Source organism: Neofelis nebulosa, chromosome 2 (assembly GCF_028018385.1).
Source record: "Neofelis nebulosa isolate mNeoNeb1 chromosome 2, mNeoNeb1.pri, whole genome shotgun sequence".
In the NCBI taxonomy this organism is placed as follows: Eukaryota; Metazoa; Chordata; class Mammalia; order Carnivora; family Felidae; genus Neofelis; species Neofelis nebulosa.
Window position 1 is genome coordinate 106,762,215 of NC_080783.1, and position 72,089 is coordinate 106,834,303.

The window sequence follows — 72,089 nt, forward strand, 5'->3', positions numbered from 1 at the left end:
GTTTATCGCTTCTGTGATATATGCCCCTCCAGACATGACAGGACCATGGCAGAGAGTATTGGGCACCTGGGCGACAGGTATTTCCCCTTCTTCCTTTGAAACAGAACCATAATTATTTACAAGTATTGGGGAGAGAATGTATGTGCTTCAGGTAAGGCTGTATCTATGCCCAGCCCCAGGAGGTAAACTTAGATTAATCTAAGACAACACTGGTAATTCTACCTCTCATGACAGTGAAAGTCCTGGCCAATAAGACAAAAAGTGGTGTCCCCTGGAAACATTTCTATCTCTCTTCAAAGCCAGTTGAGGAGACACTTGCTTTTCCTTATCTTGTCCCTGTACTTGGTTTTATGAGGGTATGATTCCTGGAAGAGTAACAGCAATCATGAAACCATAAGAATACAAATCTGAATTCCAACAAGCTAAGTAGGCAGGATGGAACTATGGTAGCATACTTTCAGCTTTATGAATTAACTACCCTAGAGATCACTGACCTCCAAACTGAGGGAAAACTTCATTGAGTGTTGGGTCTCTGACACATGGCTTTGATAAGCAGAGCTAGTGAGAAAATTAGCTAACTTTTTTTTATTTTCTCCTTCCTCCCTCCCTTCCTCCCTTCCTCCCTTCCTTCCTTCTTTCCTTCTTTCCTTCCTTCCTTCCTTCCTTCCTTCCTTCCTTCCTTCCCTCTTCCCTCCCTTCCTTCCTTCCTTCCTTCTTTCCTTCCTTCCTTCCTTCCTTCCTTCCTTCCTTCCTTCCTTCCTTCCTTCCCTCTTCCCTCCCTTCCTTCCTTCTTCCTTCCTTCCTTCCTTCCTTCCCTCTTCCCTCCCTTCCTTCCTTCCTTCTTCCTTCCTTCCTTCCTTCCTTCCTTCCTTCCTTCCTTCCCTCTTCCCTCCCTTCCTTCCTTCCTTCCTCCTTCCTTCCTTCTTCCTTCCTTCCTTCTTTCCTTCCTTCCTTCCCTCTTCCCTCCCTTCCTTCCTTTTTTCCTTCCTTCCTTCCTTCCTTCCTTCCTTCCTTCCTTCCCTCTTCCCTCCCTCCCTTCCTTCTTTCCTTCCTTCCTTCCTCCCTTCCTTCCTTCCTTCTTTCCTTCTTTCCTTCCTTCCTTCCTTCCTTCCTTCCTTCCTTCCTTCCCTCTTCCCTCCCTTCCTTCCTTCCTTCCTCCTTCCTTCCTTCTTCCTTCCTTCCTTCCTTCCTTCCTTCCTTCCTTCCTTCCTTCCTTCCCTCTTCCCTCCCTTCCTTCCTTTTTTCCTTCCTTCCTTCCTTCCTTCCTTCCTTCCTTCCTTCCTTCCCTCTTCCCTCCCTCCCTTCCTTCTTTCCTTCCTTCCTTCCTTCCTTCCTTCCTTCCTTCCTTCCTTCCTTCCATCCTTTCAGTGGAGGAGAAGTGGTAGGACAATGAATGTGAATCTATTGCTGTGACACATCCAAGACTATGTATACTTTCTAATCAAGGGGGTTAGAAAGAGAGATGATGTTCAAAAAGGAAGCAGAAAGCAAGAGTTAGCCAAGGGCTGAGCATCAGTGGAGTAGAAGAAAGAGTCTAGATGAAGTGAACACCTTTTGGATGGGATTTATGCTTACTGACATGGAGGTCTGGGAATTCATGAAGAACACACAAAAGCACATCCAATGAGATAGTAACATAATTCACTTAGTAATCAGTTTGTAGGAAGAAAGAAAAATGGGGCGAGAAAAAGAACCAAACCAGGAGGAAGGAGTGATCCACCTTGTCTTGTTTTATTCACGCAATCGTAATACAAGGAGGACAGAAGCTCCTCTCTGCACACAGGGATAATAATGCATATTGTAGTTATTCTTAAAGCATTCTTGGTGTTAAAATAATGAATGGAAAATGCTTCAAAAAGCATAAAATAAATCATCGTCATCATCATCATCATTACATGGTTATAACCAGAAGTATGTTCCATTTATGAAACACTTACTTAGCTCATGACATTTGAAACTTACATTCCTGCAAAGAAAACATTATGGACATCATTTCAGATAATAAAACTGAGGCTTAGACAAATTCTTATTTATTTAAATGTGCATATCTAATCAATGGGAGAACTATTTCCAACCCACAACTTCATATATACACAAACTTAGTGATATCATCTTTCTTTTTATTCACTCTCTCCTTTTACATAAGGCTTGCCCCGAATTGCTGCCTTTTTCCCCCATTTACAATAACGTAGAGATTGGACTACAGAATCTATTTCAACCTATCTCTTGCTAAATTCAAGAGCGGTTGACTCAATGGAAGTTTATAATAGCAAGTGTTTTTCAAGAGCAGTTGACTCAATGGAGTTTTATAATAAACAAGTGTTTATTCTTTTATCCCTCAAAAGCAGTGAGAGATTAGAACTTCCAAGCACTCTGGACACATTTCATGTGTAACTGGATCAGAGTGGGCTTCTGCACGAACTCCTCCATACATTTGTAGGAATGCAAGTCTGTTCATTATTAATCTTATGATATGGAAAGTAGTTCATTTGTATGGAAATAGGTGCATTTGGATGATGTGTTCCATGTTCCAAATGAAACACAGATTTCTGATTAAAAGCCAAATCATTCTTTGAAAAGGTCGAAAACGGTGGCTTCAAATGAAATTATTTCAGCTCTATTTTATGTGGGTCACTGATGAAATGCCTTGCCAAAATATGAACACTAGTTTTCTGGTGTTTCTACGTGATTGCAAATTAAGAAAATCCCCTTCCACTTAAAAGTTTTAAATGTAGATACATGTTGAATGCTAGGTACATTTTGAATGCATATATTTTGTTTTTTATAAATGTATATAAATGTTATATATATGTATACACACACACATATATATAATTGAAATGCATCAAATAGTAAAAAAATAAATTACATATGAAATTGTGATCACAAACTATCAACACTATAGAATAAATGATTATGTATTTCAAAGTCCTAGTGGGCATTAAAATACACTACCTAGTAAGGATGAACATAAGTTACTTTATAATCCAGCATTTCTTCTCAAAATATATGGGTACATATCTATAAAAATGAATATACACACCCTGAAAAACATGAACAAAATGCATATGGAAACAATTTTCATAGCTAAAAGCTGAAAACAACCCAAATGCCCATGAACAGCAGATTGGAAACATAAAGATGGATCTCATAGGCACCATACTGTCCAAAGAAGTCAAATACATAAAAGGTATATATATATATATATATATATATATATATATATATATATATGATTTCATTTATATAAAGTTTAAAAACAGACCATTTTTACCTATCGTGTTAGAAATTAGCATATATTTTAGGGGAGGCTTTGGAAATATTACCTGATGGGGTAATGAGGAAATGTCTGGGCTGCCAGAAATGCTCTTTTATTGTTGTCTGTACTGCGCATATTTGTATAAATTCACAACATTGTACACTGGATTTGTGTGTATTACTGTATTTGTGTGTATTACTGTATTAACCGGATACCTAATGAAAATGACTCAACCGGAACTCCTGATTTCACAACTCTATATTTAAGAGAAAAATTGCACAACTTTTGTTTTAACTAGATCTTTCAAAAAGCTGGTGAATTGGCGATCCTGACTGGTCTGGTTTAATTTCTCAGGACCAGCTCTGCAGTGACTAGTAGCTGGAGGTTTAGCTTCTCGTAAGTTGCAATAGCTAGCCAGCGGTACATTTGAAACCGGTGTTTATGCAGATTTATAATAATGAGCTTTTTTTTACATTTCACTTCAATAGTTTTCCTATTGGACCAAATGTACATTTACTATCGTCTTTATTAGAAAAACACTCTCAGGTTATTTCTGTTAATATAGGTCTTCTGTATCTGGAATGGACTTCCAATCTACAATTACACTGCCACCATAATCATGATTAAAATAAGACTATTTATGTATAATCGGTGTTACATTGTGGGCTGCTTTTCTTAATTTTACAGAAAGAAAAACAGGAATCCTTTATAATCATTAAGGAGACACTGGTTCTTATGTATATTATTTTGTATTCTTCATTTGTCATGCACAATGTGCAAAGAGGTCTTTGAACCAAGCAGTGTTTCACAGTTTTCTTTAAATAGCTATGCTTTGAGGGATAATGGTTTTATTTAGGAAGCTATTTTTAAATTATTCCTTTTATTTTCACACCAACGTCCTTAACTGGTTTTTTAATGATTTTGATTTCCAGATAATGATATTCATTCTCATAGACCACAGAACTCCAATTTCAACCAAATATTTTATTCATTCGTGGTTTCTCATTGCATTATCTTTTGATTTAGAAAAGTTTTCTGTTGTTGTCGCTCTTGTTGTTTGTTTGTTTGTTTCTTAAGCCAAAGAACATTGACTCTTGATTATCTAAGGGCTGTTGAGTTAGCTTAGTTGAGTGGAATGCGTACTAATGAAGTCAAGGTTTGAGGTTCCATAACTGAAGAGGAAATAGACTTTCCCCACAAGTCAGATGAGTTGTCCTGTCAATACCTCTCAGGAGCCCATGGACTAGATGTCAGATCCCTTCATCTACAAACAAATGAATAGATGGTTAGATAGGTAAAATTCAACTTATCTCTTAATTGATGAGAGGCCTCACTGCAAATATCTGACTTCAGAATTCCGACAGCATTGACAATAAATGTCTTGCCATTCAGTATGTGTTATATACTCTTCAATTTATCATTCCAAAAAGAAATCACAAATTAAGAGCCTAAAATATGGCAGGCACTGTGCACGGTGCTTTACATGTAAGGACAAATATGACACAGTCGAATACCTCAGGTAATTCATAGCTAATTGAGGGAGGGGGTTGTGTGTGAAGACGCATTAATCTAGAATTAGCATTTAGAGTGCACTAGAAAAAATTGCATGCAAGAAGAGAGGACAGAAAGGAGGAAGCGAGTAACTTTATAGGTATATGTATGGGCAGGTGGGGAAGTCAGACAAAGCTTTTTGAGAAAATCGGTCTTTTTCTGACACAACACCTTCCAATTTCTCTACTTACCCTTTCCATACTTATTTCTGCACTGCAATCAGTATTGTTTTACATTCTCTTTTTAGTGTCTCTTCCTTTCACAGGCCTCCAGCCCTTCTGTGTCCACCCTGTCTCTTTAGATGTAATATTTTCCCCTTGATCCTGAAAATTCTCAGTTCTCTCATATTTTTCTTTAAAACAACAATGGCAAAACACTTCCTGTAGCCCACTCTGGACCCCGCCCTTTGTTCTATTTAATTCTTTCCTTACTTAGTAAGCTGAAAATTAGCCTATGTACCCAGGTTCTGTACCTGCATTCTGTGCAGACGTTGCTTTCACGAAGGTCACCAATACACTGCATTTTCAAAGTACCTTGAGACATTTTGGCATTTTTTGAACCTCCCTGTTGTTCTGCTCGTGCTGGATCATCCCTCTTTCTTCAAGGGGTCCCTTCCTTCAGCTTCTGGGCCAGGAAATGTTCCTGGGTTTTTTCTTGTGTTTGAGAAATGCCTCTCATTTTCTCCTACTAATCTTTCTTTGTTGCTTCCTAAATATTAGTAAAACACTTTGTCCTTATCCATTCCAAGTCTGTACATTCTCCACTTAAATTACTATCCCTATTAGTAATTTCCCTATGAGTAATTGAAGATGGTCTTCAATTTATGCAGCTCCACTGATCTCAGACTTACTCTGCAAAATGTTTTTGAAACTCGTGTGTGCGCATGCGTGCGCGCGCGCGCGCACGCATGCGCGCACACACACACACGATGGAGGAACGTTGGAACCAGCTTTTGAAAGGTAAATGAGAAGTGGCGAATGGAATGGGGAAAGCGAAGTATACTTAGCAGAGAATATGAAAATCGAGTCAGTCTAGAAGCACGAAATGGCATTTGGATTGGACAACCACAGTTTGCTTTTTAGTGTCAAAAAAAAAAAAAATTAGGGACATGTCAAGAAAAATGCAAGCAAGATAAGGAGAACCAAAATGAAAACAAAACCAAAAAAATGTGTATAACATTCTTAAGAGTTTGGAGTTTTTGTTGTTGTTGTTGTTTGTTTGTTTTTTTGTTTTGTGCTGCAGGGGACACCATTTGTGAATGCAGTTTTAGGAAGAAAAGAAGTAAAATCTGCTCCCTTAGACTGTGTGAGGCAGGAGGTAAGGTGTGTGATAGGTGGAAGAAAGTCAAGTCTGAGTGAGTCTAGAAACAGTTGTAAGGTGCTTTGCCTCCAATGCTATCTTGTCCTGTCCATCAACATCCCCTGTGAGGACCATGATGTTACATCCTGAGTCTTCTGTAACTTTTTAGGAAGATCCAGTCCATACAGGGTTTCAAGCTCAGCAGTCTTTTCCCTATTTTGAGAATAGCTACTCATCCCTGAGAGAGAAATGGTCTCCAAACTTTTCCATAGCATGCTTGTCAGTAGAGCAAACCAACAGACACAACTTTAGAGTATTCCAACAGATGCATATTCATGTACATATTCCATTGTGAAAGAAGGTTCCAAAATGCAGTAAGCATCGCTAAGAGAGTCATTCAAAATAGCATCAGGAGGATATGGAGAAAGCAGGTTTTCTGCATGTCTCCTGTTTCAATTCTCAGAACACCATGAACTTTTTTGGCTTTTGTCAATTGCAACCGCCTCCTTGAACACATGCTTCTACTTTGGACCAAATAGAGCTAATGTAACATCTGTTCTCTACATAGCTAATCCTGTATTAGATGGTTTAACTTTGCTAGCACCAATCATAAGTCTTTCTAAACAATTCATGTAACCTTGCGATTTTCACCTCTGTGAGGCTCCACTCTACACTTGGAATTCAGAGCACACTTTCCATTTCAATGGAGTCTGTCTCCTGGATTGTAATCCTTAACACCTCAAGTAAACATTTTTAGTGGCTTTATAGCCTTGCAGTCTTCTTGGTCGGCAATATGCATGTCCTTTTAAACTAATACACAGCAAAACTGACAAAGTATGCAAGAGAAATTTTAAAATGATAAAATAAAGCCAAAATTAAGTGTTTTCAAATGATTAATATCTTGTAGTTCAAAAGTCTTTTTAGCTGAAATGTATGTATGTATATACATTGATTTCATATATATTTGAATATATGTGATTGCTTCATACACATGTGACACACACTTGTCTATGTACATATATATGGTTGTTTATGCTTAATTTTTTTCAATATTAGTTTATCATTTACAACATATTTCAAGGAGCTGGTTCTAAGCTCAGTTTATTTTGTACTGTTTTAATGATTGTCAATATGAAAAATACATCTCACTAAGTCACAATTTACACAATATCTTCTTAGATGAATCTTGTTAAAAATGGTGGCTATAGGGGTGCCTGAGTGGCTCAGTCAGTTGGGCATCCGACTTCGGCTCACATCATGATCTCGCTCACATTTGTGGGTTCGAGCCCTGCTTTCAACCCTGTGCTGACAGCTCAGAGCCTGGAGCCTGCTTGGGATTCTGTGTCTCCCTCTCTCTGCCTGCCCCCCCCCCCCTTAAAAAAAAAAAAAAAAAACCTCTCTTATTTATTTATTTAAATAAACATGAAAAAATTTTTAAAAATGATAATTATGCCTAAGGATTTGTATCCATCTTTCAAGTCAATTGTATTATTTTTAAATACTTTTGCTGAGTTGCTGTATACATGATTAGATCCTCATTTTTTTAGCCTCCGTGTTTCAAGTGGAGAGTTCACAATTAGAAGTGTCAGCTTGGCCAATTTTTATTGTTGGCTTAGCTTATGTTATTATTATGGTCTTTAACTTATAATTTACTTTCAGGTATCTTTTGCAGCCACATGTTTATTTTTTAAGAGTTATTTTAGTTGCAATTAGACTCTATAATTATAAATTTATTTAACTAGGCACTTAAAAGCCACAATATGTTAAAAGTAGATGAAAGAATGAGCATGCCATTCTGAACCTTTTGCCCTTCTGACCAATAGACCCCAAGCAAAATGAGATTTTTAAAATTATTTTTGAGAGAGAGAGAGCACAAGTTGGGAAGGGGCAGAGAGAATGGGGGACAGAAGCAGGCTCTGCACTGACAGCAGTGAACCCCATGCGGGGTTCAAACCCACAAACCGTGAGATGGTGACCTGAGCCGAAGTCAGACGTTCAAACGACTGAACCACCCAAGTGCCCCAAAATGAGGAGTTTTAAAATATAATTTCAAAAATAAAAAAAAAGTGTCTCCGAACATTACAAAATAAAAATGTGTCAAAGATGCTATTCAAATCATTAATTAATTATTGCAAAAGGGGAAAGGTGGTTCAAAGAGTAGTTAAGGAGCTAAATATTTATAGCCAATGTAATAAAGAATGTGAGAATAAGATAAGATTACTAACCATATTCCTCAGAATTACCTCCTGTGCCTGGCATCTGTCTTTGTACTAGAAAGAGTGGACCTATATGAACATGAGATTTCACTAAGTTTTGGACTTCTAATGAAAAACAGTAATTTGAACAGAGCACTTTCCAGGAAATGATAATTCTTACGTGTACCTATGCTCCACGTTGATCCCCTTTAGGCAAATCTCCAAGTTATAAATTACTTTCTCTTACCACTTTGAAATGTGTTATTTTCAACATTGTTCATAATAAGGATAAAAACGCATGAACACAACTGACCTACTCTAAAATACCAATGCACAGAATGGCACAATCAGAACCAGTAATGATCAGCGTTCTATTTCCCTGTTACCTGAATCTGCATGATCACAAAAGATACTCTGTAGCTTATTCTTGAGACAAACAGAGAAAGAAAGGCAATGTGCAATTGTTTTTATTATTTGGGTCATCAGATTTAGTTGTGTGTCCTCTGAGAGCAAGACCTCTATCTTATGTAGAGAAATATCAGGACAACAGAAAATCAAGCAAACGAAAGAAACCCCACATAACTCCATGGAAGACACAGCAGGGGGCACAACAAAGAAAATTTGAAGCAGAATTTTGTCTTTCCGATTTCTATTATTTTGTCAACAATTTATTGTAGAACTGTTTTGGTTTTGTTTAAGAAACATATTTCTCTGTGCCTGTAATATGTGTCATTACTAATCTTATTTATATTAGACAGACAGAGAGAGAGAGAGAGAGAAAGAGAGAGAGAGAGAGAGAGAGAGAGAGAGAGAGAGAGAGAGGCATAGAAGTCTGGAAGGTTCCAGTGTGGCACACAGTAGAATATGGGTAAATATTAAATATTCCTGGGTATGTGTTAGGAATAGGTTCATAAGGGAGGGGACAATTAAGCTCTAAATCTAGAAAGGTTAGAAAACATTTTACAGGTGGACAAGATGGAAAGAGGCATGCCAACTGGACCTGGCAGTGTAGACATGTATGAGATTGAAAACATTCCGAGTTTGGGGAAATGGATGTAGGATCTAGGTGTAAGATGGAGAAGTTCACAGAAGACATGGCAATGAGGATTTTCTAAACCACACCAAATATTTTGTACTGTGTCAATGACACAGTTCAGGCTCTGGCTGGGAAAAATGGAGAAGCAAAGTAGCTACTTCCGTTAGAATCACGGGTGGATTTCCGTTATAAGTCTCTCATTGACCTTTGGCATATGGGTTACTGCCAACGCTATTACTTTGGCTCCTTCTACCTTCCTATCAATTTTTATCAGTAATGATCTTCATTATTGCTAAGCTACTGGGCAGGTTAAAAATTGAGCTCAGCAATTTATACATTTTATGCCCTTAATAGCTGAAAATTGGTATTACATGTTCTCAAAGGGCTGCTATGGGACAGTGTGAGAATAGTGCTTAAAAAAGCATTGTTTTAAAAACGCTGGATTCTACTCCACACTTAATCACTTTGCATGAATCATTCCATCTCCTCTTGTAGTCAGTGTCTTCACCAGTGAAATGGAAGTTAGCAGCTATACACGGAGAACACCATTCGAAGCCCAGAAGAGTTAAGCTCCAAAGGCTACATACGTGTGAAGGGAACGTGCCTTGTCAGAGTCAGGGTGACTTTATTTTATTTTATTTTATTTTATTTTATTTTAGGTGGACTTTCACTTAGTGTATAACAGCTATTTAGCTAAAAGCAAAACCATTTCAAAATAAAAGGGATAGGCAAAGGGCAAATAAATCTGTAAGAGCCTAGTTGGCCTGTATCTCTCCAAAGGTTATCCAAGGAGAGATTGGGTCTCCCAGAGTGAGTGGAGGTATCACTGCTGACCTTGAAGAAGGCACATATTTTAAATATATATCTATTAGCTTTTGTTCCAAAGCCTCTCTTACACAGCAACTTTGAATTGTAATATAACTTCTCAATTCTCTTTCTCTACATGGAGAGGAAAATTAGGAGCCCAGGGATAGACTTCCACATTTTCACACAGCTACATTTCTTATATGTTGTGACAAAACTGGCAGTCTGAACTTGAATCTTGGCCCCTTGTAAGTTGAGCTATGTTTACTCTTCTTTGGATGTACCATTGTTAAACTGATCTCATGTTGCTATATTAATTAATGTGACATATTTATGCCTGTTATTGAAGACTAGACCATTCATGGTAAATGAAATACATAAATTTTGCAGTGAATTACCTTGGTGGCAGACTTACCCCAAAGACTATAGATGTTTTCTTTCATATTTCAGAGGCTATTACATCTGTGTTCATTATTCCACATGATTGATTTGAGGGACAAGTATATTGAAGGGTAACATGAAAATGAAGTATTACTCCCACTGTTTTTCCAATTTCATCTAAGGTGTTAAAAATTAGTGAATTCCAGTTAGTACATTTATTGCCTGTAACATTTAGACCACCATTATTCACAATTTAAAAGAGTGGATGATTATTCTACTACTCTAATGAATATGTGCTTATTAAAGATGTTTCCAGAAACTTAAAATACTGAAATTAAAATAATAAATCTTGTTGTGCAGTAGTAATCACCATTTTGGTGAACTGGTAGGAGAAAAATGGTCACAAGTTCAGATACTGACTTGATTTACTTAACAGTTGAACCCAGATTCCACACAAGTTCTGCAATCTTTCATTTATACCTAAGAAGAATATACCTTTTTGTAGAACTTTGTGAGTAACAGAAAATGCATAGTAATCATCATTACATTTTTAAATTCTTAACAAATATTATCTTAAATTTGGAAATAAAGTGGATGGATAGGTTTTCACTTTAAATATCAGATGGTTTTCACTTAGCATAATATTCTCTGGCTCCGTCCATATCATTGCACATGACAAGATCTTATTCTTTTTTAGGGCTGAGTGATATTCCATCACACACACACACACACACACACACACACACACACACCACACCTTTATCCATTCATCAGTTGATGTACATTTGGGGAGGGGGATGGGTTAAATAGGTAATGAGGATTAAGGGGGGGCTCTTGTGATGAGCACCAGGTGTTATATGAAGTGTTGATTCACTATATTGTATACCTGAAACTCATGTTGCACTGTATGTTAACTAATTGAAATCTAAACAAAAACTTGGAAAGAAAAAATATATATATCAGATGGTTTTCTGTTTAGCAGGCTAAACAAAAGATTATTTCTTTGTGTGGAAGAATGTACCTGGGTCAGATTTTGTAATTTACTGTCTGATTAGAGCTCAACATTGTGAAGTTGCATCATAACTTACAAATTTCAGTCATAAATGTAAGCCCCAAGTTTATATTTTATATGGGACTATCCAGTTTTATTTTAACATTCTTTTATTTATTTATTTATTTGGAACACTGCAAATCTCCAGTTCCTCCTCAAATGCTCTTGGAGCCAGCTCTATTATTTTTATTACTATTTTTATTGGTTGCTTCACTAATAATTTGAATAATTAAAATTATGAGTTAATATATGTAAACCACTTATAACGGTATTTGGCACAAAAATATTAACTATTAATATATCCTTTTGGTAACATAATTTAGGAATGCAGGATTTGGATTTTAGAGTGAGATAGATTGGATAAAAGTCCAAGCTTGGGTCATTTTAATTATGTAAATTTGGGCAGTTCCTTTAATTTCTGCAAAGTCCCACACCTATATATGACACATAGTAATAGCAATTAACTCCTTTTTTTATTGAAAAAAAAATTTTCGTGTCAATTTTTTATTTACCCTGCAGTCAATCGATGTATGGTGTAATACTGGTTTCGGGAGTAGAATTCAGTGATTCATCACTTATGTATAACACCCAGTGTTGATCACAGCAAGTGCCCTCCTTAATACCCATCACCCATTTAACACACCCCCCATTCAGCTCCCCTCCAGCAACCCTTAAATTGTTCTGCACAGTTAAGGGTCTCTTTTTTTCCATCCCCTATGTTCATCTGTTTTGTTGCTTCCATTCCACATATGAATGAAATCATATGGTACTTTTCTTTCTCTGACGGACTTACTTTTCTTTGCATAATATATTCTAGCTCCATTCACGTCATGGCAAATGCAAGATTTCATTTTTTTAGGGCTAAATAATATTCCATGACATATATACATACCCCTTCTTCTTTATCCACGCATAGTTGATGGACATTTGGGCTTTCCATAATTTGATTTTTGTTGATAATGTTGCTATAGACATCAGGGAACATGTGCCCCTTTGAATAAGTGTTTTTGTATCCTTTAGGTAAATACCTAGTAGTGCAATTTCTGGGTCATAGGGCAGTTCTATTTTTTATTTTTTGAGGAACCTCCATACTCTTCCCCAGGGTGGCTGCACCAGTTTGCATCCCCACCAACAATGTAAGAGGGTTGCCCTGTCTCCACATCCTCGCCAACATCCGTTGTTTCCTGCATTATTAATTTTAGCTATTCTGAAAGGTGTGAGGTGGTATCTAATTGTAGTTTTGATTGTATTTCCCTGATCATGCATGATGTAGAAAACTCAAAAGACTCTACAGAAAAATTGCTAGAACCTATACATGAATTCAGCAATGTCATAGATACAAAATCAACTTACAGAAATCTGTGGCATTTCTATACACCAGTAATGAAACAGCAGAAAGAGAGATCAAGGAATCGATCCCATTTAAAATTGCACTGAAACCCATAAGATACCTAGGAATAAATCTAGCCAAAGTGGTAAAATACCTGTACTCTGAAAACTATAGAACACTTATGAAAGAAATTGAAACAAAGAAATGGAAAAATACTCTATGCTTATGATGGAAGAACAAGTGTTTGTAAAATAACTATACTTACTACCCCAAGCAATCTACACACTTAATATAATCCTTATCAAAATTAGAAGAACAAATATTTGTAAAAAGGCTATACTACACAAAGACGTCTACACATTTAATGCAATCCTTATCAAAATACCACCGGCATTTTTCACAGAGCTAGAACAAACAATCCTAAAGTTTGTTTGGACCACAAAGACCCTGAATAGCCAAAGCAATCTTGACAAAGAAAAGCAAAGCTGGAGGCATCACAATTCTGGACTTCAAGCTATGTTATAAAGCTGGAGTCACAAAAACAGACACATATATCAATGGAACAGAATAGCAGAATAGAAAACCTAGAAATGGACACACAGCTACACAGTCAACTAATCTTTGACAAAGCAGGAAAAGATATTCAACAGAAAAAAAAGACAGTCTCTTCCACAAATGCTGGGAAAACTGGACAGCGACATGCAGAAGAATGAAAATGGACCACTTTCTTACCCCGTACCCAAAAATAAATTTAAAATGGATGAAAGATCTAAATATGAGATGGGAAACCATCAAAACCCTAGAGGAGAACTCAGGCAGCAACCACTTTGACCTCCTCCACAGCAATTTCTTATTAGACACATCTCTGGATGCAAGGGAAACAAAAGCAAAAATGAACTATGGGGACCTCATTAAGAAAAAAAAAAATCTGCTCAGCAAGGAAAACAATCAACAAAACTAAAAGGCAGCCTATGGAATAGGGGAAGGTATTTGAAAATGACATATCTGATAAGGGGTTGGTATCAAAATCTATAAAACCTTAACAAACTCAATACCCAAAAAAACAAATAATCCAGTGAAGAAATGGGCAGAACACATGAATAGGTATTTCTCCAAAGAAGACATCCAGATGGCCACCAGACACATGAAAAGATGCTCAACATCATGCAACTACCTCCTTTGTTTGTTGTAAGGACTAAACAGCTTGAAGCATTTTAAAGTTCTTAGCAAACTCTCACTAAGTGCTCAGTAGGCATTGGTTATTGTTATTCAATAAAAAGAAACTTGTTCTTGGAATGCACATGTAATAAACAATAGCTATGATGGATTGTGCAGTTCCATAATTACAAGAGGGTGGGGGAGGACAAAGCACCCACTTATACATCCAGTGCTGTAATAACTAGAATAAAATTGCCTGTGTTTTACTGGAGGATTCCCCTCTCCAATGGCAATGAAATTGGTAAGGAAACATTTCCCGTTTCCTTAATGTGCGAATTGCTGAAATGGATTTTCTTAAGTGAAAGATTTCTGCTCCTAAATCCTTTTAAGTGTGTCCCAGTTCCCAGAAGACTAGGTGGAAATTGCTCCCAGGCACCAGCCACACATTTCAAAGTGCAATATTCAGTGAACCCTTCAGAATCTGCTTAATAATGAACCCTTGTGTGTTGACATGAGGCTAATATAGGTGATATATTGATTATAGTCCTGCTGAAATATGAACTTTTTCTGCATAACCAAGTGTCCTCAAGTAAGAAATGTAGATTCTCTGCCTGGACCAATTAGCAGGTGCATGAATTTGACTTGTCCTATTACCTCCCAGAGTTAATATTAATAAAAGAACTAGAGACGCTCACTGAATTTTCCTTTTTTTTTTTTTTTTTTTTTTTTTTTTTTTTTTTTTTTGCTTTGCCCTTGTGAAAAACAAGTAAAGAATAAGTGGCCAAGGACCAGCAGCCCTGCTTGTGATTAACTGGTGACCAATAAGGGCAGTGCTAATCAAGGTAGGGGCAGAGTTCAAATGATTTAGTTTTGACCCAGCATAGAAAAGATTATAGTCAGGAAGAGGGGCAGAATGAAGAAAGAAAGACCAAAGAGTCATTTATACAGTGTATCATCTCCATGCTTGGAGAGATTTTAAACCTAAACTGTTTTCCATTTACCGCCCAGAATGTTCCTAGGTTTCCTCCTTTTACTACCAGCCGGTGTGTGCAAATATTGCTAACTCTAGCATTACCCTACCATGAGAGCGATTAGAGAGGTAGCCTACCATGGGACATGTGCATGTGTGGGAGTGAGGGCGTATACCACTAAAGTTACTCCAGTCAAGAAAGGGCTTTTTGATATCATAAAAAAAATGAATGGGATTTTGAAGGAGAAAGACTCTCTTTTCCAACAGGTGCTGTCCTGTATCTGTCCCATGTTAGGGATCTCTTTAGACTATCAAAGCACAATTCCCTTACCTGTGAAATGTGAGTAATACTAGCAAAATGTGCAGGGGTGTTGTTGGGACTGAATGAGAGCAGAAGTATTGAGATGATTCAGTGAGATAATGGATAAGATAGCACAGTTCCTGACACTGAGTATATAGCTAATTGATGTCACTTTCCATTCATTAATCTATGTGAGTGCTCCCTACAAATTAACCCTAATTATTGTTCCTTAATAATTAGCATAGACCTTATTGCAGTCTTTTGCTGCACACTTGCTCCTTGAAAAAGGTGTTCCAAGATGTTTGGCTATCTAAAATATTTAACTCTGCCTTAGGACTCTGAACAAGGAAATACTTCTCAAGGCAGTAATGAGCCTCCCTAATATTGATGGCATTGTTGGCTTATCTAGAACAGAAATGTTTCTGGAAGCACCATTATCAAGTTTGTAACAGGTGTAGTTTCTAAAATCTATAGCCTCAGATGGATATAGTTTTTGCTTTTAAGGAAATATTTTAAGCTCAGTGTTACATAAAGAGTAGAGGGCCAGGACCCCCGGGTGGCTCAGTCAGATAAGTGTCTGAATCCTGATTTTGGGTCAGAATCTGATCTCACCATTTATGAGTTTGAGCCTCATGTGGGGCTCTATGTTGGTGGCACGGAGTCTGCTTAGGATTCTCCATCTCCCCCTCTCTCTGTCCCTCCCCCTCCTCTCTCACTATCTCTCATTCTCTCAAAAAACTTAAAAATAAATAAATAAAAGCTTAAAAAAAGAGTTGAGGATGAAGTAGGAGATGGCCCATTGGAGAATGCCCCACCATGCAAATTCCCTGGCTCTGTAATGAAAAAGGAAGAGTACATTTTATAAAGTCTTCTGCTAGACTCACAGAACGCTGCATAAAGATTATGGGTTCTGCTAGAATATATCTAGTATGAATTAGAAAACAGATCCCTTTCCTCTAGAGGCAGAGTTAGACTGATGCCAAGGCTCAAGACTTAGAGAACAGAACCTAGACTGATTTTTGTGCCCATGTGCCCTATCTTGGCATGTCTGTGCAGAGCAGGATGTACAAATCATTTGAGACAGAGTCTCTTGTCTGGTGTTACTGTTTCCAAAGAGGCTACTTATTTGACTACAGTCCCCTTTCTTTTGAAGCGTTTGTATTAGATGCCTGGAGAGTAATAACACAAAATAATTTTCAGGTTGGTAGGAACTCCATTTCCAGTTAATGCCATTTTTTTTCCACAGGTATAATGCAATCAACATATCTTTGAGTCACATGCGTGAGCTTCTCTTTGGAGGGAGCTCAACGTTTATTGTTTTTCTATTTCTTCTGTTATGCTCACTTACGGCATTGAAAGCGAAACTCTTCTTACTGAAATTTAACTTTCCTTCAAAAATTTGTTTACATCATAATTACAAGTATCAATGAACTTCACTAAGTGAGCACACCTGTAACCAGCTCCCCCTCCCCCAGACAGATCAGTCATTTCTTGAGTAAATAATGTGTGCCTTGATGCAGGCCTGAGGGATTTTTGGTTTATTTGTTTCGCAGTTTTATTACAGAAAACAGTGACTAACCCACTAGTTAGAGAATACAGAAGTCCTGTCTGTATGGAATGTTGACAGCAGCTAGAAGAGTGTATCCTCTGCATGTCTAAAGCTTCATTCATGGATGGGATTCGAGGATAGTAATGAGAGAATGTCTACCCACTGAATGGAAATTAAGGCAGCACATCTATTTGTCTACTTTGTGTGGAAGGAGGTAAGGTCTGGGTGAAGGGATTACTCTGATTAATAGTTGTCCCCTGATTCAGAAAAGAACAAGATTGGAATATAGTTGACAAGGGGATCTGAGGGAATAGTACATAAAGCGACTACTTAGAGTGGACATAGTTTCTAACGATACGCAAGCTTCTTATAAGTGTCCACTGGAAGACATTCACTGTAGCAGAGGGGCTCGGAGAAGATGAGCCATCTTGTGAATGTCTTTGGCATTTATTTATTTATTTATTTACTTACTTACTTACTTATTTATTTCCAATTTTATTGAGATATAATTGACAGACAACATCATGCAAGTTTTAGCTGTACAACGTGGTGATTTGATACGCTGATCTATTGCCAAGTAATTTCCACTCTAGCATTAGCTACCACCTCCATTACATCACATGATTACTATTTCCTTTTTTTGTGAGGACATCTAAGATCTACTCTCGCAGCACTTTCAAGTGTAGAGTTGAGTGTTATTAACTATAAATGAATACCTTGGTTCTTGCTGACAGGAAGAACCTGTTTTTCCATGGAAAAAACGGTCATGGCATGTAAAACAGAGTTTTGCATGAACTCAACAGCTTGGAATTGCCCATAAGGCAGTTGCTTTGGGAGGCTCTAGTACTGAGTGCTTTCACTTGGAGCAACAGAGGCCACCACTGAGCCCCCAGTTTATCCTATACTGTTACAAATTACAAAAACCATTTGATATAAGTTGATTATTTTGGTCCTTTTATTTATGGAGAAAACATTGATTTGTCCTTAGGAGAATATGAACTTATTTTAAAAGTGATTTCTGTTTTCATAATACAGGACTTCTGCCAGTGCTAACGTTCTGCTTCATGAATTGTCATTGAATTCCATATATAATCACCTCTTTTTAAGGTATTCATTTTATGGACAAGAAGGGTTAGGAATGGGCTCAAATCTTTGGAATTCTCTGTCATGAACAGATCAGTGAATAGAAATCAGATCAGGGCGCCTGGGTGGTTCAGTCGGTTAAGCATCCGACTCTTGATGTCAGCTCAGGTCATGATCTCATGGTCGTGGGTTCAAGCCTCGCATCAGGCTTTGTGCTGACGGCATGGAGCCTGCTTGAGATTCTCTCTCTCTCTCTCTCTCTCTCTCCTCTGCTCCTCTATCTCTCTCTCAAAAATAAATAAATAAACTTTAAAAAAAAGGAGTCAGGTTGGAAGAAAACATCTGAAATGGTAAAGAATTTCCCCCTGAGATACAATGTAAATCTTAAATTAGCATCCAGAGTCTGGTAATGTTTCCTCCACACATCAAAGGGTGCGGGTGGGAATTCTACCTCTCACTATTACATCTGATACAACATGTTAGAAACTGTTTCGTTTCTTGTTTCCCCAGTCATTGGCTTTATGAGTTTGAAGTCCTTGTCGCAGAATCCTGCCACCACTGAACACAGTTATGGTTTCAATAAATTGAATTTTAGGAATGAGCAATGACCGTTTGGAGTTCTTCATGTCACTGAACTGAGAAGGGAGAGAAGGAAGCCTCTGCAGTGGCTGAAATGATTGATCATAATTATCGTGGAGAAACTGATTGGGTGCTACACAGTGGGTACAAGAAGGAATATGTGCATATCCTGAAGGATTTATTTCGGTACCTTTGAGTGCACTCATACTAGTAATAAAGGTCTATTGTGAGAACAATAACAAAACGCTTCTGAGAACTGGGATCCTACCAAAATAGAATCATCAGGAAAAAGGTTTGGAAGAGGGTAACACTAGAGGTTATTCAGTTAAATTATGGGGAAGTATTATCAGATATCTATATATAAGCTATGTACTCACATTAATAAGACTGACCTGACTCTGTATGTGCCAGTGTGAGTGTGTCTATGTGGATGTGTTTATACCTCAGATTGTATTTAAAGATCAAGAGAGTCGGGGCACCTGGGTGGCTCAGTCGGTTGAGTGTCAGACTTCAGCTCAGGTCATCATCTCATGGTTTGTGAGTTCGAGCCCCACGTCGGGCTCTGTGCTGACCGCTTGCTCAGAGCCTGGAACCTGCTTCAGATTCTGTGTCCCCTTCTCTCTCTGCCTTTCCCCACTCATGCTCTGTTTCTCTCTGTCTCTCAAAAATAAATAAATGTTAAAAAAAAATTTAAAAATAAAAAAAAAATAAAGATCAAGAGAGTCTTGATTTTTCTCTTTTGAACACTGTCTAAATGCCTAGGAAAAATTCTGTCGCAAGTCGCTAACATTTAAAGAAAAGGCAAATCCCCCACCCTATTTTCATGAGATGGAATCGTGAGTTGCTCTCAGTTCTTAAACACATTAGCCATCACTCTCTTCACAGCATGGTACTAAGCCCTAGTGAGAGATAAACTCACATTCTCCCACATTTGAGAGGACAAAGAAGTGATTCAGCTGATCAGCTATAACAGAAGATCAACTATCACAGAACACTTTGGTGGCGGTCCTCATACAAACAATGAGTGCTTCATGTTGACTAAGAGAATATTTTCCTAATAGAGGAATATATCACCAGAGACTTCACAGCTGTATCTAAGGCACATCATGAAAGAGGAAGTTATAGGAAAGGAGTCTAGAAAGAAGGGTCAACAACAGCTCAGAGGGAAAGGGCAAGGAGTGGCCTAGAACAGTGAAGAAGCCTGAGTCTGCAGCCTGACAGGATGTGTGGAGCGGACTGGAGAAGCCAATGACAGAGTTCTGGAGAACTCTGTTTATTCAAAAGAGTGGTTCTGGTGGGGCACCTGAGTGGCTCAGTTGGTTAAGCATCTGATTTTGGCTCAGGTCATTATTTCACGGCTCATGAGTTTGAGCCCCACGTTGGGCTCTCTGCTGTTGGCACAGAGCCTGGAACCTGCTTCATATCCTCTGGCTCCCTCTCTGTCTGCCCCTCCCCAACTCACTTACACACACACACACTTTCTCTCTCTCTCTCTCTCTCAAAAGTAAATAAACATTAAAAAAATTGTTGTGGTTGTTAGAGTTAAAGTAGCAAAGACAAGATAGAAACAATAGTACACAAATGACATCCAACCAGGGAAAACACAATTATCTGTCTATTATAAATGTGGATTCCGAAAGAGGAGAGGTATTTACCAACAGCTACGTTCTGAAATTCTAGTGTTCAAAAGCAATTATAATTATTGTTGTTATTTTGCAGTCTTATAGCCGTATTTTATTTATAAGAGCTTTACAACTATGTCTGCAGGTGTCTTTCTATTTGCTTTCTTGCTCATCAGCCCTGCAAAGTATGTCAGGGTTATTGGCCTTATTGTGTAGATTAAATATCTGAAGCAATTAAGATTTGAAGGGAGTTTCAATTTATTTTTGGCTCTGCAAGAACAGTTCACAGGTAACAAGAGATCCATCGAAAAGTGAAAAGGGTGGATGTACAGAAAATAAAAACAAATACAGTTTGCTTCAAGTAAATTGGGATAAGCCCATTTCACCTTAAAAGCCTTTCTAAACTCTGAAGCTTCTGTTCTATCAATCGCAAGGATATAATGAACTTGTGCAGGCCAAAAACTTTTGATGCTAGAAGATGTGCTCAAATTCTAACCCGTTTTTTAGCTGTGAAGTTTTGGGAAATTCCTTAATTTCACTGAGTGTCAAAGGATAAAAAACAAATAATAATATATTTAGCTGACTTTTCTTAACATTAACATCTTGTTTACACAATATCTGACAGGTGTACAGAACATTGTGAAGGAAAAATGCATAGCATTCATTACTAACATCATTGTCCTTGTGACCAAAATTTATTCAAAATTCAGTTTAAAAGAGTTTAGCTTTAGTTTCCTTATCAGAATAACACAATTATGCACCAAAATATGCTACAGCATTTTAAAAGGTGATGTGATATCCTTTTATTTAAGATTTTTTCAACAGCTAAGATAGCTTAACAATGTGCACATAAATACGCATGTATTATGTATAGTTGTCTCATCTTTAAGAGTTGACTTATCGAAACTTCAAACCATAATTTAATGATGCACACCAAAGTATAGAAATGTGTGTAACAAATACGATAAAAATCTACTAAGAAATTATTTTTTTTCTAATCAAGAAAAGCCTCAGAAGTCCCAATTTTAGGAAAATAGTATTATTAAAGAGCTCATTCTCAGAAGAAATGCAAATATCCGTAACTTGGATAGTGTGGAAAATAAGACTATAGATTGAGTGTTTAAGTATCAGACTTTCTCATGTCCCTGAACTGTAATGTTAGAGAAACAAGTGCAGATGGTAAGTGTCCTGTCATCACATGTATCACGTGCCAAGATTGAAGAGTGTCTTCGATACTTGAGCAAATCCTTCACTGCTTGCGCAAACTGACATGGGCACATGGGCAGCCCAGGAGAAGCAGCTGAGACCATTTTGAGGAAATGAGACTTCATGACACCAAAAAGGAGTTAATACCAGGTAAGCGACCTGCACCCAAACTTCCAAACACCTTCTTTACAAACCAAAGAGATCATAAGGGACAGAAAATAAAACTGCCCATACCCCACCCCTAGAACTAAACTAGGAGACTTTAATTCACTTGCAGAGGGGTAAATGAAAATCTAGATAATAAAGTTAAATGAAAATCTAGGTAAATAAAGTTACTAGAATCAGGCCGGGAGAGTGGAAAAAAGACTGCACCTTGAGCCAGGAATGTGCTGTGGGGTCTGGGAGGTGCCCTGATACACATAACCTCACACGCAAGAGAGGGCCCACTTTGAGTGGGAGACTAACCAAACCCATCTCTGAGACCTGATAGATGAAGCCACACCTACAGAGGGTTAGAAAGTGTAAGGGATAGAGCAGGCCCTCTTGGAAGGCAGAGCCTCTGGGAGAAAGGGATACAAACTCAGGAGAAAGCTATGCCCCCAGGATTAGCAGGAAAGGAATAAAAGAAAACAAGAGATAGGAACTGAATGATCTGCAAAAAATGAACAAACAACAGCAGCAACAACAACAACAACAACAACAAATGTGAGCCCCTCGCCCATGGGAAAAAATCACAAAGCCCCACATCGCTCCAAAGGCAACACAAAAAGTAGTTTAATACATAAACTCTACTTCATATTTCCGACAAAAGAGGTTGGATTTTAGCTACACAAAAAATAAGCCAACTCCTGTTTTTACCAATTGCCATAAGCACATCAGATAACCTTAAATATCTATGAAAACAGATAGACAAAGACAGGCAAATTTGACAAATTGCCTTTCCTAAAGACAAAAAAAGAAAATGAGGAACAAAGTTTTCACAGATGAAAATACTATTTGCAATGATCAACCACAAACCACACAAAACGTAATAAAACGGGAATCAGATGCCATTAAAAAGCCAACGGAAGAATGTATAAATGTAATATAAATTTAACATAATTTACTACAAATAAAATGTAAAGCATATATAACTTTAGAAATTCAAAATCTCAGAATAGAAATGAACAAAGAAAATTATAACATAAAATTGATGGAACCAAGAAGAATTGAAGAAAAGGGCTAAATTATCTGAGATATAAAGTCTGAATTACAAAATGTTAAAACAAAGAATAGCTTTGAGTGAAAGCATAAACTGAGATTGAGAGGATAAATGAAAGCATTCAAGGATTTAAAAACAAAAACTGGGGGAGGGTGCCTGGGTGGCTCAGTTAGTTAAGCAACTGACTTTGGCTCAGGTCATGATCTCACACCTCCATGAGTTCAAGCCCCGCACCCAGCTCTGTGCTGACAGCTCAGAGCCTGGAGCCTGCTTCAGATTCTCTGTCTCGGCCTCTGTCTGTCCCTCTCCTGCTCACAATCTGTTTGTCTCTCTCTCTATCAAATGAGGGGTGCCTGGGTGGCTCAGTTGGTTGGGCGGCCGACTTCAGCTCAGGTCATGATCTTGCGGTCCGTGAGTTCTAGCCCCGCGTCGGGCTCTGTGCTGACAGCTCAGAGCCTGGAGCCTGCTTCATATTCTGTGTCTCCCTCTCTCTGACCCTCCCCTGTTCATGCTCTGTCTCTCCCTGTCTCAAAAATAAATAAACGTTAAAAAAAATTAAAAAAAAATGAATAAACATTTAAAAAATTAAACAAAAATAGGAGCACCAGCGTGGCTCAGTTGATTAAGCATCTGACTCTTGATCTCAGCTTAGATCTCTTGACCTCTCGGTTTGTGAGTTTCAGCCCCTCATCAGGCTCTGTGCTGATGTTGCACAGCCTGCTTGGGATTCTCTCTCCCTCTGTCTCTGCCCCTTCCCCACTCGCAGGTATGCTCTTACTTTCTCAAAATAAATTAATACACTTAAAAAATAAAAATAAAAACAAAATTATAGGAGAAGTAATAGAGGAATTGAAGGGAATATGAAAGAGAGAAAATGGACATGAACATATACAAAAAGAAATAAAAGTACTTGGAGAAGGACAGAAAAACAATATATGTGTAGAAGTGTATTTAAAATTTTAACATAAAACTAAACTCTCTGGAAAGAAGAGGCAGGTGGATTCAGACCTATGTAGGAAAGGGCTCTACAATTTACCTGAGAACGGACCTGGACTGGTCAACAACTCTAAAACACATTTTCAAAGAACTAACAGACTTTGAAAAAATATTTTTAAAAATATCTAGGACCCCACACAAAAGGAACGAGTTACATATGAGTGAAAGAAAATACAGTAGAGGTAATCTTGGAAGAGCATCACAGGAAGCAAGATAAGAGTAGAAACATAGTTTTAAGAAACTCAAAGAAAAGTGTGAGGCAAAGAGCTCACCGATCTAGAAATACAATGACAGGGTCATGGGTTCCTCCTCCCAGGTATTACCCCTGCCAAACTTAAGCACCATCTTGATTTCTATCCCCAGAGATTTCTTTTGCATTTTTTGAGTTTGCTATAAATGGAACCATGCAGTAAGCAACCTTGTATTTTTGTTTTCTCTTGCTCAGCCCCATGTTTGCAAGACTCACTTATGGTTTGGGGTAGCGATCATTTATTCCATTCTCTTTGCTGTGTAAAAACAACTGTGTGGTATCATAATAATTGATTGGTTCTATGGCTTATGAGTATTTAGTTTCAAGGTTTGGAGTATTATGAATACGGCTATCATCCTTGTATGTGTCGTTTGATGAACGTGTACATCCATTTCTGCTGGGATACGCTTAGAATGGAATTGGTGAGTCACAGAAGATCGTGCCAGGTAATTTTGCACAGGTGTTTGACCATTTGTTCACTCCCACCAGCGGAGCGTGAGAGTTCTGCTTCCCCCACTTTCTCGCCCAAGTTTGGTATTTTATTTTGGCCATTTTGATGATTGTGCCAGTTATAGCTTACTCAAGTTTTCCTTTGCATCTCGCTGATGACTAAGGAGACTGAGCACCTCTTCGTGCATACTTGTCATTTTGATTTCTTCTTTTTGAGGAAGCTGATTGAAACTTACTCATTTTCAACTTAGTTGTCTGCTTTTTTCTTTTCTTTTTTGTTTTTAATTTAGGAGTTACTTATATATTTATATATAGCACATATTTATATATTTAGGAGTTAAATTTGTATGCTTATATATTTATCTATATTTATGAGCTATTTATATAATATAATATGTATTTGTATTAACATACACAATATTAACAGAAATGTTTATCACAGATATATTTATTTTAAACCACATGCACCTGTATGTAGTTGAGAAACCCCTCGCTTGCCAGTCTGTGGCTTAGGTTTTTACAATCTTCATTTTTTTAATGTTTGTATGTTCTTAATGTTAATAAAGTAATATCCACATTATTTTTTCCTTTTAGTTAGTATTATTAAAAAAATTGGTTAACTCGTGGTCATGATGATTTGCTCCCTATGTTTGCATCTAAGATTTTATCTTCTTACTTTCCGTTCACATTTAGACTTAAAGTTTTTAAAACACTTTTTAAAAACATGCTGTGTAAAATAAAATTTCCATATGATGAGCTTCAATCCTAAGTATACATGCAAAAATTGGAAAGAGCAACTCAAGTAGACATTTGTACACAAATGTTCATTGTAACTTTATTCACAATAGTCAAAGGTAGAAACAATTTATGTGGTCTTCAACAGATGAGTAGATAAGCAAAATGTGGTGTATTCACACAATGCAATATTATTCAGCTATAAAAAGAAATGGAATTCTGATAGATGCTACAAAATGGAGGGAGCTGGGAAACATTATGCTAACTGAAATAAGCCAGATCACAAAATAACACATATTGTAGGATCCTACTTTGTTTGAAATATACAGTATAGTAAATTCTTAAAAGTGAATAATAAATTAGAAGTATCAGGGATGGGAGAAAATGGAGAGTTATTGCTTAATGGGTACAGAATTTCTGTTTAGAGTGAAAACAGTGTCTAAGAGTAGAAAATGGCAATGATTGCCCAATATTGTTAACATCAGTACTACTGAATCATATGCTTAAATGTGGTTAAAATGGAAAATTGTGTATGTTTTCTCAAAAAATTGTACAGAAGTGACTATTTGCTTTGAAAATGTAACAAGAGGCGTATCCCGACACTAAAATATTCCATGCTTAGCAGGTAATAAAATCTATATTGACAATTGCACTGTTTTTTCCCTTTATTTCCCCCTTTTTGGGGGTTGCCACTGAAACTCTTTATTTGTATTTGCTTTTTATATTTAAAATTAAAAAAGAAAGTACAATTATGTGTGAGGTATAATTGACTAATAAAACTGTAAGATGTTTAAAGTATGCACAGTGATAATTTGATATACGTTGAATTGTAAAAAGGAGTCTTCCCATGAAGTGAATTATCAAGTTCATCACCTCACATACTTCACTTTTCTGAGTGCGAGAACATTTAAATTCTACTCTAGTAAAAAGTTTCAATTATGCAATACAGTGCTATTAACTAATGTCACATCCTATAGATTAGATCCTCATACCATATTCATTTTATATCTGAAAGTTTGTACCTTTTCTTAACGTCTCCCAATTTTCACCATCTCCCAGTGCCTGGTAATCACTTTTCTCCTCTATGATTTTGAGTTCACTAAGAGTTTTACTTTCTATTTAGATTCCATATGTGATACCATACAGTATTTAGCTGTCTCTGTTGGCCTTATTTTACTTAGTATATTGCCCTCAAGGTCCATTCGTGTTTTCACAAATGACAGAATTTCCTTCTTTCTAATGACTGAATAATATTCCATTGGGAGTATTCCATACACTCACAAGTATGTATTATGACTTCTTTATCCATTCATCTGCCGATGGACTCTTAGACTCTTTCATGTCTTGGCTATTGTAAATGCTACAATGAGCATGGGAGTGAGATATTTCTTGAATATCTTATTTTTGCTTTTCTTTGGATAGATAAACAAAAGTGGGATTCCTGGATCATGGGACAGTTCTATTTGTAAATGTTTGGGGAACTTCCATACTGTTTTCCACAGTGGTTGCACCAATTTACATTCTCATAAAGAAGACGAAAGTATTCCCTTATCTCCATATCCCCATCTACACTTGCCATCTCTTAACTTTTTTATAACAGCTTTTAACAGGTGTGAGATGGTATTTCATTGTGGTTTTGATTTGCATTTCCCAGATGATTAGTGATGTTGGGCACCTTTCAGTACCTGTTGGCCATGTGTATGTCTTCTTTGACATAAGGACTATTCAGTTTCTCTACCCATTTTTAAATCTGATTGTATTTTTTGTTATCGAGTTGTGTGAGTTCTTTATACATTTTGGATATGAACTTCTCATCAGATTAATGATTTACAAATATTTTCTCCAATTCCATAAGATGCTTTTTTATTTTGTTGATTTTTTTTTTTTCTGTACAGAAGCTTTCACTTGATGTAGTTCTGCTTTTCATTTTTGCATTTGTTACCTTGGCTTTTGGTGTCAAATCCGAGAGATCATTGTCAAGATCAATGTCCAGGACCTTACCCCATGTTTTCTTCTAAGAGTTTTATATTGTGAGGTCTTAACTTTAAGTCTTTATTTTTTTTAATTTTTTGTATGGTGTAATATAGAATTCCAGTTTTATTATTTTGCATGCAGCTGTTCAGTTTCTCCAGCATCATTTGTGGAAGAGACTAATCTTTCCCCATTGTATTGTCTTGCCTCCTTTGTCATAAATAAATTGGCCATGTAGACTAAATGAAAAAAATTGTAAGTAAAAAAGGTATTACAACTGATACCACAGGATTACAAAGAATCATAGGAGACTATAATGAACAATGATACACCAAGAAATTGAACAACCTACAATAAATGGATACATTCTTAGAAATATACAACCTACCAGAACTGAATCATTAAGAGACAATCTGAACAGACCAATTGCTAATAAGGGGATTGAAGCAGTAACCAAAAACCTCCTGACAAAGTTAAGTCCAGGATCATGGTGCATTTTACCAAGTATTTAAAGATAAATTCGTACCAATCATTTTCAACCCTTCCAAAGAGAAGAAGAGAGGGAACTCTTCTAGACTTGTTTTCCTGTGTCAGCATTACACTGTCAAAACCAGACAGGGGCACTACAGAAGAGAAAATTACAGACCAAATGCCCTGATGAGCAAGCATGCAAAAATCCCAGCAAAACATTGGCAAATTGAATTAAACAATATGTTCAAAGGATCACATGCCATGATCAAGTGGAATTTATCCCATGATTGCAAGAACAGTTTAATCTTCACAAATCTGTCAATACCATCTACCACATTAACAGAAGGAAAGACAAAAATCACATGACCATTTCAATAAGAAGAAGTATTTGAAAAATTCACCATCCATTTACAATAAACACTCTCAGCAAAGAGGGTATATAGAGGACATACCACATATGAAAAAGCACAAACTATCATGGCTTTATGTGGAAGATGTTAAATAAAAGTTAGTTTATTTGCTTTTTCTTCACATATTACTGTGTAAGATGAGTACCCAAGACATATTTTTAAATGACTTATATGTCTTCCTCATATAACTTTATCTTTACAAAAATTTTATTTTACAAATTGATTTCAAAAATGGTGAGTAAATAGGTTTTTAAAAAGCATTTACTGAAAGAGAAAACATATCATGGATCTTGGAAATTCACTTTTCTTAATTAGGATTTTGTAAGTAATAAATTTCTGTTTTTGGACACATTTTATAGAAAGTTAATATTCCACCTCAAAGTAAATTATAAATTTTCAGCAGTTTACAATTGCTCAAAGAAATTCAATTTAGGATTATATTAATTGCATTAATTAATTATAATACAATTAAAAATGTAGATCAAATAATAACTGCATTTTAAACTCATCCTTAAGTAGCCAATAAGTTAATTGAACCATGCAACTTTTAAAAGGAGAATATCATATCAGTTTAGATATTGTAATGAAATAAAGGAATGAACAGAAATCACACAATCGCCAATATCACACAGAAAAATGAATTTAGGAATGTGGAAACAAGAAAAGTACACTCCGCTTTGGGGGACTCATTTGTTATCATTTTTCATTTAAATGGGAAAATTTAACATTATTAACATTATCTAATGAGCATTTAGTACTATATACCAGGTATTTTACACAGGATTACTTCAATATGAAAAGTAACATTCAAAAGTGAGTATTCTGATCTTCATTTTACATGTGAGGAAACTAAAACTTGAGGAAGTTAAATTGCCAAGTTCACACAGATGGAAAGTGGCAGAGCAAAAAATTCCAACAGTATTTGACTTCCCTCAAACTTATGTTTTCTCCATTCTACTTTACTGCCATTCTTTTTCTTTTTTTTTCTTTTTTCTTTTCTTTTTTTTTTACTTTCTTTTCTTTTCTTTCTTTTCTTTTCTTTTCTTTCTTCTCTTTTCTTCTTTTCTTTCTTCTTTTCTTTTTTTCTCTTTTCTTTTTGTCTTCTCTTCTCTTTTCTTTTTTCTCTTTTTTTTTTTTTTTAAGAGAGACATAGCACGCAGGAGCAGGATAGTGTCAAGGAGAGAGAGAGACAGAGACAGAGAGAATCCCAAGTAGCTCCACACTGAACATGGAGATGACACAGGGCTCAAGCCCATGACCCTGAGGTCATGACCTGAGCTGAAATCAAAAGTCAAGTGCTCACCTGACTGAACCACCCAGATGCCCTGCTATTCATTATTAAAATTTGAGAAAAAAAAGATAAGCTTAATCTTTCAATCAGAAAAAAAATAAATAAGGTTTATATCCATATATTATTTTAAAAGGAAAAAAAGAATTTCTGCTTATGGGAACAGTGAGTCGATATATGTTTGCTTATTTTTCCCACAAAGTGCAACTTAAAATCCTGAACATTATACATAGCGTAAATATAAGAAGACTGAAAAGTAGAGATAAGAAAACACATAAATACATTGTGAAGAGCTGGAGTTCTCCCCCTCCTTGCATTAATGAGATACACCTTTCCTCTTAGAAGGGGTAGTATCATAAGAAGTCTGGTTAACTTTTTCACAATTGCTCAATGATAGCAAGGCCATTCTTACCACTGTGTCAGTGGCAACCACATGGAGGGCCAGAAGTCCAAACTCAGCCAAGCAGTAACCTGGAACATCCTCCTTGGTTATCAGCAAAGACTGAACCTAGACTTCTAACTCTTTTCCCCTTCCAGAATGGTGTCACTGAAGCCAATTAAAAGAGAAGATCTAAACAAGACTTAGAATTTAATAATATTATACAAAATGTCCAAGTTTCAATAGAAAATCCTTTTTCATGCCAAGAACTTGGAGTTTCTCAAACCAAATGAAAAAAAGGCAATCAACAAATGCCAACACAAAGATGATAGCAATATTAGAATTATCTAATATACATTTTAAAGTAGCCATGATAACAATATTCATTGAGAAAATGTGAACAAAATTGAAACAAATAAAAAAAATAGAAAGCTTAAGAAAAGAGACAGAAGATGCAAAGAACTTCATGGGTATGTTAGAACTAAAAATGACCAAAAGAAAGGGCTCTGTGGATGGGTTCAATAGCAGCATGAAAGAAGAAAGCTTTAACAAAAGAAATAAAAAGCCCCAGGGAAAAATAGAAGATAAAGAGAACAACCAAGTGGAGAATTTAAAATTTAAAAAAAGCGTAACTAAATATAAAGCATAATGGCTGAGCACAAGCGACAGCAGGAGTGATAAATGCACACAATCAGCGAGATTGGAGATAGAACAAAAATTGCACAAGCTGACCGACAGAGATCTGTCAGACTAAACCAAAACACAGAGTCACAAAGACCTGTTCCGTTTGTACTTTAGGATCCTAAAGAATAAAAGAAAGAGGGTAAGGCTAAATATGTACTGAAAGAAATAATGACTAACTCCATTGACAACTTGGAAAGACATGGTGTTAGGGTTCTGCAAAGAAACAGAACTAACAAGATAGATAGATTAGATAGATGATAGCTAGCTAGCTAGACAGACAGACACATACAAATGGAAATTTATTATGGGAATAGTCTGCCATGGTTATGGATACTGAGAAGTTTTACATTTGCTTTATGAAAATTGGAAACCAAGAATGATGGCAGTGTAATTTAGCCCAATGGACTGAGACCAATGGCCCGAGATCCAAGGAAAAAATGGTGGGAATCCCTGAGAACTGGAGACCTAACATCTAGCAGGTCACTGGTGTAAGACCTAAAGACTGAAGGCCTACGCATAAGGAATGTTGATGTCCAAGGGCAGAAGAAGATGTATGTCCTAGCTCAAGAAGAGATGAAGGGATTTTTTGCCCTTCCTTTAACTTTTTCTTTTATTTGGGTGCTTAATTGATTGGATGGTGCCTACTCACATTGGAGCAGGTATTTCTTCCTTACTTAGTTTACTGATTCAAATGTTGATCTCTTCTGGAGACACTCTCACAGACACACCTACAAATAATGTTGTACCAGTCACCTGGGCATTCCTTAGCCCAGTCAAGTGGACACATAAATTAACCATCACAGACATGAACATACAGATTCAAGAAACTAAGTAAATTCTAAATGAAAAACTCCAACAAATTCATATTAAGACACATCATAACTTTTGACTGCTACAGAGAAAGACAAAACACCTTGAAAGCAGCCAGAGAAAAATGACACAGGAAAACGTTATAGAAAAGAAAATAAGAAAAGAGGATTTCTCATCAGAAACCATGTAAACCAGAATGAAGTAGAACTATATATTTCAGGTGCTGAAAGAAAAGGACTGTTAACTTAAATTCTATATACTTAGGAACAAATGTTTCAGAAACGAATTTAAGAATTCTAAGGAAAACTAAAAGATTTTGTCTTTAGCAGATTTGTCTTTAAAGATTGGATAAAGAAAGTAGCAGAATAGACATTCTCTTCAAGTGCACATGGAACCTTCTCCAGGACAGATCATGTGTAAGGCCACACAAAAAAGTCTCAATAAATAAAAGAAGATTGAAATTATATCTAACATCTTTTCTGACTATAAGGATATGAAACTAGAAATCAGTTATAAGGAGAAAACTCAAAATCTCACAAGTATGTGGATATTAAACACCATATTACTGAACAACCAATGGGCCAATAAAGAAATTGGGAGAAATTGAAAAATAACTTGACACAGATGAAAACAGAAATTCGATATATATAAAAATCTATGAGATACAGCAAAAGCAGTTCTAAGAGGGAAGTTTATAGTGATGATGGCTTATCTCAAGAAGCAAACAGAACATCTCAAATAAACGAGCTAACTGTACGCCTCAAGGAACTACAAAAAATGAACAGCCCAAAGTTAGCAGAAGGAAAGAGATACTAAAGACCAGAGAGGAAATAAGTAAAATAGAAACTAGAAAGACTATAGGATCAATGGGGTTCTTTGAAAAGATAAAACAAAATTGACAAACTTTAGGTAGACTCATTAAGAAAACACAAAAGAGAAGGCTCAAATAAATAAAATCAGAAATAAAAGAGAAGGTACAGCTGATATGAAAGAAATACAAATGATCATAAGGGATTACTATGAACAATTACAAGCCAAAAAATTGGGCAACCTAGAAGAAATTGGACATTGGTCGGCAAAACCCTAAAGCTTGATCTAAGGGCAAAATGCTTAATTAAAACAATTCAAGATGAATCAAGGATTAAAATGTAAAATATAAAACCATAAATCTTCTAGGATATAAATGGGATAAATCTTCTAAAATATGGCTAGGCAAAGAATTCTTAGACTTGTCACCAAGTCCTTTTATGATCCATAAATGGAAAATTGACAAATTGAACATCATAAAAATTAAAAACTGTTGCCTTACAAAATATCTTGCTACGAGAATGAAAAGGCAAGTTACAAAATGAGAGAAAATTTTTGCGAACTACATATCAAAAAAGGCATATTATGTAGCTTATATAAAAACCTCGAAATTCAAAAAAATATTGAACTGGAAAATGGACAGGAGACCTGAAGGGACATTTCCTTAAAGAGAACATACAGCTAGCCAACAATCACATGAGAGATGTTCAACCTCATTAGGCATTAGGGAAATGCAAATTAAACCATAATGAGATATAACTACACACTTATCAGAATGGTTAAAATAAAAATAGTGACAGCACTCTTCATTGGGAATTTATTACGTTCCGCCCCTCTGTAAAACACTTGACAGTTTCTTAAGAAAAGCTAAACATGTCGCTATAATGCTACCCATCAATTATACCCCTAGGAGTTTATTGAAATTAATGAAGACATAGCCACACTAAAACCTGCATATGAATGTTTATAGCTGCTTTATTCATATAAGGCCCAAACTGGATACCACCCAGTTCTTTAATGGGTAAATGACTAAACTGCAATGCAATCATACCAAGGGATACCATTCAGCATTAAAAAGGGATAAACTACAGACAGGCAGAACGATCTGGTAAATCTGGGAATTATGAGTGAAACAAGCAAAGACAAAGATATTACATATTCTGTGATTTCTTTTACGTAACATCATGAAACAACAAAATTGTAGAAATGAGGAACTGATTGTGAGTTTCCAGGGGTTAAGGAGGTGGAGTACGGTATAGGAGGGAGGCAGTTAAGGCTATTAAAAATCGACACAGCATATATTTTTGTAACGTAAATGTTCCATATGGAGGAGGTATTGAAGTCAGCATTCTGGTGGTGATATTGTACAATAGTTTTACAACCCGTTACCACGGGCGGAAACTGGGTAAGGGACACACAGGATCTCTGTATTATTTCTTACAATTGCATGTGAATCTAAAAGTATCTGACAAAATTTCAGGGAACAGACTTAAAAAAAATGCAACAAATTAAGAAGTTTCCAAGGGAGCCTAGGGAGGTGACATAACTGGTGGAAGTCAAAGTCTAACAAACATGTTATGAATTAGAGAAGAATCCCTGTAATCTCAAATCCCTCCAAAAGCAAAAGTGAAGCAAATTTATCCCAAGTTGAGTTGCAGTTAATCAACACATCATCATCAAATGGAACCTAAGTGTGCTGTGGCAGAAGCACAGAGAAAACCATATCCTTTCATTTTGCTCACTCTTTAGCTCAATGAATTAATGAGTGTAGCTGTCATGTGACAGTCATCCTGAGATTACATCTCTGAGAACTCTCGGCAGAGAAAAAGGAGAGAGAAGTGTAAGCCTCAACTTTGCCGACAGTCCTTTCAGCTCTGAAGCTCTGATATATCTCATGTGTCAAATGCGGAAGAAAAACAGTACTTTTCATAAAGAAGTGTGAAATTACCTGTAAAAGATAAAATTATTGAGGTAGATGAAATTTATAGGTGTGAAAATCATTAAAGCATTGAAGCAAAGTGATATATTATAAACATCTAAATTTTTGCACCATATATATTTTTAAGTTTTTTAATTAATTTGGAGAGAGAGAAAGAGAGAGCCTACGTGGTGGGTGGGGCAGAGGAAGAGGGAGAGAGACAGAATCCCAAGCAGGTGCCACACTGTCAACACAGAGCCCCACGCAGGGATCAAACTCCTGAACCCATGAGACCATGACTTGAGCCAAAATTAAGAGTCAGCTGCTTGACCGGCTGAGCCATCCAGGTGCCCCCATATATTATATACTTCCATATATATACTTCACATATATATATATATATATATATATATATATACACACACACACACTTCACGTATATATATACTTCATATATATACATATATGTATATATGTGTGTATATACATGTGTGTGTATATGTATATATATGTGTATCTATATATATGTATATATACATATATATATTATTTGATTATTATTGATATTATATATCAATTATTTTAACACCATCACCAAAGAAACAGTCATTTTATATATATATATAATTATATATATTATATATATAACATATATATATATAATATATATATAATGACTGTTTCTTTGGTGATGGTGTTAAAATAATTGAAGAAATTAATTATCACATTTGCACCTGAATCTGTTTTATTCTACATCACCATGACAATTGAAAGCAAATTGTATTGACAGGCCCTTCTCAAACAGAATTATGCAAAAAAGTACCATCCAGAATTAATTAATATTGGATATCATATTCAATTTTATGGAAATCCAGAACTCAGTAAAACATGTATTCTAGCTACCCAGAGGATAAAGCTAGTTGTAGTAACAGGCAATGTTTTCTTGCTTGCTTATATTTATGGTTAAAGGGTAGAAAGTCTGTAAAGATTTGAAGATTGCTCATAGAATATTGGTAGCATAGAATTTAAATATAACTGCCTGTGTGTGTGTGTGTGTGTGTGTGTGTGTCATAGTAATGGCTACACAAGGCATGTGTACTTTGAGAGATCCAAACAGAAACACTGACAAAACAAGAAAGAACTTTTCCTTGGTAACATACACACAGATACCCTGTAAAAATAAGGACATTGTTTTAACCATATCAAAAAAAAAAAAATATGGCATAACATTTCTCTGAGAAAGCAGTAACAGTCCCAAAGGCCAAATTCAAACGTATATACCGTGTGTGTGCATGTGTGTGAGAATTAATTAAGGTACAGAAGAGCCTAAACTTTATTCTAGGGCTTCCAGTTTACTCATTAGCAAATTTAGGCAAAGTTTCCAATATTCTAATTCTTTGCTACTTATTGTAACTTGGCAGTAACTTGTTCCTATTCATATTTGAATAGTTACACCTACACTATAAACTCTAATCCTCTGTGTCCAATCTTCTGCATCTTAAACTACATCTGTTTCTACACATTTGAAAGTTATATATTCTGAACGTAAATAGTAAACTGTTAAAATCTGATTAACAAGTGTGGTTTCTATTTTATGCTCTCAAATTCTCTAAACGGAATTTTAGAATGTTGAGATTTGTTTTGTTCAGTTCTTTGGGTTTCTTTCTTGCAAGATTTCTTTTAACATTATTATAGGTATAATATTATTTGACTGGGTATATTCAAGAGAACAAAACATGATATGCATATAATACATAAGTCTCCACTCCCTTTTTCTGAGTTTTAAAAGTCACAGAGGATACACTATTATAATTCTATTTCCACTGCCTTTTACTTATCACATATCCCTGTCTCCAGTCTCCTACGATTTCTGGTCATATTATACAAAGTCACAGGAATCATCTTCCTTAAACCCTGTCTTCATATTGACAGTTTCATGCCCAAGGGCCTCTAGTATTTTCACAGCCTCAGAGGTAGACATCAGTGTTATTCTTGTGCGATTCAATTAGCTAAAGTGGAGGAAATTTTGATTAACCCATAGATTCATACTGTTTTGTTGAATATTCTTAATGCTGAAATTGAAAGTAGATAATTTTTCTTATTTTTCTGCTGATCTGTCCTGTTTGAAGAGGCATTCAAATTTAGTTGAAGTGAAAATCGTCCTCGAGTTTTGTCTCAGTTTTAGATAACCTTTGCCATACCATACCCATTCTGTTATTTCTCTTTCTGTCTTTACTGTAATTGTTGTTAAAACCCACCTCAGGGTATATTTATCATATATACCATTGTCTTCCTCTTCTTTTATGGTATTAGAGTCTGGCAAGCAGCGGTTATGTACGAGCTATTGAAATAACCTTTTTGAATGTCAGATAGACAAGGGCTAATAGCGTATTTGTTTCTGGCTCACCCGGTTCAGCCCCAAAACCCTAAGTGTAACAAGGAGAGATTCCAGATCATTTGTGTGTGCCCCTTTGCAAAGAGAGTGAAGAAATTCTTATTTGGAAGAGAGTTTATTACGTTAGCTGTAGTGATAGAAAACAAATCTCAGAAGTAGGTTGAAAAGAGAGTAAGAAAAGTCAGCTGCGATAACTTGTGGCTGATAGGACATCACTGACTTGAAGGGCAGGCATGAGGATATGTATAAATAGTGGTGGCCAAATGCATTGTCCTCTCTTGTACTTGGTCAAGCAGCTTAGGCTGACTGAAGACCCCATGGCACTTGGAATCAAAGAAAGCCGGCCGTTCGTGACTGGCACACATTCAACAGCAATCACCCCAAGATTAATTTTCTGTAATCTTTATCGATCATTTGAAATAGTGGTTTGACTATTACTGTATTGAATAACGACATGGTCAAGATCGCATGTGGACAGAAGATCTACCTTACAACATCTCACTGAGTAAGGAGTCACAGTCTTGCCAGACAATAGGTTCTCAAAAATATGAAATATAATTAACGTTTGGATTTCCAATATTGCATATCATCTGTCTCTTTCTATCCCAATTTGCCATTTAGAGAATCTTTGAAAATATAGGCAATTCTACACAAATTTTGTACACAGTAAGACTTTTTCATCTGTTAATTATATGCGCTGAATATTATAATATGTTACCTTTTGTTTTCAAAAGTGTTTTTTATCTCTTTATAATGCACATAGACATTTGAAGCTAATTATTTTGGGAATGTAAGCCATTCTTTTTTTTTTTTTTCAAATGAAAAAACTGGCCCAGTGTCATGGACTTTGTCTGTTGTTAATAACAAAAATGAGTAGAACTATTTTCTCCTGAGTTCTATTTTCTTTCATATTTGGCTATTTGAAAACAGGGTTTCATTTTTTTATATAGAAGTGCTTTATATATTTTTTTAAAGTTTACTTATTTATTGAGACAGAGAGAGAGAGAGAGAGAGAGAGAGAGCACAAGCAGGGGAAGAGCAAAGAGAGAGGGAGAGAGAGAATCCCAAGCGGGGTTCATCCTGCCAGTGCAGAGCATGACACAAGGCTTGAACTCACAAGCCCCTTGACTCATGACCTGGTCAAAAGCAAGTGTCAGATGCTTAACCTACTGAGCCATCCAGGCACCCCTAAAAAGGGTTTTAGAAGAAACTTTAATAACATTCTTAATATTATACTATCACCTTAAGAATTTGCATTTATTTGAATTTTCTTCTACATGAAAAATTAGAACCAAATGTTATATGAGGATAATGAGCCACTTTTTATTATACTATAATGTAATAATCAGTATTTCTAAGTTTTCAAATAAAAAAATGCACTGGAAATTCAAATGAAAAACAAGCTAGGAGAAAATGTGCTTGTTTGTAATACATATTACCTCCAACAAAGCCAAATATATTTACAAGCACCTTGGGAAATAGTGAAGCCTTTATCAAGCAAAGGATAGGAAATAGGAAGTAATCTACACTATTGCTTATTACTAATCCAAGATGTATAATTGTGCTTGAAATTCTCTATATGGTGTTGTCTTCATTGATTTACTACACGTTAAACAGAAATGGAATATTCATAGTTTCATTACTTACCAGTGACCACCCCCCTCTTATTTAGCTTGTAGCAGCTTAAGTTTCTCATTTGTTATAGAAACATAATAAATACACCTCAAGAAAGAATAGCTTACTTCCAAAATGGTAGACATGCCTTTGAGTAAACAAGGAAACCTACACTCACAATTTGGCCACATATTTGAATTGTCTCGGTCAATAACTATGTAATTCACTAACATCCTCCTGCCAATATGTGCTTGGGAAAAAATGTCAGCTAGTAGTGACCTGCCTTTTAAGTGGTAGATGTGTTGTTTGACCTTGTTATTTTTCTGTATTTTTATCCATGTTTAAAAATAATAAATACAAATTAAGAAAATAATTCCAATAAAGTTATCATAATGTTGATAATGTTCTAATAATGTTCCAATAAACATTATTCCAATTAATGAAAATATACAAACATTGTTCTACTTACCCTTTCTACCCATTTAGCAACTTTTATGATAGTATTTGTTCGGCATTTCTGAATTTATCCTGGCAGTTTAGCATATATGACTTTTTTTCTGAGTAAAGGATCTGATTGTTATGGCCGAGGGCTGAGTATTGGAGCGGCTGACACGAGACAGTTGGAATTGGCTGTGAAAGGTAAATGACTCATGAAAAGAACGAAATAACAAGAGCAATAAACTCTGCCAAAGTTACTTTGACCGCCCATCAGATACAAAATTAGTCTGAGTATACTCATCTTAATTATGTAAAAAGCCTGTTTTTCTCAGTTCATGCCAGCCTGGAGGCAAAAGTAGTGTCACAAGAAGTTTTTTTTTTTTTTTAATGTTTTCATGACACAAATACGTGTTATATAATATTAAAAAAAAAGTCTTAAGAAGTAACAGGAAAAAGAATACCTCTAAAACCTGGGCAGAAGATACAAGCAATTCATTCATAGAAGAGTAAGGCAAGTGTCTAATAAATATATTTAATTTATTTTCAACCTGATTGATAATCATACAAATAAAATGAGGTGCACTCATAATGTGAGGGTGATATCAGAAAGTCGCCAGGAGTTCTGGAAACTATCTCCATACGTGACTGGTGGCATTCGGAAAACACAAACCAAAAGGCTGAAGTTTGCACACCCTGCCTTTGTAATTATATTTTTTATATTTATTATAATCAAGTAATCATAGCTGTACCCAAAGACTTCTTTAAATTTATACATATACTTTTTTTTAATGTTTATTTATTTTTGAGACAGAGAGAGACAGAGCATGAACGGGGGAGGGTCAGAGAGAGGGAGACACAGAATCTGAAACAGGCTCCAGGCTCTGAGCTGTCAGCACAGAGCCCGATGTGGGGCTCGAACTCACGGACCACGAGATCACAACCTGAGCTGAAGTCGGACGCTTAACCGACTGAGCCACCCAGGCGCCCCTATACATATACTTTCTTGAGATAATGATGACATCCCTAAATGTCTGGCAGCAGATAATGGATTACATAAATTATGGCATATACTTATTAGTAAATTGTTAAACTCCTATGCAAAGAACTATTTACTGGCATGTTGAAATGCTTTCAGTAAATATAGCTAATTTTTTAGAAAGGTCACAGATGTCATATACAATATGGCCTATTAAGTCAGTAGACTTAATTGAGGTTTAAAGAAGTGACTGCAGCAAAATTCAGTTCTAGAATTGACAAAGGAAAACATATATGTCCTATGTCAAAAAACATAAGTCATAAAACACAAACATCATAAAAATTCCAGGAATTTTATTGAATATTTTTATTTTTTCAGGGACTTTTAAGAAATTCACTTTAGAAAAATTTTAGAATAATTTTAAATTTACACAAAAATTACAAGGACAGTATAGAGAGTCCGAATATCCCCCAAGCCCAGTTTCTCCTATTAACAACTTCCCATAGTAAGATTCATTAGCTACAATTAATGAGTCAATAGCGATACATAATTATTGACTCAGGCCCAGAGTTTATTCAGATTTTGTTATTTTTTACCTGTCTTTTTTTTTCCTTCTGTTCTAAGATCCTATCCTGGATACCAAATTACACTTGGTTGTCATTTCTCTTTAGGCTCCTGTCTGCTCTAATAGTTTCTGAGATTTTCCCTGTTTTTGATAACCGTGACAGTTTTAAGGTGTGCTTATCAGGTATTTTATAGAATGTTTTGAATTGGGATTTGTCTCAGTTTTTTCTCACGATTAGACTGGGGTTATAGGTTTTGAGAGGAAGATCACAGAGGTAAAGGGCCAATTGCATCATATCATATCAAGGGTACACACAATGCATGATTAATGACTTGATGCTGACCTTCATCACCTGACTGAGGTGGTGTTTGTCAGGTTCTAGAAAGCACCTACATTTTCTCCCTTTCCATGCTGTGCACTTTGGAATGAAGTCAGTAAGTCCAGCCTTATGCTTGAAGAGGGAGGGTTCTGTCTCTTCCACCTCATTTATTCAATCATTTATATCAGAATGAACTCATGGGTATTTATTTTACACTTTGGATTATAATAAAACAAAACACCACATATATCACTCAAATTCTTCCAGCTTTGGCCTTGGTTGTCTCCTATGTACTTCAGACACACCCTTCATCAACATCAGCTTTTTTTTTTTTTTTTTCCTTTCCTCCCAGCATTTCTTTACTTTCTGGAAGGCACTTTAAGATGCTCCAGGGTCATCTTACATATTTTCCACCCCAGTCCTAGAATCAGCAATTTCTCTAAGGAGGCTTGGTTCTTGTTATTGGAGAATGAGAAACCACAATCTGGGTACTAGGAGTGCCTGTTGTATTTGAGGCATCATTGTTTCTAAATCCTCCAGCTGGCAGAATAAAGAAATGTGTGTGTGTGACCTAACTCATCTATATAATCAGATCTAGAAATATCTTTATATTTATATATCTCTATATAATGGAAAATGAGTTCATAATGGTATTTCTTTTTTTTTTTTTTTTTTTTTTTATTTTTGGGACAGAGAGAGACATAGCATGAATGGGGGAGGGCCAGAGAGAGGGAGACACAGAATCGGAAACAGGCTCCAGGCTCTGAGCCATCAGTCCAGAGCCTGACGCGGGGCTCGAACTCACGGACCGCGAGATCGTGACCTGGCTGAAGTCGGACGCTTAACCGACTGCGCCACCCAGGCGCCCCCATAATGGTATTTCTAACACTAATCCATTACAATAGATATTCTATGTAAACTCCTGCTCCAACAATGAGAAACCTGTCTCTCTCCTCTGGCATCCATTTACTTAATTGTTCAATTCCAACCTGCAGTGGTATCAGAATTATTAACTTGTAATTTCATGACAAATGTCTTTATTGACTCTATACAATTTTGTTTGTCTTTAGGCTTGCAGACTCTACTCATTTCCAGTTACTTAGGTCTCCATCAATGAGGCCTAAGTATGAGAACCCCTTCAATGAGATTGGTTTATACATCTATAATACTATTAGATTGTTTTGTCATACTCTGCTTTCTATCCTGGAATGCTCTGACCTCCTAGGGATATATGATTTAAATTTTCTTACATTAAGATTCATTGTCTTAGCTGTAAAAAGTTCTGTGGATTAAAAAAAAAAACATAGTGTCATGGACCTACCATTACAATATTAAATAGACTACTTTCATCCCCCTATAAAATCCCCTGTATTTCAACTATTCGGTCCTCTCTCTTCCACCCAAAGACCTAGAAACTGCTGATGTAGATGATCGATATAGATATATAGATAGGTAGGTAGATAGATAGGTAGATAGATAGATAGATAATAGATAGATTACCATCCCTATAGTTTTTCTTTCCAGAATGTCATAACTCGGTGAGATTTCTGGACATAAAATCCATGAAAGTGTTGGTGCCACCCAAATCTGCAGACCTCAGAAGCTTTTTAATCCCAAGGTAGTCCAAGTGGAACCTCCAAAAATTTTCCAAAATTGCCATTAAAGTATTAATATCAGTTTATGGTTCCAGCACCTTGTCTCCAGGTAAGTGGAACGCCACTGTGACTCTCTGGCTTTGCCTAACAGTCCAGATTTGAGGGGCAGAAATTTGCCTTGAAACTTCAGTTTTCTCAAGATTCTAAGAATAGTTATCAATTTCATGTTTGATTGACTTTTTCTTGTTATAAACAGGGGGGTGAAGACTTCCAAACTCTTTGCGTGTTGGAATTTAAGCCATAAGTATTAAGGAGCTTTTCAAACATTAAAGGAAAAATATAGACTTATTAAGATATGTGGATTTGGAACTTTTGAAGAGATCTGCATTATCGATACATTCGTGTGTCCCTGGTACGTGGGTGGTGATTAAAGATAATGGCATGGGTAGGATTGTCTTAGGGAGAACTGTAAGAATTGGAACCAGATTCAAGCCTGACCAGTGTCAACATTTAATAGCCAAGTAGAAAATGAACCAGCAGTGGTGCTGGGGTAGGAAGAGTGTTAGAAGGAAATATAGGACATTGTGATAATACAAAGGGCAGTGTTTCTGTACAAATCAGGTGAGGACTAAAAAATTAGCCATTTGATTGGTAACATAGTGATTATTGGTGATATTAGAATTATTTCAATAATGTGCAGTGCTGGTTAATTTTACAGGGTTAATCAATGCACAATAATAAATGACAAAATTGTTGAACTAGACCACATTTTAAAGACTGAAGACCATTTATATATTTGAATTTGTGGGAAAAAGATATAGTTGAGAAATAAAGATTTGATGGAAGAGACACAGAAGAAAAAATTGTTGTCAATAATTTAGGCAGGTACTGATAAAAGTATTTGTAAAATTAGGCCTATAAAATCACAGATAATAAGGGAGAAATGTATATATGGGATATATTCCTGTTGGTGAGGTTATACTATTTTTTTCTAGAGTTCCCCCCCGCCCCAAGATTATCTGGCATTGATCATATTTTATAGTTAGAGGGAAGAATTGATAAAAACAACAATAATGAAAACAAAATATATAACAACAAACAAAAACTCATCTGTAGCTTTTCTCTGACTTGAAATTACATGAATCATAGTTCCAATTCCTACTTTTATGTTGCCTACTTCCTAGAAGAGGGAATAATGACATATATAGAAAATCTTAATATAGGGTGATATAAACAAAGGTTTGCATTGGAGGCTATGAAAACAGCCTGATTATTCAAATAAAAGAGTTTTTGGCATAACTGAAGTGTCCAATCCATGACCAAAGTAGACTGACTTACTTTGGTAGCTGACATTTTGGTGAAACTTCTGATTTTTTTTTTTTTTTTTTTTTCCAACGTTTTTTTTTTTTTTTTTTTTTTTTTTATTTATTTTTGGGACAGAGAGAGACAGAGCATGAACGGGGGAGGGGCAGAGAGAGAGGGAGACACAGAATCGGAAACAGGCTCCAGGCTCCGAGCCATCAGCCCAGAGCCTGACGCGGGGCTCGAACTCACAGACCGCGAGATCGTGACCTGGCTGAAGTCGGACGCTTAACCGACTGCGCCACCCAGGCGCCCCTAAACTTCTGATTTTTATGGATGTCCAGGGAATGAGGCTTTTCTCAATCATTTTGTCTAGTGATTCGTTCCCAGTCATCTCAAGGTTGGTACTGACTGATAAGAGGGCCAAGGAGTATCGAAATGCTGTGAAGGAACCATTATGTTTATTCCTTATGAATTGTATCGATGGATGCAGAAATGCAGATCTTATTCAAAATGCTGTATTCACATAGCTGTTTGTTCACAAGGTCTGCTTGCAGATGTAAACAAGATCCAGTGTTTAGAGCTCACTGAGAGACACAGTTAGTAGGCCACAAGATTAGGTTTTCCTTCTACTGACAGAAGAAAAGACAAATAAACACATTTTTTGTCATATATGATGCTTTTAATAAACATGATTTTTAACAACAGAAAACATTGGCTGTCTTTCTTTGATACTTAGTTTGTTTAATTTGTATACTTAGCCAAACAACTGATAGCATCCAGAAATATTATGCTTTTCTTATTTTTTAACTTAGTTATGTCTACATGTATGGCAGTTTTAACTTTCAAATTATTTTCTAACATATTTTTATATGTGTTCCAGCCATACTTTAACTGGTAGTAGTGAGTATTGGAACGTAGACAAATATTTTTCAAACATGAGTACCTTCCATTGGCAACTAAAAACCGGTACATCCAACATGGTGTTGTTCACAGATTTTTATTATGAATATTTGAAAAGACAGATGATTTGATCAAAATCTTGTGAATATGTCCTCTCCTTTCCAAACTAAGCCAATTCCTTGGCCTGTAACTAGAGATATGTTGTAATTTGGAGAGAAATTTCCACCCCAGCATTGTTTATCCGTGTTTCCCTTCATGTGGTAGTTACACCAAATAGAACTCAGTCCCAGTCCCTATGGGAGTTATCACACATAGTGCGATAATAAGTTACAGTTGATGCAATTTTACTGCATGGTCAAAGAAGACTTGAATCTCAAGATTCAAACCATGGCAGTATCATAGAAAAGAATCACATGTAAATAGAATGACAGTGCAGTGCGAAGCTCAAACAACTTTATCAATCAGTAGCGTCTCTGTTTAAATCACTGTTAAGTATTCCTGTTAAATAACATTGCTTCTCTGGTGCTCCTCATTATCTTAGATGATTAAAAAGCATTTGGATAATATCTGTACTAAAATTAAGCTCACCGAGCAATGTATACCTCTGAGTTCTGGGGACCAAAGGAGACAAAGTTTCCGACTGTCAAATTAAGTAGAGTTAAGTTATAGGAAATTAGGAATGTGCTTCCCCAGGGATACAATAGATACATTCTATTGTCATTGGCTTTCTTATTTCGTTTCTGAAGACAGATACTGATAGCTGTCTGTGAACAAGCACTGAAAGGGGTCTTTGGAGTAGAAGAGTAGAAAACAAATACAAATAGAATATGTATTCCTTTTTGTCTTACATATTTCATTAAATATCAATTGCCAAGCCACTAAGCTAGTTAACAATATATTTCTTTGTGTATTTTTCTTGGCTTCAAAAAAGAGAATTTTACCATGTGAGCATTCACATTATTGAAATCAAAGTGTTGAACAATGTTTGATATGTTATATCCTGTTTTTCAAAAGGGTAGGCATTAATTTCACTGGACTGTGCCCAGAAAGCAACAAGCTTATTTAGACTCAAAATTTACAAAATTTGTCCTCTGGGACTTCATTGGTGGGGCCAGACTTTAAATCATCAAGCATTTTGTTTCTTTTTAGTGATGCAAGAATAAAATGCCATCTAAATTATAAATATATAATAATAATAATAATAATAATAATATCATCATGTATTTAAAGAGATCCCACAATTTTTTTATTACTTTGTAATGTCCTATTGTCCTAGAAGCTGGAAGTTGGGCAAAAGCAATCCTGAAGCCAAAGATCTCAAGGTTCATGAAGAGATTTCATTGTAGAATCATTTGCTTAGAGACTGGTCATGCGGGTCTGTCATACAGCAAACACACCTAATGTCATCAGAAGAGCACAGTCCTGAAGTCAGACCTGTGCCTGTGTCTAATGCATTACATATTAATTTTGAAGGCATTTAAAGGGATATCCAAATCCCAACATGACCATAGACTATCTTTCTGCATGTGACACTAGACAAGATGCCTAAACTCTCAAAGCTTCCTAATTTTCCTTTATTAAAAATAAGTGGGGAAACAATCCTGCCCCATGGAGTTATTGTGAGGAGTAATGAGCTAATGATCTTAACACGTCTAGCATAATCCCTGATTAGGCTCCCAACAGATACCATTTTCTCTTTCTGTCCTCTTCAGTTTTTTCTTTCATTCTTTGCAATCTTTCCCACGATCGGGTGCCTGGCTGGCTCAGGGGGTAGAACATGCAACTGTTGATCACAGGGCTATGAGTTCAAGCCCCATGTTGAGGGTGGAGACTAATTAATAAAAAATAAAATTTAAATAAATAAATAAAACTCTTCCCATGATGGTTCAAATCGAGATGAAATCATTGTTGTCACAAAACTGCTATAATTCTCAAATCATGTCAAAGGTTATATGTGATACTGTTTAATAGTGTAATAGGGTTACGTTATCCAGAATTGTGAAGAAACTCTATTACTCAACAGTCAGTGCAGGTAGAGAAAAGATCTAAATCAACTCCAATATATTTCCAGCTTTGGTACATATTTGTTTAGGGCACATACTGATTGCGTGTTTGGTAAATATCTGCCTATTTCATTGTTTTTGATCTGCACTCAATCTCCTGTCACCAAATCCACAGCCCATCTGCCCCCAACTGTTGTGGAGCCTAAAGCAACAGCTTTTGAAATTACCTCCGGCCTCATTATTGTCTTCTACAACTTGGCTTGGGAGACAGATTTCAGTTTGGCATTAGCAAAATAGACATTGGCTTACCAGGGATTCCCCAAATATCTTCCCCAGTGGCATTCCTAAGTATCAATGTTTTCATTTTTGTCATTTTTTAAAGTGCCAGTATTTCTGGGGAAAATAGGAAGAAGCAAAGTGATTATATTTTTTTCTTGGCGTTAATTCAGTTGTTCAAAATAAGCACGTTCATTTGGAATAGATGGTTTTAGCGTAGAGAAGAGAGGTTTGAAACATGAGCCCTGACATATGCATATATATATATATATATATATATATATATATGTATATACACATATATATATGCACAATTCATATTTATATGTATGATGTATGTGTCTATATACATATCTATGCAGGTCTATATATATTATGTAATATCTACCTATATAATCTCTCTATGTCTCATAATGAATATGTAGGGAGATAACTTGTCCATAGTCACATAAGTGATTAGCAAACAGAGGATAAACTCCCTCTCAATGCTATTTGGCCACAAAACCTGAACTTGGTATGGAAACTTCTTTTTTTTTTAAAGAAAGTCTCTGCACACTTTTGATACCTGATATGTAAGACCTCTGTTTTTATAAAAGAGAAAGAAAAAGATCAGGCATTTTAAAACACCCAGATGTGGGAATTCCCTTCAAGCTTTAAAAGACAAGTCAGAAGAAGGAAACAGGCCGCAGGTATTTACTATTTCCAGATACTGTTTGTAAACTCACCACTCCAAAAGATTTTTGCTTCAGAATGCTTTGGCACAGCATGGCAGGCTCCATAAGACCAGCTAAATAATTTCTATTGACTGTTTCCTTTAAATGGAATTTTAGGTTTATATATCCAAGCTGTCTCTATCTGTGGGTCTTCACAGAGCTGCAGAACATCATTAAAAAATATTTGTTTTCATTAAAAAAGAGAAAAAAATTCAAGCAGCACTTAGTGTAATGCACCACTGGACAGATACAACCAAACAGTTTGTAATTACTCCCCAAAAGATACGCAATCATTATGTGCACTAAACAAATATGTACCAAAGCTGGAAATATATTGGAGTTGATTTAGTTCTTTTTTCCACCTGCACTGACTGTTAAGTAATAGGGTTTCTTCATAATTCTGTATAACGTAAGCCTATTACACTATTAAACAGTATCACATATAACCTTTGACATGCTTTGATAATTACTAGGTAATACGTGTTGTCCATTCCTCCACCCAGACCTCATTGTCCTGTTCTGGGGCATGTGAGTTCACACCTGGAACCATTCGACATTCCAGGTGCCTTGGAAGGAGATCGTTGTCTTAGTTTTCTTTCATAGGGGCATCTTCAAAAGTTAACATGACCAAAAAATTCAATGACTTGATTATTGTTGTGTGCCTGTACATTTTAGGGCTTGTCTGTATTTACATGCCAGCAGCAATTAGTAAATCAGGGAGTTTAAACCATTACCATTCTTATCCAAGTATTCATCATGGGAATATATATTTTACTTAATTCTATTGGTACGGTTTCCATCCATTCCAACTTTGAAGAACTGTATTTTTACATAGTATCTTGAAGTTAAAAGTATGTGTGCTCCTTAAATGATTAAGTTGCTTTTTCATAATGGATTGAGAATGATTGAGTTAACCATCTGTCTACAGTACTTCTCGTATTATGTTCAGGATTTTATGTCCATTTTGGCTCTGGGAACTGCACAAATCTTGGGACATGACTCTACCCAAACATCTGCATTAAGAGATGACCAAAATCTAAGCTGTGTTCTAGAAGCATAAAGCTGTTCCCTAGGAAGACCTCAGGCCTGACTTAACTGTCTGCTTGCAGAAGCTTAGCAAATGGAGAACTGTTTGTTGTAGCCAACGCTAAATGATAGACCCCCCCCCGGGATGTCTTGTATAGAGCAATTACTGAAAAGAACTTACAACTGTGAATATGTATCTCTGACAATTCAGGAATGTCTTTCCCAAGGACCTAGAACCCACTCCTTTGAAAAGTAATCATCAGGAGACATAGGACGTCTGCCTCTCAGTCTCAGTGGAGAGAAGAAATCCTAACTTCTGTGATGGCCGATGAGCAGACACAGCTGACTTAACTGCCTTTACACTGACTAACCTTTTATGATTTTTCACTTCCCTGACTCTTCCTGAGCCCTGCTCACCTCCTCCCAACTCTTGCATTCCTTCAGAGTATCCAGTCACCCTCATGTGAGTCAGAATGGAGATCAGTAGTATCCCTTAAGGTTGGTAGTTACCGAATGAAATCTTTTTACAATTTTAATTAATGTCTGTCTGGCATTGTTTATCTGGGACCACTCTTAATACTCAAAAGAATTTCTGATAGAAAGTATCCCCATTTTACAGGTGAAAAAACAGAGGGTTAAAATATTCATTATCTCAAGACCACCACATCTAGACTTTGGAAGAGCCATGGTTTTAACCTAGATTTGTGTTTGTCCCAAATTTTGTCTTTTTTTTTTTTTTAATTCTCCTGTGGCAAACAGCCATTAAGATGCATTTTGTTTTTTTCAATGTTTTTATTTATTTTTGAGATAGAGACAGAGCATGAGCAGGGGAGGGGCAGAGAGAAAGAGAGAATCCTAAGCAGGCTCCAGGCTCCAAGCTGTCAGCACAGAGCCCGACGTGGGGTTCGAACTCACGGACTGTGAGATCATGACCTGAGCTGAAGTCAGACTCTTAACCGACTGAGCCACCCAGGTGCCCCTAAGATTCATTTTAAAGCGATAGTAGAAAAGACACACTTCCACTCCATCCATGCATTTAACAACTAGATGGAATACTTCATATAGGTAAGGCCTCATCCGGGACATGATAAATAGAAAACTAAAATAAACAGTCATTGACTTTAAAGAGCTTGTTTCCCATCTAGGATTCAATAAGCCAAAAACTACAAGGAGGCACTTTTAATTATTGCAACAGAGGCAATTGATTTATTAAAATTGACACAACTTTGGACTTGGGAAATGAGAAAAATCCAAAAATAACCCTGAAAAGATTGGATTTGCTTGCTCTAATCAACAAAATATTGTAAGGGTTTACAGTACTCACCATTTCTAGCCCAACTATGACTAGACTGGCTCAAGTCAGACTCTGAGTTTGACCGCCTTGAACCAATTTTCACTCCTCCGATCTTGTCTCTGTTTAAATACACTTAGCACATTTTCTATCCCTTAAAACTAATCTTAGAAAAAATGTCACTCACTTACTCCTTAAGGTAAAAAAAAAAAATCCCTGAGCTGCTTTTGCCTGTGGAATTATTACCTCAAATGTTTTCCGAAATGTGTAAGGAAAGGTGTGTAACTCCAAGCCACAAAAGAATTTAAGGTATCAGTTAGTGGAGGTCAGAGACAGGAAGTAGGTGCGGAATAAGACAGTGGAGGGAGAGAACAAGCCACAGTCTAGAAATTCTGGAATCATTACGTATGTTACTATGTTACATCCCTTGGAATGAAATCTAGGCCTAGCCTTTCTCTTAAATAAATTATACCTTCTTATCCTATATACCTCTCACTGGTGCAATGTAAGCTAAAATTATAGGGGTAGTTTTATTGGCCATTTCAAAGCAATCTCAAGTCAGAACACCCAGAACACTTCTTAAAGACCTTGCTATTGCCATCCTGTGATACCAATAAAGTAATCACCCAAATATTAAATAATACAATAAGGACAGTCAACTCTGATGGTTTAGCATTCATCACAAATCTGTCACCATGAACTGCCTCAGAGTTAGGAATAAATAGCTCAGTCCCATCTGGCTCTGTTTTCCTCTACTGCAGAAAAAATACAATTAACCTCATTCTTATTGTTTTACCTGTAATGATAAAAGCACTCTACATATTACGATTCCAAAACATGTGTTTAATTACTTAATTAGAGCATGGAGAACTGCAGTAGTTAGTTAACAGCAAGGCAAAGAGAGAAAAAAAGCCGAGGAGCTTGTTCAGTGAAATAGCCCCGCATTTGTGTGAAATCGATTACTGTGAGATCATTTAGTGTCAAGTAATTTACTTCCATGAAGGAAAACCAAAATTTTGATTCTAGCTTAAAAAGTGGACCAAAAGGACTCCTGGAATTTTAAGCATGGGTTAATGACATACGGATTTTCTGAATTATCAGGGAAAATGTCCGGCCCTCCCACCTCTTAGTAAGGAAGTCTCAAACGTAAATGCAGAGTAAGACTTAAGAAGGCAGTCATAATCCAACCCAGAAATACAAGACAATGTTTGCAATTTAGTGAAGAATCAATTTACAGCAATTGCTTTGCATCATTTGTAAAACTTGTAGATAAAGAAGACTCCCTCCAGAAGGTCAGGATACACTTGCTACTCTGAGCATGCCCCGGGCAACAAGAAATCATTAGTACTTGGAGTGTGAAGGAGACGTAGGCTGTTAAGCTCCACCTAGAAGTACTCAATCAAGTCTGCATTTTAATAAGACTATTTGGATACATAATTACATTTAAGGAGCACTTGTGTGGACTCCTCCCTTTCCCACTTCTTTTATTTGGGTAAAGTTGCAATACATATTGCAAAATGGTTAAATGATGAACACTTCTGCACTGAGGTGAACATATATGTCACATGGCATGACATTCGTGACATTTATGATTCTTCCCAGTGGGAATCTACCATCACCATCAAAACAAAACAAGTTCCTTGTATTTCACGGTAGAAGAGCAGCCAATGCCTTTGCATAAAACCAGTAAATTGAACATTCATAAGGAAACTACTGCAGAATGGAAGAAAAGGTGTTAACACCAGAAAAAGAAAAAAAAAACATATTCATTTAAAGTAACTCATTTTAGGGGCACCTGGGTGGCTCAGTGGGTTAAGCGTCGGACTTCAGCCCGGGTCATGATCTCGCGGTGAGTTAGGATCTCGCCGGTGAGTTCGAGCCCCGCGTCGGACTCTGTGCTTACAGCTCAGAGCCTGGAGCCTGCTTCTGATTCTGTGTCTCCCTCTCTTTCTGCCCCTCCCCTACTCATGCTCTGTCTCTCTCTGTCTCAGAAATAAACATTAAAAAAAAATTAAAAAAAAATAAAGTAACTCATTTTATTTCACATTTTGCCCATAATATTTCTTGGATTTGTCATCATCCCTTTGGATTTATTTTTTTTTTCCACTTCATATGGGCCTTTCACTAAATGTTTCACATATAGGTGTGAGTGACAGGCTCTCTCATGCTTTGTTTTTCTGAAGAATCATTCTGATCCTTGAATGGTAATTTAGTTGTAATATATTTTCCCATTGTCTATGGAGTACTTTGCAGCTGTTTAAAAAGTAGCTTCTTTATCGCGCATTTTAGGGAAAATATTTTTCCTTTTTTCAAAGATTCTTTTCTTTTTTACTTTCTTTGACATTCTTTATTTGTGTAACAGCATATTTAATTTCAGACTGTGTCTTTAACCAATCCTGAAAAATCTTTAGTCATTATGTTATCAAATATCTATTTAGTGATAGAATATATTAGGCTTTTTTTTTTCTTCTGGAATTTAGTTTAGACTAAAGTTGAAAATCTCATGTTGTCTTCTATACCTCTGAACTTCTTTCCTTTAGTTTGTGAGTTTGTAAGTCTTAGAGTTTCATTTTGGGCTAATTTCTTCATATTTACCTTAAAGTTTACTAATCCTTTTATAGTTACATATATACCCTGTTTATTACATTATTTTTAAAAATATGCCTATTTTGGGGGTATTTTCTTGTGTAAACTCGTTGCATACACACTAGTTTAATTCATTTTTTCAGGTTCTTATATTAGCTTCTATTTCTTACATTGCAATCATCCGCTCTGATATGGTTCTTTGCTCATTCATGATGAATCATTTTTTTCATATTTTTGCTGATTTGAGGCTGAGCGTATCTTCAATTAGGATTCAACCCTTGATACATCAACCACTGGAAAATCACGTCCTTGGGTAATGAACATGCATTTTGCAGCATTTTTAAAGCTTTGTTTTTGCCAAATGAGTCATACAATACCTAGCCTAGAACGATTTTTATGTTAATATGTAATTTTATGATTTTATACTATGTAAGTAAGGTAAATTTGAACTTAAAATTTCTTCAAGTACTGGGGAGCATGGGTGACTCAGTCGGTTAAACACCCAACTCTTGATCTCGGCGCAGGTCATGACTCATGGTTTGTGAGTTGAAGCTCTGTGTTGGGTCATGTGCTGACAGCACAGTTCCTGCTTGAGATTTTGTCTCTCCCTGTCTCTGCCTCTGCCCTGCTCACTCTCTTTCTGTCTCTCTAAAAATAAATAAACTTAAAAAAAAAAGAAACTTCTTCAAGTATAATTTTCTTGGCCATGAGAAAACATACTCTTTCCTGAAGACAAGGTAAATGGTACATTTCTTTTAGTCTCCATATCAACCATAGCCCTGGCAGAGAATATATGGTGCATTTGTATTGGGATTTTCTTTTTTTTTTTTTTTTAATTTTTTTTTTCAACGTTTTTTATTTATTTTTGGGACAGAGAGAGACAGAGCATGAACGGGGGAGGGGCAGAGAGAGAGGGAGACACAGAACCGGAAACAGGCTCCAGGCTCTGAGCCATCAGCCCAGAGCCCGACGCGGGGCTCGAACTCACGGACCGCGAGATCGTGACCTGGCTGAAGTCGGACGCTTAACCGACTGCGCCACCCAGGCGCCCCTGTATTGGGATTTTCGAGAAGAATGAATAAAGGATTGTTAGAAGATGTACATACGCCGTAGGGAAATCAAAACTATAGCACCTCAGGGATGGTAATAAGAAGGCTGACTGACTGAGGCTAAGTCTGAAGGAGAAGACAGAGCCCTTTTGTAGAACCTGTAGGAAGATGATAAAACTGTGTATGTTGGCCTCCTGACCTTACATCAAGAAGGGCCTGCATGTGACAAATGGAAAGTGAGAAGCTAGGGGATAACTAGAAATCAGATGAAATTTTGAATAAAGAAGCTAGGTAAATAAATATCCACACCTCACCTCCATTCCTTCGTTTCCTTGCTGCACTCTCCATTGGCAAACTCTAAGCAAAATCCAGAAGGCAAGTGAGTCAGGTGATATCGTTCCCACAGTTCAGGATTACAGAGCCCAGCAGGGTAGGGAAGCATGACGGGCTGGAAACAGTAGGATTCCGTAACAGTTACCCTGCTGCTCTCTTAGAGAGATCCTCTCATTAGGCAGGTGCATATAAAGGTGCATAACCCTTTAAAGTATCATGATTTTATTGTGTCTTCCAACCATGCTATTAATATTTCTTCTCGAATCATTGTATGCACGTTAACATCTGATCCACAGCATGTTGCTACAGAATTGAAAATGTAAGTGTATTTCCCCTCAATACGCACATTTACAAAAATGTAAACAACATAGAGTCCCTATATTTATTTACGTTTGTTTCTGGCATTTCGAGATTTCTCTTTGTCTCTTAGTTGCTTGGCCATACATAAAAGTTATATTTTTATCCAACCGTTTTTTTTTTTAATTTTTTTTTAACGTTTATTTTTATTTTTGAGACAGAGAGAGAGACAGAGCATGAACGGGGGAGGGGCAGAGAGAGAGGGAGACACAGAATCGGAAGCAGGCTTCAGGCTCTGGGCCATCAGCCCAGAGCCCAACACGGGGCTCGAACTCATGGACAGTGAGATCGTGACCTGGACCGTGAGATCGTGACTTGAGCTGAAGTCGGACGCTTAACCGACTGAGCCACCCAGGCGCCCCTATCCAAAACGTTTAAGAGGGGTTCCGTTTCCGTTCGGACTGCCTGTTTCTGGAAATTTGAAGTCCAGAAAAACTTGGTTCAGACTTGTATCCTAACTGTTTTACATCCTAAAAGGTACAAGTAATCGACAGCCATGCCGTTTAACATTGTGTGTATTAGTGCAGGTTTATTTTCAAATCGGTTGCGTAAGGGCAATGAAGACAGATGATGGGCTCTGTGGTTTTCCAGCTCTGCCTTCATGAATTGTGTAAGAAATTATCCTAATAGAATGTATTTAAAATTTCTTCTCCATGCTGTTCCCCTCCTCCTCAATCCTGAAATGGAAATGGAGCCATCAACATAGGCAAACGCTCAGATCAAAAAATGGCCCCGGGGATAAAGCCACACATAAATGCTATTTCAGAACAATAACAACAAAACAATGGTAGGTAACGTAATATTAAATTTATTATTGGAAGAAACAAATATCTCATGATGTTATGATGAACATGTAGTTCTTACATTGAGGTTTAATCACTTAAAGATGTAAATCCTTAAAAAAAATAGCAGATAATAATGGAGATCCTAAGAAAACAGAAGTAGTCGATAAATTTGAGGAGGCAATGTACTAAATCTGAACCATAAGAAAAGAATAATAACCTGGAATGGTTCAGGAAACAGAGAACGTTAGGTGGAAGAAAAGATTAATGTAAATTATAAATAGCATATATTACAGATTGAAGTATTATAGATTCCTATATTATTATTTATTGATCAAAAGTTTATAAAAATATACTACATGTCACTTAAACTATTTCCAGAGTTTATCAGCTCTGAAGCTGAATAAATGTCCTCATAATGGTATAGATAAAATTGTGGTCTGTGTCATCCATATGTATTTTAGCACAGACTATGATGATTACAGTGGACAAAAACCAGTTGTTATAAAATATTTCAGCAAGTATCTTAGTAGGGTTCATTACTTCTCCTGCATAGGTATGTGATGTTATGTAGTCGTAATGTTTTTTTTTTTTTAACTCCATTAGCAATATTTAGCAAATAAGTGTATGCCACAATAATGGAATTCAGAGGACCTATGGGTATCAGATGGTAGGGTGAGGTGTAAAAAGTGGAGAAGATAATTGATCATTCAGATTCAGTTAGAAGAATTCTGAGACACTGGTGAAAATATTAACTGAAAATACATTCTGATTTCCAAAATATTGTCTGGAAAACCTAGCCCCCAGAATGTTACCCCTTTAAGAACAAAGTAAACCCATACAGAGTCTCTCCTTTTCCCTCATAGTAAAATTAAACTCAACTCGGGCTTCTTCACATAAAAAAGAATATTGCTTTAGATCAGAAACTTTATGAGTGTGACTCAAGCAGCAGGTTTTTAGGGGCAGGTCCCTCTGGGCACTGCTCAGGGGTGACCTAACTATGGGAACTCCTTAATTCATAAGATCTGTGGCTCTTTCCTTGCACTTCTAAATCCTTGCTTAGTCGACTTGCTTTGCCCAACCAGACCTTATCCTGGTCCTCCTGTTCCGGCTGCTGTGGCATCACTCACTTCTAGATGAAACTTTTCTCTTCTGGATGTAATAAAATTCAGCAAACACTCATGCTTCACCAGTTATATTATAGACCCTGAGCTAGATGTTGGAGATAAAACAGAGAAAAAAAAATAGATAACACACTTACTTCTGGAACTTACAGTCTAATGGAGACAAAGATTAGGTAGCTAATTAAATTTATGATTCCCAGCATGATAGTTGCAATGAAGGAAACAGGTAACACTCTATAATACAATAACAGGGGATTAGTTGGAGGGAGGCATGGTCATTTAATTAGTCTTACACTGGAACATGTTAGTTAAAATGTTTTCTAGAATGAACTGAAAAATGAGAAAATATGACAAAGAAGAGAGAAGGGAAGGAGGTAAAGATAAATAGGTTATTGCATTTTGTGACTGTAAAGATAAATAGATTATTGCATTTGTGATAATATTAATTAACCTGTATGACCCTGAATGCTTGTGTCTTCTGTCTCACACTTGTCTATTTTTTTAATGTTTAAATTTTTACTTCTTTGTAATATTTTTTTTTATTTTTGATGTATACAATTCTTTCTTAAATGATATATGTTTAATGTGTATTTATTTATTTTGAGAGAGGGAGAGACAGAGAAGGAGGGAGAGAGAGAATCCCAAGCAGGCTCTGCACTGTTAGTGAGATCCCACCGTGTGGCTCAGTCTCATGAACTGCCAGACCATGACCTGAGCCGAAATCAAGAGTCGGACACTAACAGACTATACTAGGCTATAAAGGCTTGTGCAGTTGCATTACTTGCCTACAAAAGAATTCTTCCAGGTGTCACCCTTAAGAGGATTCCATAAAAGTGACTGATTTTTACTACTGCCAGAACACCCTACACTCCAGACTATGAATTGTCACAGACTAAAAAGTTCAGCAGCACCACAAAGAAATAAAAGTGGGATACAGTGGAAGCAATTAGACTAAAGAAGGTCCTTCCCTAAGCTTTTGGTACGGCGTATAAAGTTTTTAACTAAGATCCCTGCATGAAGGTTTATACTTAGATTAATGTAAACTGGCAAGTTATTTACCAAAGGAAGGCATAAAACTAAGTGTGATTTACATTTAGAAGTTCCCTTGAGCTGTTAGATGAACATCACCTATGTCATAAGAAGCCTATGGGTTTTCACCTTGATGCTGAAGGAACAAGGAATTTGCAAATTTAGGAGGGGAAAAAAAGGTGCAAATTAGAATTGTCAATTTCACTCAATAAAAAACTTACTATTTTTCTAAGCGGCAGCCTTAACTATGTTATTAACTAATGATAGAAAAAGGCCTGGGTATTTTGTTATTGAGGAACTACAGGAAACATTGTTCTTAATTATTCAGCAGCCCTAGGGGCAACCTCCAATGTTAAGATAAAAATAAACTTCTATCAGCTACAAGACTGAAACCGGCAGAATGGGGGAACAAATCATACCTTTATTTCATTTGGCTGTTGCAAAATGTGCCTGGCAAATTATCTAAAGACTATTATAATCAGAACCTTGCTGCAGGGTGACTTTCCACGAAGTGACAAATTATACTTTCATGTTTCACATGACAGTGTGCTAAGGATTAAAAGTGAGAGATCCACGGAGGACTTGATTCTTTAGTTCTGTCTGTCTTCAGGGGGTTTCTTAGCACAGGTTCTAAATAGGAATCAATGTAAGGTACATAGGTGCAGATCCCATCTCCAGAATCCCAAAGATTTTGAACCACATTTCCAATTATTGTTTGCTGTTGTCTTTCATCATAAGGGTATGAATTTGTGAAACAATTCAAGGCAGAAAATGATGGTTCTACTATAGAAACTCTCAAGACAGAATTTGTAGTCACTTGATTGCCTACAATCTGGTTTCTTCTCAAGCCACAATGTACACACAAAGTCAAAATGGACCAAAACTTAGAGAAATGGAGTTCTAGTCCTCTGTTTTTGAACAGCTACGTGGCTTCAGGCCAGTGTTGTGAAACAGAAATAAAATATAAGTTGCAAAGGCAAGCCGCATATGTTATTTAAAATTGTCTAGTCAATTTATTTAAAAAGTAAATGGTAATAGGTGAAATTAATTTTAATAAAATATTGTATTTAAATCAATATATCTTAGATATTATCATTTTAGCATGGAAGCAATATAAAACTTATTCAGGATAACTTTCACGTTTTTTAACTGTTTGAAATTCTGAGTGTATTTTATCATTAACAATACCTCCTGATTCAGATTAGCCACATTTCAAGAGCTGAACAGCCACCTGTGCCTATCAGCTATAGTATTAGACAGTCAGCTTTGAGTAAATCTCCAGTTCTCCAACTTGTCATGTCTTAGTCAGAAATGACATGGAAAGAATTAACATTGTGGATATTTCCCAGAGGTGAATGGTTGAATAATCAAAACAAGAGTAAAAATATAACACTGAGAAAGAGCTATTAATATTTGAATGAACATTGTAACATGAAAGTGGGATAGAAAAATTCAAATTGGTAGTTGGCATAGAAATGTATTAAAAAGAAAATGAAAACAATTGGGACTCAATCAGTAGACACTGAACTGGGAACACTTAACTTGTAGAGAAAAATATCTCCCAATAATGATTGGAAAGACTGTTGCAGAGGAAGTTTAAGCTTTTCTAAACTAACTGACGAGGCAGATTTAAGACCAAAATATGGCCATGTATTTGTGCCTTAACTAATTCGAAAAACATATATTGCAGACCTACTGTATAAACACAATATGCTGACTGCTGAGATGCAAAGATATGAATAATTTTAAAAAGTAGACAGGTTTGGGGCATCTGTATGAGTCAGTTAACACTTAACAGTGTCTGACTCTTGATTTCGGCTCAGGTCACAATCTCATGGTTCTTGAGATCAAACCCCGCATTGGGCTCTGCACTGACAGTACAGATCCTGCTTGGGATTCTCTATCTCCCTTTCTCTCTGCCCCTCCCCTCCATTCTCTTTCTCTCCTTCTCTCAAAATTGAGTAAGTAAAAGAAAAAATATTTTAATTTTTTAAATATTTATTTATGAGAGAGAGAGAGAGAGAGAGAGAGAGAGAGAGAGAGAGAGATTGCAAGCAGGGGAGGGGCAGAGAGAGAGGGAGACACAGAATCGGAAGCAGGCTCCAGGCTCTGAGCTGTTGGCACAGAGCTGACATGGGGCTTGAACCCACAAACCGCGAAATCATGACCTGAGCCGAAGTTGGAGGTTCCACAGACTGAGCCACCCAGCTGCCCCGAAAAAAAAAAATATTTGAAAAAAAGTAGGTAGGTTTGAAAAATGGGGAAGTTAACGTAGGTAATTCTTCACTGTAGAAGTTGCTCCAAAATGGACTGGAGGGAAACTTGATAAGCATGGGATTGTAGAGTTTTAAGTATCCTATAAAGATATTATACAATATTGCCACGGTTAACAAGGATCGATTGGTGTATTTCAAACCAATTGCATTGCCAAGAAATACATAAAATGCAGGACAATTTCTTTTAAACAATTTTTTTGAAAGTTTATGACTGAAGCCATCAGAGAAATTCCCAGACTGTAAAGATTTGTGCATCTGAATCCAGATGAAAGGGGGATAGTTGAGAATGATAAAGAAGACGTTTGTAGATATTTTTCTCTATGAGGATACTATCAAATGAGAGGCTGAGAAACAAAACAACTTTTTAGACATTCAGATAATTAATTAGTATCATATAAATATTATTAATTTGTATAGTTCTGATAACATAAAAACACTACATTCAAAGAAAAATTTTATTATATTTGGTGATAATATTTGATTTAAAAATGTTTTAATTTCATTATTTTATTTTATTTTTTCCAGTTCATTTGAGATATAATTAACATATAGCATTGTATTTAAATGCAAACATAAAATTTGATAATGTACATATCATAAAAGAATTAACACAATCAGTTTAGTTAACATCAGACACTTCACAGAGTTGCATTTTTTTTAATTTTAATGAAATAAATATTTACTTTAAGATCTATTCTCTTGCTAAGTTTCAGATATGTAATATAGTATTGTTAAATATGGTCACCATGCTGTACATTACATCCCCAGAACTTATTTAGTTTGTGACTTGAACTTTATATATTTTGATGGCAACAAATTTCCCCCACCATCTACCCCTAACCTTCAATTCTGGCAAGCTCCAACTACTCTCCACTTCTATGAGTTTAATTTTCATTGATTCCACATACAAGTGAGATCATCCAGCATCTGTCTTTCTCTTTCTGACTTATTTCACTTCATGTAATGCTCTCAGGTCCCATCCATGTTGTTGCAAATGGAAAGATTACCTTCTCTGTTATGGTTCAATGCTATCCCATTGTATATACAGGCAGGCTTCCTGCATTTTACTGTGCTTTCCCTTAATGAGTTTCACAGATCTTAGGTTGCTTACACAATTGAAGGCTTGTGGAAACCCTGGGTCAAGCAGTGCTTGACGTGCATTTATCCAAAAGCACGTGTTTACTTCATGTGTCTCTGTCACATTTTGGCATTTCTTGCAATATATTAAATTTTCTCATTTTATTATATTTTTGTGGTGATCAGTGATCTTTGATGTTATTGTCATAATTGTTTTGTGCACCATATTCCTTCCCCGAGAAGATGATGACCTTAATCAGTAAATGTGTGTGTTCTGACTTATCCACCGACCAACCCTCTCCTCAGGCCTCCACGAGGATATGTCCCTGAGACACATCACCATTGAGGCAAGACCCTTCATCAGCAAATATATTACAGCTCCCTGTAAGCTCAAATGATGATTAGCATTTTTTAGCAATAAAGCATTTTTAATTAAGGTACATGCATTGTTTTTAGACATGATATTACGCACTTAATACCCTTCAGTGTCATGTTGACATCACTTGCGTATGCACTGAGAAATCAGAAAAAAAACTATTAATTTGCTTTTTTGAAATAGTTGCTTTATTGCAGTGCCTGGCACTGAGCCCACAATGTCTCTGAGGTATGCCTGTACACCACGTTTTCTTTGTTCATTCATCCTTTGAAAGTCACTCAAGGTGTTTCCATGTCTTAGCTATTGTAAAAAATGCCATACATGGGGAGCAAATATCTCTTAGAGATGGTGGTTTCATTTCCTTCAGTATATACTCAGAGGTGGAATTGGTGGATCACACAGTAATTCTATTTTTAATTTTTAATTTTTTAAATATTTATTTATTTATTTATTTATTTATTCATTATTTTGAGAGAGAGAGAGAGAGAGAGAGAGAGAAAGCACAAGCAAAGGAAGGTCAGAGACAGAACCCCAAGCAGGCTTTGTGCTGTCAGGGCAGAGCCTGATGTGGGGCTTGATCCCATGAACGGTGAGATCATGACCTGAGCTGAAATCAAGAGATGGACACGAAAACGACTGAGCTACCAAGATGTCCCTATTTTTTAAGAAAATCTCCATACTGTTTCTGACAGTGGCTGCATCAATTTACATTTTCATCAAAGTGCACACAGGCTGCTTTTTCTCCACATCCTCACCCGAACTTATTCTCTCTTCTCTAGTTGATGACAACCATTCTAACAAGTGTGAGTTGATATATCATTGTGCTTTTTATTTGTATTTCCCTGATGATCAGTAATGTTGAATATCTTTACATGTACTTGCTGGCCATTTGCATGTTTTCTTTGGAAAAATGTCTATTTATTTCCTCTACCCTGTTTTTAATCGGATTTTTGTTGTACGAGTTCTTTATATATATGTGTGTGTGTATATATATATATATATATATATACACACACACACACACATACATATATATGTGTGTGTGTGTGTGTATGTGAGTATATGTATATGCGTATATATATGTGTATGTGTATATATATATATATATGTGTATATATATATATATATTCCTCTTAACTAATTAGAAATATAATTTTCAATTTGTTCTTTTATTTTGTTAGTTACCTTTTCATTTGGTTGAGGGTTTTCTTAACTGTGTGGAAGCTTTTTAGTTTGATGTAGTCCCACTTGCTAATTTTTGCTTTTGTTGCCTTTGCTCTTGGTGTCAAATGGAAAAAATTACTGGTGAGACTTTTGTCAAGGATCACACCCTCTATACTTTCTTCTAGGTATTTAAAATTTCCAGTTTTATATTCAAGTCTTTAATCAGTTTTGAGTTGATTTTTTTTTATATATATTGTGTAAGGCAGAGGTCTGGGGTCATTATTTTTGCATGTGGCTATCCGGTCTTCCCAACATTTATTAAAGAGGCTATCCTTTTCTCATTGTATATTCTTGGTTCCATTGTCATGAATTAATTGGTCATATATGTGTAAGTTTCTCCCCCTCCTGGGGTTTCTATTCAATTTCATTAATCTGTGTCTGTTTTTATGCTTTCATTACTACAGCTTTGTCATATACTTTGAAATCTGGAATTGTGATGCCTCCAACTTTATTCTTGCTTCTTAAGATTAACTACTTGACTATTTGGGGACTTTTATGGTGCCACACAAATTTTAGGATTGTTTGTTCTATTTCTATGAAAAATACCATTGGAATTTTGATAGGGATTACATTGAATCTATAGGTTGCTTTGAGTAGCATGGACATTTTAATATGATTAATTCTTCTATTCCATGAGCATTGGATATCTTTCCATTTATTTGTGTCTTCAATTTCTTTCATTAATATATTGCAGTTTTTAGTGTACAGGTCTTTCACTTCCTTTGTTACATTTATTTCTAGGTATTTAATTATTTTCAATGCAATTGTTTTTTGTTTTTGTTTTGTTGTTGTTTGTTGTTGTTGTTTGAGAGAGAGAGAGTGAGAGAGAACGAGCACAAGAGGGGCAGAGAGAAAGGGAGAGAGATAATCTTAAGCAAGCTCCATAATCAGCCTGGAGCTGGACATGGGGCTCTATTCCCATGACCCTGGAACCATAATCTGAGCCAAAATGGAGAGATGGACACTTAACCAACTGAGCCACCCAGGCACCCCTTAATGCAATTGTAAATCAGATTGCTTTCTTAATTTCTCTTTCTTCTAGTTTGTTATTAATGTGTAGAAATGGGTTTTTGTGTATTGATTTTGTATCCTGCAACATTATTGAATTTATTTGAATAGTTTTAAAAGTTTTTTGATAGAATCTTTATGATTTTCTGTATCTATATCATGTCATCTGAAAATAGTTATAGTTTTATTTCTTTCTTTCTAAATTGGATGATTTTTATTTGTTTTTCTTGCTTAATTACTCTGGTTAGAACATCCACTATGATGTTGACTAAAAAGGGCACAATTGGGCATCCTTTCCTTTTTCCCTGATCTTACTGGGAAAGCTTTCAGCTCTCCACCATTGAGTATAATGTAATCTGTGGGGTTATCATATAGCTTTTATTATGTTAAAGCATATTCCCTCTGTACCCATTTGTTGAGTTTTTATCATAGATGTAAACTCTTTTGAGAAATCCGTGGATATTATTAATGCTGTTCTGTATAAATAAGTTTTAATTTTAATTTCTGGTTACATTTAGGATTACTTATTTATTTTTGGTTTTAGAAATTTTACAATCATATGTCTATTTTTTTAAATACTCCAAGAGTATTTACTCATGGAGATGGTTGAGCTTCTTGTTTCTGTGGTTTTCAAATTTTATTACATTTAGGGATAAAAAAAAAACTATTACTGACTTGTGCATATTGTGTCCCAATTTCTGTATCTCCTCTCCTTTTGTTAGTTCATTTACTCATATTTTTCAACTGTTTAATATTGATCCAGAAGGCAGTGATGTTTTGTTTATTATTTTTTATCTTTTTTCTCTATGTTTAAAGCTGGATTTCTATCGCTTTGCTCCTCTTTTTCTACAATTTCCATCTGTTATTAATACCATTCAGTGAATTTTTAATTGTAGGCATTTTATTTTTAAATCCATAAATTTTGGTTGCTTATAATTTCCATTCTCTGCTAGAAGCTACCCATCTATTCATTCATGGTGTACATCCTTTTCTTTATATTCTCAAACATTTACATTCACAATAACTGTTTTCAAGATTTTGTTTGTTAGCTCCAGCTATTGTGTCATTTCCATTTGTTGGTACTGAATTTTTCTTCCTAGCTATTGTTATTTTTTAAAAGTGTCCTTACATGGGGCGCCCGGGTGGCTCAGTCAGTTGAGCGTCCTACTTCAGTTCAGGTCATGATCTCAAAGTTTGCGAGTTCGAGCCCCACATCGGCCTCTGTGCTGACAGCTCAGGGCCTGGAGCCTGCTTCCAGTTCTGTGTCTCCTGCTCTCTCTGTCCCTCTCACCCTCATGCTCTACCTCCTTCTCTCAAAATTAAATAAACGTTAAAAAAATTTTTAAAAAATGAACATTAGCCTCGTGTCAAGGTTAACAGTGCTAAAATGTCTTTACATATCTAGTTTGTTTTCTTTTGTTTTAATTTTTATGGTGGGCATTATTATATCATATATTAAACATTTGAATTTTGTTGCCTCTCTTTATACTTAGCTTGATTTGGCTGGCAATTATTTATTGTATAATGAACCTTAGTATGTCAAGGCTTGTTTTTTTGGCTCCATTCAGAGGGATATTCTCAAAGTGAGATTTTTGTGGGATCTCACATTAAATACTTAAGATGACTGGTGAGACCTCTCTACTCCTACAGAATGTAACACCAGTGACTTTCAGCAGTATTCTCCAGAATATTGACACATATCAGAACATTTTACCAGCTCTTCTACACCAGGCCTCAATAAAACTTGACCTTGACATTCACATGTTTGTATTTAGGCAAAGGTTAAGGTTACCCAATACAGAATTCTGGACTTTTTTCTCTATCCAATAAATGATACCTGTGTCAATACACCTAAACTTCAATCTTTATTTCTTTTATACTGCAAAGGTATTGATTTTTCTTTGTGCTCTATTTCTCCATGTTATGAAAAGTGTCCCTGGGCGTATACTCTGAAGGAATATGGTACTTACCTTGTGTAATTCTTCTGTCTCAGAACACCCTCCTGCATGGTCTTATAATCAATGCCTGAAAACTTATTCACACATTTTATAAAATATTAGGGTTGTGTATAACAGGGGCATAAATCTAATATTTCTTAATTTGTCATGATCATGCAACCATAAATCATATATATATATATATATATATATATATATATATATATATATATCATATGCCTTTTTATAATCTCTAGCCTATTCTCTTTCATTCTAAAAAATGTTTCTCTTCCAATCCATAGGTTCTATTACTTTACAATAAATGCAAAAGATACATAAGACCTTCCCTCCAAGTATATGAAATGAAGAGAACTGGAAACAAGGTCAAAGGAAAGAAAGTCACTTCACAGATAGTAATTTTATTTTTTTTAATTTTTTTTCAACGTTTTTTATTTATTTTTGGGACAGAGAGAGACAGAGCATGAACGGGGGAGGGGCAGAGAGAGAGGGAGACACAGAATCGGAAACAGGCTCCAGGCTCCGAGCCATCAGCCCAGAGCCCGACGCGGGGCTCGAACTCACGGACCGCGAGATCGTGACCTGGCTGAAGTCGGACGCTTAACCAACTGCGCCACCCAGGCGCCCAGTAATTTTAAAAATCAGTTATATTTGTCATTAAACAATACAAATTTCCCATATTTATCAGAAAGATAAAGAAAAATTATGAGTCTTGTGTAGAACTCAACTGACTAGATATTAATTATATTTCCTACCCTGTTGTGGTACTATTCTGTTACTTACACAAGTTTATTTAGTTGACATTTCCTAGCTCTGGATATCTGCATATTCATATCTACATCCATATCCATACTCTATTATTACTCCTTTTATCATTCATTTTGTAGCCAGAGATATACTTTATTTCTTGGTAACTCTGATCATGTAATGATCTCCAACAATCTCACTCAATTATTTTCTCTCTTCTCTTCCTCTCTAACCTTATACTTTACTGTGAATTTTCTTTTAATTGGTTTAGAAATCTCATGAGGGATTTACTAAGTTTTACCAGTTTCCTAATGTTAAGAAAATAATTCTTGAGTCTGCATGAGTTATAAGAGGAGCATGGAGAGTCACACTGGGGCTCACTTCACTTTCTGCCTAGATAATTTCTATCAAAAGGAAAAAAAAAACAGTAAGAAGAGTAAATAAAATGAACTGAAATAAAATTATTAATGTCATCTGCCTATGGATGTTATGATACTAGTTTCATCAAGGAAAATTGTTACGTTGGGTAGACTCAAAATCTTTCTGTAGGCAAAAAGATCGTTATTTCTCCCATTGCTACATTGTTTAACCTTCTGTCATAAAAGAAAATTAAAGTTGCTTATGAAATACACTTATCAGAGATCTATGATGACTGTTCTTTAGGATGTTATACTTTACTACAAGGTTGTGCATTGATGTATATTTTCAAGAGATATTCCCCAAAATATGGATATCAGAGAGATTGGATTGTAAATTTTATTGTTACCTGACATTTCTAGTGTAAGAATCTCACCTTCAAAAGGTTGTAATAAACTGTTATATGAATAGATCCTCAAGAGGGGCTTCATACACTTTGGGCAGTGGAAGAGATATGGTAGACGAAGTTGTAGAATGGATTTTTCTCGGTTTATGGTCTCACATCTGCTAGAAAGTTTTAGAGGTTATTTCATTAAATTGTTCAATTTCAGCAACATAGTATAATATGAAAGACACTACACTGGAAGACAAGAAGCTATACTGGACATTCCTTTCCCAATAGTTCTGGATTATTTTTATCCTTGTAAACTATGACTAAGTTTACAGCCCATGATATCCCTTCATGATCTTTGTATTCTGGACAATTTATTGACAAAAGATCAAATTTCTAATGCAGTTTTATAAAGCAGACTTTGAAAAATATTTTATTTAAACAGACTTACTCTTTAATTTATCCTGGATAATCTTGTTGCACTAGAATATGCTTTTTCACAGTTTTAATAAAATCTTTGTCAGATTCAATATTCCTGGACAAATGATTTTAAAAAATAGTGTTATTACATATCAACCTGAAAAACCATCCCAACTTGACTACAAACAACATTTTCATTTCACCTACCCATGTCTAGGTAAGTGTATTAGTAGCATTCGATTTTACACTGCAAATTATGGTTTTTTTATTTGATTTTTTTAAATTTTTTTTTTTTTTGAGAGAGAGAGACAGAGAGAGAGGGAATGCAAGCAGGGTAGAGGCAGAGAGAGAGAGAGAGAGAATATTAAGCAGTCTTCATGCTCAGGGTTGAGCCCCACACTGGACTTGATCTCATCATGATCTTAAAATGATCTAAGCTTAAATCAAGATTTGGACGCTCAACTGATTTAGGTGCCCCTAGATTTTTTTCAGTAAGCATTTTTTGAGATACTTGTAGATTCACATGCAATTGTAAGAAACAATACAGAGATCCCAGAATCTATTACTAACTTTCCTTACTATTAATACTCCTAATGTTAAACCATAGCACAACTAGAATATTGGTAATGACAGTGTCAATATGTAGAATAGTTCCGCCACCAGTTATAGCTATAACTGTCATAATTATCAGGCCCACTTTCAATCTCCATTCCTAAATGGAGACAAGTATATATGTGTATATATATATATGTATATACATATATATATATACACACACACACACAAGAATGTTTTAAATATATTCAAGAATATATATATATGTGTGTGTGTGTATATATATATATATATATATATATTTCAAGAATATTAGATAAATGAAATGATAAAGTAAGCATCTTTTGAAATTGTTTTTCATTCAACATGATTCTCAGGATATTTGTTCAAGTCAGGGTGTGCATCAATATTCCATTATTTTTTTTTAATTACTACATAGGATGTATCAGAGTTTGTTTACCATTCCCTCATTTGAAAGGAATCTAGGTTGTAACCAGTTTTTGGCTATTACAAATAAAGCTGATGTAAACACTCAAGTAGAAATTCTATGTGAACAGAGGTTTTCATGTCTGTGGGATAAATACCCTAGAGTAAAATTCCTGGGACGTGACATGTTGTAGTTGCACGTTTCATTTTAAAACCACCTGGAAAAAAAAAAAAGAGGAAAAATAAGAGAACCTGGAAAAACATTTCCCAGTGTGACTATACCATTTGTATTCCCACTAGCATTGCATGTATAATCCAGTTTTTCCACATCATCCAACGTTGTCACTACATCTTTTAGTCATTCTGATGGGTATATACTAATATCTCATTGTGGTTTTAATTTGCATTTTCCTAATGGCTAATAATATTGAACATCTTTTCATGAGCTTATTTGCCATCTGTATATCCTACTTAGCGAAATGTGTCTTCATGCCTTTTGCCCATTTTTAAATTGATTGTTTGAATTTTTTACTGTGGAGTTTTGTGACTAACTTCTATATTCTACATGAGGCTTCATTACCAGGTATGTGGTTTTGAAACTATTTCCTCCCAGTGTATATTTTGTATTTTCATCTCTTAACAGTGTCTGTGGCAGAGAAAAATATTTTATTTTTCATGAGGGCAAATTTATCAATTTTTCCTTCTTACAGACTATGCTTTTGGTTTCAAGTCTAAGAATTCTTCGCCTACCCTTAGATACCAAAGATTATATTACTTTTTTTCTAAAAGTTTTCTAGTTTTATGTATTACATTTAACTGTGATTTCTTTATATTAATTTTTCCATAAGCTATGAAGTTTAGATTGAGTTTCATTATTTTCCTCATGGATGTTCAATTACTTTAGCACTATTTTTGAAAAAACGATTTTTCCTCCATTGAATTGCTTTTTCAACCTTGTAAAAATCTATTTGAGCATATTTGTGTGGATTTATTTTGGACACTATTTCGTTTATTTTTATCTATGTGTCTATACCTCTATAAACGCTATGCTGTCTTGATTACTGTAGCTGTATAATAAGTGTTAATATTTGGTTCAGTGATTTACTTTATTCTTCTTTTTAAAGGTAGTTTTAAGTCTTCTAAGATGTGTGCCTTTTCATATTAATTTTAGAATAAGCCTGTTTATGACTACAAAAAAAAACCCACAACTCCTTGCTTCGATTTTGATAGAAATCTCATTAAACCTGTATGTCGGTTTAAGGAGAACTGATATCTTTACTATATTTTTTCAGTTCATGTATCTCCATTTGCTTAAGTTTTATTTCATATTTTTCTTAAATCAGCATTTTGTAGTTTTTACCAACGGACCCTATACATATTTTCTAAAGTGCGTATGAAAGTGTTTCATATTCTTTGGTGTGACCATGCCTTTAATTTTTATTTCCTCAAGGTCATTGTTAGTCTATGGAAATGTAATTAACTTTTGCATCTTGATCGTCTACGCTGTGACTTTATTGAGCTCATTTATTAGGGCTAGTTTTTTAAAAAATAAATTCCTTGGAATTTTCTTTAAAGAGAGTGAGGGTTTCCGCAAACAAAAATGCCTTTATTCTGTTCCGCGATGCCTTTCTCTTATTTTTCCTGCTTTATTGCCTGATTAGAAATTACAGTACTAGATCAAGTGTAAGTGAAGTTGTGAGAGTGGACATCTCCCTTGTTTGTAATGGAGGAGGCCAGCATTCAGTCTTTCACTATTAAGTATAATATAAGCTGGATCCTTTTTGTGTGTATGCACCTTACTAAGCTGTTTTATTTTCCCTCTATTTCTATTTTTATGAGAGACTTTTTTTTGAGAGAGAGAGAGAGAGAGAGTGAAAGTGGGGGAGAGGAAAAGAAACTGTCAAGTAGACTCCACACTCAGTCTGCAGCCTGATGTGGGACTTGCGCTCACAACGATCATGACCTGCGACCTGAGCTGAAATCAAGAGTTGGGCACTCAATCAGCTGGGCCACGCAGGTGCTCTTATGAGAGATGTTATAATGAACGTGCTGGGTTTTGATAAATGTATTTATGGATCAATTGGTATAATCAGATGATTTTTCTTTTCTAACATATTGTTGTGCATTATCTTGATTGGCTTTCAAATGTTGAACCAGACTTGCATACCTTGAGTTAATCCCGCTTAGTTTTGCTATACAAGTTTATTCATTGTTGGGTTAATTTTTAAAATATATTATTTTATTTTTCCACCTAAATTCATGATATTTACTATTTCCTTTGTCTTTTATTTTCTATTGCTTATTGTTTTTGTACTATCTTTATTTGATTTTGTTGTCAGGATAACTATAGCTTCATAACATATTTTGGGAAGAACTCTCTTCTAATTTCTGGAAGAGATTGTGTAAATTGGGTTTAATTTTACTTTAAATCTTTAGTAACAGTCTTTAGTAAAATCATGTCAGGCTGGGGTATTTATTTTTTGGATTTTTGAAATTATGAATTCAATTGTGTTATTACATCTTGGTTAGATTTTGTTAATGTGTTTTTTGAAGAATTTGTCTATTTTTTGCATTTATCAAGGTCATGAAAATAAACATATTTTTAGTATTCCCTTATTACTTTTTAACAATAACTGTATAATCTACACTGATATTTCTTGTTTCATTCGTGATACTGGTAATTTGTGTCTCTTTTTATTCTTGTCAGTATTATGAAGGGTTTATAGATTTATTGAGTTTTTTTAAGTACCTGGTTTTGTTTTATTGACTTGTTTTCTTTTTTTCCTAATTTTGTTTGTATTGATTTATTCTTCCTTCTATTTGCCTTAAGTGTGTTTTGCTAAAGATTTCTGCTGTTGTTTTATCCATGTAGGCATTTAGATTATCGATTTAAGACATTTCTTGTAGTTTACCTCTAATAACATACATGACCATAAGTTTTCTCTTTATTACTGTTTTAGTTATGTCTCACATAGATTGATGCGTTGGATTTTCTTTATGTATATATTTGGCTATATAGATATGCTATGTATTTTATATTTAGTAAGTATAGGTGTGATATTATTATTTTGTATTTTTTATATTTGATATATTTTTTTTTGATATCTGATTGGAAAAGATGTCCCAAGCCCTGATTCCTTTTAATGAGATATAGTATTTAGAGCCTGCAAGCTGGATTCAGTCAGTTCTCATTGTAAACAGAATTAGTCATTGTTTTTATGCCATTCAGTAAAGAGAATTTGGAAATATGTATTGTAGGTTTCATTTTTTTTAACGTTTTGAACCCCTTCATCCATTTGTTCCACCCCCTAACCCCCACTTCTAGCAGCCACCAATCTGTTCTCTGTATCTATGAGTTTGAATTTTTTTAAGATTATACATATAAGAGAGATCATACGGTATTCATCTTTGTCTATGTTACTTATTTCACTTAGCTTAATGCTAACTCCATCCATGTCGTTGCAAGTGGCAAGATTTCATTCTTTTTATGGCTGAATAATAGTCTGTTTTATATATATATATATATATATATATATATATATATATATATATTCCACTTTGAGTTAAGTTTTGTGTATGATATGATATAGGGGTCTAAAATCACTTTTGCATATGGCAGTCCAATTGTCCCAAAACCATTTATTGAAAAGAATGTACTTTAACCATTTTATATTTTTGGATCCTTCATTACAAATTAGTTGACATATATGTGTGGGTTTATTCCTGGGCTTTCTATTTTGTTCCAATGACCTATGTGTCTGTTTTTTTTTTTTTTTTTTTTTTTTAATTTTTTTTTCAACATTTATTTATTTTTGGGACAGAGAGAGACAGAGCATGAACAGGGGAGGGGCAGAGAGAGAGGGAGACACAGAATCGGAAACAGGCTCCAGGCTCTGAGCCATCAACCCAGAGCCTGACGCGGGGCTCGAACCCACAGACCGCGAGATCGTGACCTGGCTGAAGTCGGACACCCAACCGACTGCGCCACCCAGGTGCCCCAGCTATGTGTCTGTTTTTTATGCCAACACCATACTGCTTTGATTACAATTGACTTTTTTTATTTTTTTAAATTTATATCCAAATTAGCATATAGTGAAACAATGATTTCAGCGGTAGATTCCTTAGTGCCCCTTACCCATTTAGCCCATCCCCCCTCCCACAAGTCCTCCAGTAACCCTCAGTTTGTTCTCCATATTTATGAGTCTCTTCTGTTTTGTCCCCCTTCCTGGTTTTATATTATTTTTGTTTCCCTTCACTTACGTTCATCTGTTTTGTCTCTTAAAGTCCTCATATGAGTGAAGTTATATGATTCTTGCCATTTGCAACTAGGTGGATGGAACTGGAGGGTATTATTCTAAGTGAAATTAGTCAGTCAGAGATTACAATAGACTTTTAATAGAGTTTGAAATCAAGGAACATAATTCCTCCACCCTTGTTCTTCTTTCTCAAAATTACTTTGGTTATTACTTTTGTGGTTACATACAAATGTTATGATTGTTCTATTTCTGTGAAAAATATCACTGTGAAAAATATCAAATGCGATTTGATAGAGATCGCATTGAATCTAAATATTCCTTTGAGTAATATGGATATTTTAATGATATTAATATTCCTAATCCATGAGCATAGAATATTTTTTTCATTTATTTGTATCTCTTTCAATCTAGTTCCGTAACTTATACTTTTCAGTATACAGTACTTTCACCTTATTGGTTAAATTTACTCTCAGATATTTTATTCTTCGTTGATGCAATATTAAATGGGAGTGTTTTCTTAATTTCTTTCTGACGGTTTATTTTCAGTGTATAAAAACACAACAGGTATTTCTCTCTTGATTTTTGTACCCTGAAACTTGAC